A 72089-nucleotide genomic window follows, 5' to 3' on the forward strand; every position below is an offset into this window, starting at 1 on the left:
CTATATGTTACAATACTAAATATATATACATATGATAACAAATATATACTGTATATATTGGCACTCCTGGAATTTTCTTTATCTTCGATTGCGATTGAAATATTGTCCTGGAGAGCAACATTCCTGTTAAACCTGTTACAGTACATGAATATAGAAAGGAGACAGAATACATCTATGTATATTTTACATATTTCACATTTCCCCAGTACTGTACGTAAACCAAAATGATATCAAAGGCAGCAGGTAAGAGACTATTTGAGCTGAATTTGCTTCCCCCCCTCAGAAGCTCACACGTCAACCCATGCAGGTCAGAATGCGTTAAGAGATAGAATGAGGAGCGTTTCTTGTTCTCGTTCGTGCATAAAATGCTTTGTTGTAAGGGAATACAGCCGACAGCAGCTCTCTGAAGAAGAACAATAGTTTTGGAGATTTCCATGAGTGTATGGGTGTGTGTGTGTGTGTGTGTGTGTGTGTGTGTGTGTGTGTCTGTGTGTGTGTGTGTGTGTGTGTGTGTGTGTGTGTGTGTGTGTGTGTGTGTGTGTGTCTTGAACTCTGGGGTCCTCCAGAATGAACGTTGTGACCAGACTGGATGTGATGAATCAGATGTGACGTTCCCTGGTCCTTGTCTGCACTCTGTCACGCCCCTCAAAACAAAAACAGGTTGTGGAGGGCTGCAGGTGACGCAGCTGGCTTCTTCCCGCCACGGTGCAGCTGTACCAGGTCCGCCAAATCAGCCCCTTTAGCACTGATTGGTCGGACCCGGCTGGGAGATTTTCTTATGTGTTGTTTTGTCTTGCAGTTGTGATCACGAGGTGCAGGACTCTGCAAGCCTGCAGACCAGACCGTGACCCAGGAGAAACCCGACCTGATTAATAATTTTTGAGTTATTACTAAAGACTTCCCCACTGCCAGAAAGATTCCGTCTCCCTCCCTAAACCCGCATGGTGCCTAAACAAGGACCCTGGAGGGGAAGGGCGTCAGGAGCCGATCTGCTAGGTGCGGAAGCTCCTCGCTGAGCTCCAGGACGAGCACGACTTCCTCCGCTGCCAACTGGAGGCACTATGAGCTCCCCTGGGGCAAGGTTTCCCACTTTTCCGTCTCCCAAGAGCCAGGCACTGCACCATACTCCTGCCGGCCGGGCGACCCACATGGGCTTCCCCAGGTCCGCAGTCCAGTGCCGCGGAGAGCAATGTCTGGGGGTCCCCTGCGTCCACCCCCAGGGCTCACGTGAGGTTCGGCTGGACCCCGGCCTGTCCCGGTTGCCTGGAGGGGACCAGCCGGGGCTCCCCTGGGGTTCACCTGTTTCGCAGGACTTTCTGTCTTCAGGTCTTTCTGGCACAGATCCCCTCCTGCTGGCGCAGGGGAAGGGCAGACACCTACCAGTCGGGCTCTGTGGTGCCACGGAAGGCTGTTTCCCCTTCCCGTGCTGTCCCCTCTTTGTCCCAGGGCAGCCCCAACCAACCCTAACCACAGACAGATGCTCAAATGCCTGGACAGTGGGGGCCGCCACTGCGGGTGTCTCGACCACGTGCTTCGGGACTGCCCCATGATGGCGGTTGGACAGGTGTTTTGGGTCGTTGGTCCACGGTGCCCCTACCCCAGTAGGGAGGGAATCTACAACATACAAGTACAAGTACAAGGGGGTAGACATCAGGCTTTGCTGGACTGTTCTTAGACTGTCTGTCATGATCTCCGCCTTCTTCTACTTCCCCTCCCTCTCATTACCTGTCCCATTAGTCCAACTCCATTTACCTGCGCACACAGCTGTTTCCGATCTGTATTCTAACCCCTATATATGCCTCTCTCACCAGTCACCCATTGCCAGTTTGTCTTTGATGCTTACACCAGACTCTCCAGCGTTTTTCGGACTGATTCCCTGCTACCGACTCTGCCTCGCTCAGACCACGTATCCTGCCTGCCACTCCGCCTGTCTTCTGTCTGCACTCCTCGTTATCGAACGTGCCTGTCCCCGACGATGTATCCTGCCTGCTCTCTGCCTGTCTTCTGTCTGCTCTACAAATAAAAGACATTACCAAATATCCCTGCCTGTCTTTGTGCTGCAATTGGGTCCTATCCACACCCGTTACAGTACAAACTGGCCAACAATGGACCCAGCACACAACCCCGAGTTGCTGGCACGCCTGGGAAGGGTGGAGTCACAGCTCCAACACCAGGAGGCTGTCCGAGCCTCCACCTCAGCGGACGTTCGGCTAGCAGCGGCTAGCCAGGAGCAAGGGCTCGCCACACTAGCTGCCCAGGTCCAGCAGCTCGCCATCGCTCTTGGTCAGTTCATGCCACCGCCTGCTTCCCCGGACCCACCTGCACCGGCCCAGCCTGGGTACTCCCTGGAGCCCCAGGTGGGGGTTCCAGAACGCTACGCCGGAGACGCAGACGGCTGTAGTCCGTTCATTATGAACTGTTCCATCCTCTTCGCTCTGCAGCCCCACACCTTCGCCTCCGAGGAAGCCAGGGTGGCGTTCACCGTAAATCACCTGACCGGCCGCGCTCGGCTATGGGGAACGGCCGAGTGGGAACGACGCACACCAGCCTGCTCCTCCTTCCACCCCTTCGCCGCCGAGCTCCGCAAGGTGTTCGGGGTGACATCACGAGGTCCCGATGCTGCTGGTGGTCTCCTGGGTCTCAGTCAGGGGTCCCGCTCCGTGGTCGATTACGCGATCGACTTCCGCACCCAGGCTCGACTGAGCGAGTGGAACCTGGCAGCCCAGATTGACGCGTTCATGATGGGATTAGCAGAGTACGTGAAGGATGAGGTAGTTTCCCACGACCTGCCCACCTCTCTCGATGGCATCATTGAGCTTGCTTCCCGTATCGACTGATGCATCCAGGCCCGCCAGCGAGAGAGGCGTCAGAGGCAAGTGGAGCGCCGCCCAGCAACCCGTCTTCCAGGTTCCTCCGGGCCGCCAGCCCTTCCGACCTGTCAACCCACGAGTGAGGCCCCTCCCATGCGGGTTGGCCGGTCCAGCCTCACCCCAGAGGAGAAGGAGAGACGCCGGGTGGGGAACCTTTGGCTCTACTGCGGTCTAGGTGGACACTACATTTCCGGGTGTCCGGTAAAAGGGCCGGGCTCGCCAGTGAGGGAGGAGGTCCTGGTGAGCCACACCTCCAAATCCCCCTCCAGCCTACGCCCCCTCTGCCAGGCTCGGCTGCTCCTGCCCCAAGGCTCACATTCCCTTGCCATACTTATTGACTCTGGTTCCGATGTTAACATCATCGACGATAACCTAGCACGGCAGCTGGGTGTTGGTCGAGTTCTCCTGTCTTCTCCGGTACCTGCCACTGCCCTGGATGGCCGCCTCCTGGGGACAGTCACCCATCAGACAGTGCCCATCCGCATGCTCCTGTCCGGCAACCACCACGAGACAATACAGTTCTGCATCCTGCACTCACCTCGTCACCCTCTCCTCCTGGGGTTCCCCTGGCTCCGGCGTCACAACCCACACCTCGACTGGACCACAGGGGCTATTCTGGGATGGAGTCCTGGGTGCCATCAGGTCTGCCTGAAGCAAGCCGCCGCACCTCAGTCACCCAACAGCTCCAGCTCCGCACCCTCTGTACTCCCTGTCCACCCCGGAGAGAGAGGCCATGGACACCTATATTAACGATGCCCTGGCGGCGGGCATCATCCGTCCCTCCTCATCCGGGACGGGCTTGTTCTTCCCGGAGAAGAAGGACAAGTCGCTTCGCCCCTGTATTGACCATCGCGGTCTCAACGACATTACGGTCAAGAACCGCTATCCCCTGCCCCTCATCTCATCAGCCTTCGAACTCCTGGAGGGGGCCATGGTGTTCACCAGCTCGACCTACGCAACACCTACCATCTGGTTCGAGAGGGGGACGAATGGAAGACGGCGTTCAACACTCACTCCGGTCACTACGAATATCTGGTGATGCCCTTTGGTCTCACCAACGCCCCCGCCGTCTTCCAGGCCCTGGTCAATGACGTGCTCAGGGACATGCTCAACAAATTCGTCTTCGTGTACCTCGACGACATCCTGATCTTCTCCCGATCCCAAGCTGAGCACGTCCACCACGTCCAGACGGTCCTGCAGCGCCTCCTGGAGAACTCACTCTTTGTGAAAGCGGAGAAGTGTGAGTTTCACGTCCCGTCCCTCTCCTTCCTGGGGTATGTCGTAGGGAGGGGGACCATCCAGATGGACTCCACTAAGGTCTCCGCCGTCACCACCTGGCCCGCCCCGGACACCCGCAAACAACTCCAGCGCTTCCTCGGTTTTGCCAACTTCTATTGGAGGTTCATCCGAGGCTACAGCACGGTGGCTGCCCCCCTCACAGCCCTAACTTCCTCCAAGGTGCCGTTTCGGTGGTCCACCGCCGCCAACAACGCCTTCCTGGCCCTGAAGGCACGGTTCACTTCAGCCCCCATTCTGGTATTGCCTGACCCCGAACGGCAGTTCGTGGTTGAAGTGGACGCCTCCGACGTGGCAGTCGGAGCTGTTCTGTCCCAGAGGACCGCCTCCGACCAGAAGCTTCATCCCTGCGCCTTCTTCTCCAGGCGTTTAACCCTGGCTGAGAGGATCTACGACATCGGGAATAGGGAGCTTCTCGCCGTCAAATTGGCCCTGGAGGAGTGGCGACACTGGCTAGAGGGGACCCAGCTGCCATTCCTGGTGTGGACCGACCACAAGAACCTGGAGTATATCCAGTCCACCAGGAGACTGAACTCCCGTCAGGCCCGTTGGGCGCTCTTCCTAACAAGGTTCAATTTCTCCCTCTCCGGGGTCCGGGGTCACGCAATATCAAACCTGACGCCCTGTCCCGGCAGTTCCAGGAGGAGGAGGAAGACGCTGCTGACCCTGACACCATTCTACCGCCCTCCCGTCTAGTTGCCACACTCACCTGGGAGGTGGAAGAGAGGGTCAGAGCCGCCGCCCAGGACCAACCTGGACCCGGCGCATGTCCGCCCGACCGTTGTTCGTCCTGCCTGACCTCCGGTCCGAGGTTCTCCAGTGGGCACACAACTCCCGACTCACCTGCCACCCGGGGATCCAGCGGACGAAGAAGGTCGTCCAGCGTCGCTTCTGGTGGCCCTCCCTGGGTGAGGATGTCCGAGGGTTCGTCAATGCCTGCCCCACCTGTAACCAGCACAAACCCTCTCTTCTTGCTCCTGCTGGTCTCCTACACCCACTGCCGGTTCCTCATCGCCCCTGGTCTCACATCTCCGTGGACTTTGTTACCGGTCTGCCACCGTCTAGCGGCAACACTACCAACCTGACCGTGGTGGACCGGTTTAGCAAGATGGCTCACTTCGTGCCTGAAGCTCCCGTCGGCCAAGGGCACCGCCAAGCTATTATTGTACCACATCGTCCGCCTCCATGGCATCCCGGTAGATGTTGTATCCGACCGGGGTCCCCAGTTCGCCTCTGTCTTTTGGAGGGAGTTCTGTGCGCTCCTGGGGGCCTCCGTCAGCCTCTCTTCAGGGTACCACCCCCAGTCCAACGGCCAAACAGAGCGGAAGAACCAGGAGATTGAGACGGCCCTTCGCTGCATGACATCACAACACCCGTCGTCCTGGTCCGAGCAGCTTTTGTGGGTGGAATATGCCCACAACACCCTGACCAGTTCGGCCACAGGCCTCTCCCCTTCCAGTGCGCCTACGGCTTCCAACCGCCTCTGTTCCCGGCCCTTGAGAAGGAGGCTTCCTGCCCGTCCGTCCAGGCCTTCATTCGCCGCTGCCGCAGGACCTGGACCCGGGCCCGGGCCGCCCTCCTCCGAGCCACTGGCCGCAACGCCTCTGCCGCCAACCGTCGCCGCTCCCAGGCCCCGGAATACCGGCCGGGCCAGAAGGTCTGGCTCTCCAACCGGGACCTCCCCCTGAAGGTGGACTCTCAGAAGCTGGCTCCTCGGTTCATCGGCCGATTTAAGATCGCAAAGGTCTTCAACCCGGTGGCAGTGCGGCTCAAGCTCCCCAGGTCCATGCGCGTCCATCCCACCATCCACGTGTCCAAGGTCAAGCCAGTCCGGGAGAGTGCTCTGGTCCCCTTGGCGCCTCCCCCACCTCCTCCGCGCTTCATTGACGGGGGTCCTGCCTTTTCTGTCCGCCGTCTCCTACGTTCCCGCCGGCGTGGGAGAGGCCTGCAGTACCTGGTGGATTGGGAGGGTTACGGCCCGGAGGAGAGGTCCTGGGTCCCTGCGAGGCACATTCTGGACCACACCTTCATCAGGAGGTTCCATCAGCGCCATCCTGACCAGCCCTCCAGACCGAGTCAACCCTCCCGACCGCAGACCCCACCACCTCTCTTGTCGGCGTCCTCCAGCGACGTTTCAGAGGCGGAGGATGTCGACCCTGGGGGTCCCTCCTCCGATGAGGACATGGCCCATTTAGCGGAGGACGAGGAGATGGACGGGGTCTCCAACTACTCCGATGAGGATCACGTGGCCCATTTAGCGGAGGACGTGGAGATGGACGGGGTCTCCGACGAGTACTAGTAGGACGCTGAAGAACATGGTTCATGAGTTTGTGCATGACATTAGCCGTAATTGGAATAAGTGGTTGGACCCTCTATTGTTTGCGGTGCTGGAGGGGCCTCAGACCTCTACGGGATTTTCTCCTCTTGAACTTCTTTTTGGCAGGAGACCCCGGGGGGGTGCTAGACCTAATTAAGGAAAACTGGGAAAAAGGGCCTCACACCAATAAGAACAAAGTTCATTATATTATGGATCTGAGAACAAAGTTACACACGCTGTTTCGGCCGTTATCACGGGAGAATTTGTGACGGGCTCAGGAACAGTTAGGAACGAACCCGAGGCTCGGTTCAGACAATTTGCAACGGGAGACAAGGTGTTAGTGTTGCTCCCTACGTCCAGCTCTAAATTGCTTGCGAAATGGCAACAGCCTTTTGGGGTCACACAGTGGGTTGGCAAGGTCGGTTATGAGGTCGAACTGTTTGACAGGCAGGGGGCGACACAGATTTATCCCCTTAACTTCCTAAAGGAGCGGAAGGTGGGTAAGACCGATGGGTCGGCCCGGTTATGTGTAGACTACTTAAAGGTGAACAAGGTGTCAAAATTCGACGCCTACCCGATGCCCTGCGTCGATGAGCTAATTGACTGGTTAGGCACGGCTCAATTATTTATGACACTGGATTCAACAAATTGCCACTGGCAAATTCCCTTGTCTCCAGAGTCCAAGGGAAATTTGGCCTTCTCCACTCCGCAGGGGTTGTACCAGTTTGTCACACTTTCATTTGGGTTGTTCGGGGCCCCAGCCACATGTTCCTGGGAGCTCACGCTGGCGAGGACGCGCTCCAGCTGCGCCAACATGGCGAGAGTTTTTATTTTATCGATGAACTAAAGGCTCGCTGGCCAGAAGTATAAATCATAATTATAATAATAATAATAATAATAATATATAATAATGATGATGGTGGTGAAGATGATGATGATGATGATGATGATGATGATGATGATGATGATGGTGGTGTGGTGGTGGTTTCAGGTGCAGGAGGAATGGCGTTCCGCTCTCTGGGTCCTGGTGGGCTGAGAAGCCCGTGCCGATCCCCTCTGCAGACAGACAAACATTAAGAAAGCTCCCTGCCCCGAGTCGGACCAATCAGAGCTGCGCGGGCGCTTATTAAGCCGATTCGAGGCAGCATGGTGGCCGCGGGAAAGATAACTGTGCTGTCGTCTGCAGACGGTGCTTGACCACGCCCCTTGGTCCGCCACATCATGGCAATGTGTTTTATAGCTACAGGCGTACACAGTAGTCTTCTTCGCGACCAGAATAGAGCCACAATAGACACCATAACCATAACCACCCAGCTGGTCCGGCACCTGATGTTCTTGTGTTTGACGTACGTTTGGCGGGTCTGGCACAGTGTAGTTCCTTGAGCACCTCCTCTTTTTGAATTCTTCATATGGGATGGAAATAAAATAGCGTTGGTTCAGTACCTCGATTAAAGGTCCGTAGGTGTAAAGCAGAAAGCCCTCCACGATGAGGATGTGTGTCTCTTCCAGCTTGGGGTCGACCCAAATACTGCATCACTACAAGGATTTATTATGTCTTGGGTGGTTGCGCAAACTATTGCAGGTGCGGTTGTTTTTGTGAAAGGTGGGTAAGATTCATCAAAATGAATATCTAAGGGCTAAAACACATCATATATTGACGGGTGTCAGTCAAATGATTATGTTCTAAAGGTTCCTGCTACATAACTTGGATCCAACAGATTCAATATCCTTATAAGAAATGATTTATTACAAAAGAAAAAAAGACAAAGGATGGTCTCCCCCAGCTTCTCATCTTTTCCACATGCTTTCTTTAGAGCAGCGGTTCCCAACCTATGGGCCAAGTATTGCAAGTGGGCCACCAAATTATGGGCAAAACACATACATTTTATTGAAAAAATAAATAAATAAATAAATTATTACAAAAACGTTTTTAAATGTAAAATAAATGAATGATGATTTTTTCTTCAAAACCTTCAAAATGCATCATCACTGATAGATAAGAAGTTATGTTTGGGTGTACTAGGTCCACGATCAACGTGCATCTGTATATTTTTGAACTTGCAGTGATGGATTGGACAGGCGGAATAGTCCCGCCTGTTAACCAAGAAAGAAAGGAGAAAGTATAGCACTGGATATTTTTTGGCTTCGTGTTGCTTCTGAGTATTCTGATCTGTCCAACAGAACAGTGTGATTTCTGATGCCTTTCCCGACGACGTATCTCTATCAGACTGGCCTTTTGGCGCTTGAGGCATTGAAGTCAAAATACAGGAATTAACTGAATGTTGATCCAGATTTTCACCTGAGACTGTCGTCCCTTAAGCCAGACATTAAGCATTTGGTGTCTGCCCTGCAACATCAGCCTTCTCATTATGTTAGTTAATATAAATGTGCTCATGTCATTGTTAGTTTTACGTTACGAACGTTACGCGAAAGTTCCATAGATACAGTATAAGGTTATTTTTAACCCACCTCTTTTTTTGTTTCACCACCACTCCACTGTATGTCTGAGAATGCATATGATTGTTAAAATATACGTCCTCTGAGAACGCACTGTTTGGTACCCGTGTTACTTCTGGTGGGATGTGGGCCGCGAACACTTTTAAGATTTCCAAGTGGGCTGCGAGCCCCGAAAAGGTTGGTAACCCCTGCTTTAGAGGTTTTGGCCATCCCAAGGTACCAGTAGAGATGATAAGCAGAGAGAGAGAGAGAGAGAGAGAGAGAGAGAGATCAGTGTTCCTGAAGAGGGTGTAAAATAAAAACATGTTAATATGGCTCTTTAAGCCAGAAGGCACAAATGGCCAACAAAATGTGATACAAAACCCATGCGCAGTCTGATCGGGGCACTGTTGTAGAGAGCTGTAATTCACTGTTACAGTTGAATATGATGAATGTTTCTGTACCTCTATGCTTTGCTTTCCTTTGACTCTCTCTAACTCTCTCTCTCTTTCTCAGGCATTGTGTCGCTGATCTCCTTGGTCATCCTCTCCTACGACCGCTACACCACTCTGACCGTTTACAACAAGCGTGGTCAGGACTACCGCAAGCCGCTGCTGGCTGTGGGGGGGTCGTGGCTCTACTCGCTGCTGTGGACGGCGCCCCCCCTGCTGGGCTGGAGCAGCTACGGGGTGGAGGGCGCCGGGACCAGCTGCTCCGTGTCCTGGAAGGTGCGGACGGCCCAGTCCCACGCCTACATCATCTGCCTCTTCATCTTCTGCCTGGGCCTGCCCGTCATGGTGATGGTCTACTGCTACGGCAGGCTGCTCTGGGTGGTCAAACAGGTACGCAGGCTGTCAAGTTACCCAAGTGTTGCTATATTAGGGCAAATTTCCCAACATGTGAAATGTAAAGAAGGGTGACAATTATTCAGCTACTGTGAGCAAGTGTTCGAATGGCAAGCCTACTGTTTAACACCTATTAGAGATATTAGGCTGAGGGAATTTAAGGGATTATTCGAGAATAAAGTCTTGTTTTTAAAGGTGTTGCAGAACCCCTAGATCAGGTATGGAAACGTCTGGTCCCTGGTCCTATTACAGTCCTCCAGTCACCATCTCACGGCCCACTGGGTGTTTCCCAGATGTGATATAGCTGATGTACGTTATTGTTTTCTATTATAAAAACTTTGCCTTGGAAAGTAAAAAAAACAACACAATATTTTTCTTTAATAATTCATAGTAGTCTATGAACTGTCCCTATCTCTATGAAGTCTGTGAGTCCGGCTATTGGTATATGTCGTTTTTTTTATCTTGCCCAAAAAAGGAAGAAAGATTGAAAGTAAGGCTAGGTGAGTATGTATTCCACAAAAAACAAGAAATTGATTGAGCTTAGGAGAGGATAAACGGGGAGACAAGACTATATAGAGATAGAACGTAGTAGTAATAAAACACAGATCAAGAGTTAAGCTGTGAGAAAAACACTAAGGGGGATTGAGACTTCAGATACTGTAACAAAGTGTTTTTTCCCTGGGATGTCATGTAAGACAGCCAACGCCTTACTCTTGTTTCAGTTGTGTGACGTGGCACTATTCGTTTTAAGCTTCTGTGTTTCACTTCGCCGCTTTGATTCAAGGGCATCACAGATTTTAATGTAAACAAATACAGTATTTGGATTTTTTTTTTTACTTTCACCATTCCTATCAGAAACGAGAAAATGCTCTGAGAAGCTTCTCGTCCTGGGACAATTTGCAAAGCTTCAGCCCTTGAGATAACATAAATGAGAATTTAAAGGGGTAGGTTCAGTATCAAACCAGATCTTGATAGTTTCCTGTTTTCAAAAATTCTCCCATATCAACTTCTCCCTACGGACCTCTCGCTGTCCCTCCACCGCAGGTTGGGAAGATCCGCAAGACGGCGGCACGCCGCAGAGAGTACCACATCCTGTCCATGGTCTTGACCACGGTGGTGTGCTACCTGCTGTGCTGGATGCCCTACGGCGTCGTAGCCATGATGGCAACCTTCGGTCCGCCCGACATCATCAGTCCTGTGGCCAGTGTCGTGCCCTCGCTTCTGGCCAAAAGCAGCACAGTCATCAACCCGCTCATCTATATTTTAATGAACAAGCAGGTGAGTGTGAAGTGTGTGCGACATGAATATAGACGTTTATGAAGTAAAACCCCAACTGCCAGTGTGCAACATTTACAACATCTTTATTTCAATGGTAGAAAAGAACAGCTGAACTGAAGAAACTGTCTTTTTAAATATCCATTCAAGTCTAATAAAAAGGCTCTCAGTGACCAAATGAAATTTTTATGAAAAGAAGCGCCCTCAGGCTGTGAGCCCTCAGAGTTCACTGACAATGTGGCTGGTCAGGAATGCTGCTCTGGCTCGACTCCACTTCCTCTGCTCTGGGGGATCCTAAAATTTCAAGGAAAGTTGCAGAGGCAGCGGAAGATGAGCAAAGGTCGGCCTTGAAGTGACCGCAAAATGAGATATTTCCTCATCTTTGCACTTTCAAGCAGGAATTCAGCACAGTGTCTCCTACTAAATACTGAAGATCAAATTATCATTTTGATGAGGCTTAGTAAAAACAATTTAAAACCCGTATCCACGAGGGAGGAGCACTAACAACTTGTCACTTCATTTTACTTCAAGTTGCCTGAAGCCCAATAAGCAAAAAATAAAATAAAATAAATTTGGCACGTTATCAACACTATTTGTGAGCAAATAATCAAAAATAAAAAAAAGAATAGCTGCACCGCAGCTGAATAGAACATCCTATCTACAAACATGCATTGAAATCTGCAAAAGACTTACAAAAGTAGAACAAAAAATAAAAAACCCTCATATGGGAGTGTATAGTAAAATCACTGCTGTGCAGGTGACGCACAGTGCAGGAGTTTAACACTCATCGCATGCTCTATGCATTGGGAAGTAAAGAAACAAGGTTATTACAAATGCATTTATGTTCAATATATTCAGTTTTTCCTTTGATTGTTTTTTGCACTTTTCGTGCTTAACAATCAAAAGCAATAAAACAGTTGATGGTTTACCAAGAAACAAACAAAAAATAAAAAATAAAACACTAACCAACTTCACATTCCACATGAATATTGCATCAATCAAGCTTGAAAAAACAATTTATTTTAAAACAGTTGCTAGCGCCCTCTGGCTTCTTGTTTTAGGTGCTGTACCTTTTAACACCAAGTAAGAAAACCATGACTCTGGCGAACGCTAGGCACTAGAACCAAAAATTCTGAGCCTGTCCCATTCTACTATTCATCTCCTGCTTGGACTGACCATTTTTCCATAAAACCTCTTTATTTTATTTTTTACACAGTATGTACTCCACCACACACCTTGGGCACAGGGACACTTTAGAATATTTTACACTTCACTAAAATTCTTTGTTATACATTTCTGGACTGCATGGTTAAAATACACGTCACTCCCACCGGGTCTTTACGACATTTACACGACTTTTATAGGACGGGGGAGTTTGTATTTAGTGATAAAATACAACACCATATGCAAAAAAAAAAAAAAAAAAAAAGAACAATTTTAAACAAAGTGAGAGGTAAAATTCTAAATGTATGGTCTCGGGTAACATTTACAAAGTCAATAGAAAGAACACTTGATAGCGAGCCCCACCATGAATAACTCTAGAGCTTAGCTCTACTAACTGAGTCTAAACACGAAAACGAGGACTAGGAGACATTGCTAGTCTGGAGATATTACTGCTTTAAATTGCTTCTCCGATAAGTCCTGCTAGAAGACGCTTGGGGGTAATATAAGAAACTTGCAGCGGTTGATAACTCTACTCGGAGCGCTGCAGGCTGTGGCTTAATTCTGCAATGACTCCGCAACAGAGACAAACTCCAGAGCCGCTCGGGCTGCTACACGGGGGCGGTGGAGGTACATTCAATGAAGCGTGGCCTGGCATGCAAATAAGCACTGAGGACCGAGCGCAGTGGTGGCAGGAGACAGGGTTGGGAACTGCGGCCGGATGGGTTTCACTCCCGATAGCGCGTAGATATTCACCTTAATGCCACAGATGCCTCGCCAGAAGTACACGCAAAATGTGCTGCGTGATGTCCAGAAGGCAACCAGAGAGAAACGCTCATTAGACCTCAAGACACTGGGTCACAACTGTTTTAAGCACCAGTTAGGATTCAATATCCATTTTGGCCCCGTAAACTTTGTTCCTCCTCCGCAGTTTGTGAGATGGGTCGATCCCTCGCCCCAGGCCTATTCCGAGACACGAGCATCGATTTGGCATCGATTCAGAAGTCATCCTTAAAGTGCTGAGTAGGACTGACAATCTAGCTGCGAGTTGGCGAGTGGCTTGCGTGGTCGTGAAGGAATAATAAGTGATTCTGTAGGAGGCGCAACATCAGTAGTGCGGAGTACACCCCTGATGCAGAAAATTAATTCTGACTCGACAGCATCTTTGTGGAATGTCAAAACAACAAAATGTGTGTCCACCTGGTTAAATAATACTGACAGGGTGAAGGACACGTGTGTGTGTGTGTGTGTGTGTGTGTGTGTGTGTGTGTGTGTGTGTGTGTGTGAGAATGACATTCAGTGCAGATAACTGCTCGTTTTGTAAAGATATTCACACATATCAACCCTTGAGACCAATAAAAGTTACATATATTATCAACAGTGGAATTTCCTTTAGGTTAAGATCACCTTAAGTTTTGTTGATTAGCACATAGTGTACAACAATAAAATGCACGCCCCATACTGAAAATTCACCTCCCTGTCTAAAAACACAAATCTATTGCTACTCCAGTCGGCCCCGCTGCCAACATGGCTCAGCGAAAGCAGGAAAAGAAAATCTCTGCGCACCGGTTGGACCAGTGGCTTCCAGGCACTCCCCGGCTGTTCCCAGGACCCGCTCTGGTCTGGTGGAACGTCCTGATGTAGGATGAGGTCTCTCACAAGGCTCCACGTAGATCCCCCCCCCCCCCCGGAGGGATATGGCTTGTGTTCTTCACGGGTCTAACCAGCGGCGGATCCATCTGGGCTTCTCGTTTCCGGGGGCGTTATTGCACTGCTCCCACAGTTCAGCCAGGGGGCCTGGGGGGGGGGGGGGGGGGGGGGAGAGGGGGGGGGCGGGCGGGAGAGACGAGCGCCGGGCTTCACAAGTCCCGGTGTTTTAGACGTCCGTGTTCAGATGTCACAGTCGAGGGTGCTGAACCCGGGCAGCATGACGCGGCCCTTCCTTTTCAGGTCGCTCTCGGGCCCCGTGTTGATGCGCTGGACCAGGCTCTTCTCGTACAGCAGGGGGTGGTAGGCTCCCAGCGTGCAGGCGGCGTCGTAGTACCGCTCGTGGTAGTGGCACAGGTCCGTCTGCCTCATGGAGGGGATGTACTCGTACACGTGCACCTGCTCGCACAGCGCCATCATCAGGAGGATCCCTGCAATGGCAACATGCGTACACCAAGGCTAGGTTAGAGGCATATAAACATGTGTTCCGAATGGGGCGCGCACACACACCCCATTGTGTCCATCATGGGGCGGGGTGCATAGAACGTCATGTAATTGCAGTCTCCCCGTTACGGAAGTGCAAGATTTATTATTTGCAATTAAAGTATTTACACAAAAACATCTCATTTTCACTAAATTAAGTCCCATAGCAACAGAAAGCCCCGGGGAGACGTGTGTGACGTGGCCCGGGACAGTTGGGACACACAGGTTGTGTTTAAAAATGTTGTTTCATACAAGTAGGAAACAAGCTAAAATAACTATCCAAAATAAAAATGCAGGAAAACCGGCAGGGGAGTCGGGAACCGGCGCACGCACACGGCGCACCTGCGCACTGCTGTCTGGAGGAGGGAAAAAAATAAATAAATAAAATCTCCACTCCAATTCTCTGATACCTCTTTTCCACTGCGGATGTTTGATCCGTAAATAGACAAGAAGGTCTCATGAAAAAATGAAAGTGATGGAAGAACCCATGAACCTGGATGAAAGATCCCCGTATAAGTGTTAAACTCAAAACTGCTCACACGGAGGGGGCAGGACCGAGACAGCGGCTCTCAGAACACGGTGAACTGCACTTACATGGTACACTGTTTCAATGCTCGGATTTTTCCTGGCAGATAAGTTTTTTTTTTTATCAATTCATTTTTTTGTCATTAATGCCAATTGGCGATCGATGGAGTCGATTGCCAATTTAATTGTCATTCCCATTGTCCACTGTCAAGCCCATAGACTTGGGCACCCCTTATCTGAGCCTCCAACTGCTGTCCTGAATGTGAATGACAAGCTTTCCGGCCCCTGAATGGCAATACTCTCGCCATCGAGAAGCCCAGCTGCGGCGCTACAACGCGTTCCGTTGCAACAAGAGAAGTAAACAAACAAATTGGTCGATAAGCAAGGACCGGCCCCCTTACTGTAATTTCAGTCTTGGAGATTTCGAAAACACTAGTGTAGTGAGTACTGACAGACTGCGGGAACGAGACTGAGAATGGTGATGAGAGATGAGGTGCTTGACGCTGAGACACTGCGGTATTGTACGCAGCACACAATACCGACTGGTCAGAGAGCTGATTGTAAGTCCGAACAATCATTAAACAGGTAGGTTGTTAAGTGAGGAGTACCTGTGTACTATATCAACATCACGGCTTTGCCTGTCTCTCCAACATTAGTGAAAGCATTCTCTACAGAGGAAGTCCTGCACTCATTCCCTCTGTCTGCTTTGCTTATGGAGCTGGCCAAATAACAGAGTAAGCCTTCAAGTACAGATTCAATCTTGTATTTTTCCTAAACTTCCTCAATAAATCCACCCAATTCAGGAGAAAGACGAAGCCCAGGCTGCCAGGACTTTCTGTGTAACATGTCCTGAAGATAAATGCCCTGGGAGTCCAGGTTAGAAAGCCACCACTCTACCAAAGCAGCAAGCTCTTAGGCGGCCATTTCCTCTCCCTTCAATGTCCGCACTACCTGTAAACACTGGAGGCTTTGCAGTGCCTTGTGGCAAAAGGCTTTCTGCCTGAGGAAACTGAATAGATATGTGTGTTTCGAAGGAGATGGAACCCAGATTGGTTTCAATCCTGCAGCTCTGAAAACTCTCATAGAGTTCAGGCGTCCAGTATGTGCGTGCGTCCGTGTTTATCAAGTTCATTCCCCCCCTCCACAGTTCTATCGCTGTTTCCTGACTTTGTTCCGCTGCAACCAGCGCTCAGTAGAGAACGTCCTCTCCTCCATGCCCTCCAAGACCACGGCCATCCAGATGAACCGCAGGGGCTACAGCAACACGGTGGCGTGCGAGGCACAGATCTCCACCGGAGCGCACCACACCGGCTGCAGCTCGCTACCCACGCACCAGCCCCCCGAGGTCACATCCTGAGTGGGACGGTCCCAGCGACACACTGAACTTACTGGCTACATTCCCTGACACCTCATCATGGCCGGCATCGTGATGGTCTCTCTTCTCTGTGTGTCTTTATTAGGGATGCAACGGTACATGGTATGTTACGAGGGCTCCGCCGATTATTTCTTAATCAGGCAATTGCCGGTTATCGGCGGTCACCAACATGCACGTGAAAAAAAAGTCATGATTGCCAATTGTTAATGTTTTTTCTAAAATGTATTTACCTTTCCTATAAATATACGTTAATAGTGTCCTGTATGCTTTAACACCACACGATTCCTCTCAAACAAAGCCAACAATACTTCTCCCTTCAACACTCTCACTCACTGTCTTTGACAACACAACAGCATCGGCCTCTAGTGTGACGTATAACATACTGTTGAGGAAAATCACACTGATTTAATAAAGTTATTATTTTAAATGATAAAATAATTGAATTTAATAAACGCTGTAGCCTCGGGTGAGGACTGTGCTGACCGGCTGCACCGGCACTGGAGCACACTGTGCCGTATCCGTAACAGTCATCGAATACCCATTCTGTCTCCTGCTCCAGGCTTGGACAGGACTTCAAGTTTTTTGGATTTTTTCTCCATGTGGTAACCTCTAGGTAAAGGAGGCAAATGTGTGAAGAACCATGTGCATAACTCAGAGGCGGATCAACCATGCCCCCTTGTTCCGCGTCATACCTTTTACACAGAAAGACAAGGCGGAATACATGTGCAACATTCCCACCTTGAACAGGCTGTGTAAAAAGGGCTTTTGTAATAGTTATAATAAAAGCCTAATAATAATAAGAATAAGAATAATAAATATAGCTGCAGGCAGCAATACACAGGGTCCAGTTTAGTCATAAGTCATATGTTACGTATGGTACGTATTGATAGTTTTCGGAGGTTCCAAGGTTCCAGAATCTGTGCTCTGTGATTATATGCGGTGGGGGTTTGGAGCGGACTGAGGAACTCTCTCCTACCGCGGATTATTCTTTAATTGCTCTCATTTTGAAGGGACGGGGGCTGCGCCAGGCTTGGGTTGGGAAGAGTGTTAGTTTGAGTTCAAATCTGAGAAGACTCGCCACGTCAGCTGCAGAGAGGGCCTCATCCCCACTGTGCGCTACCCAGCTGGAGAGCAATGTGGCCAGGGAGAGAGCGGAGGAAGCACCAGCGCTCCTGATGTATGATTGGCTGTTTGTGTCACATGGTTGTTTCTCTGCTGTGTACAAACTTGCTTAATTTCAGTGGTGACTTCTTTCCTTGGATTACATTTTCAATAAGTTAGGTTTCCATGAAATACAAAAAATGTTTTGGTATTTCCGTGAGTAATGATCATATCACGGCTTCTATTTTTTCGAAACCTTGCTGGATCTTGAACGCATCACTCACTTGACCAGTCGAGTGGACTCGACGAGGAGTTTTTGTGGACTGATGTTTTTTTCGTATTTTTTCATGAATCTGGCAAAGTAATGGGGACCAAAGAGATAAATATCAATCAAACAGATCCACAGACATCAACCAGGTAAGAAGGTATATAAACACATAGACCTAGTTTGTAATCTCTAACCTCTATAGAGCAAGTCTAAACCGCACACTGGACATGGTGCCAATATACATTCTTAATCAGAACCTGCACATTTATAGTAAATAGTATGATGATCATAAAGCATCTTACTGTAAGTCTCATCTCATTCATTTTGTTTACGAACAGTGTCTTGTCAGTGAAGCACGACCATCTGGATACTGTGGGTCTAATTTGGCCAGTTTTTCACAAATTTCTGCTCTGTATAAAATTGGATCAATTTGAATGAGAGTTAAACCATGAGATGTTTGTGACATACCAGTTTAAATGACACCTCAACCGTGTCCTTCTGTCATTGTTGTGTTTCAGATATTTTTAGCCCTGTTGTCGATGTAGGCGTTCGATGAAAAGGACCGTGTCCTTGATTTGGGTCAAATTTGTTCGGTTTTTCCACCAATTTCTGCTCCTAAGTGGATGGATTTGGATGAAAGTTGAACCACGAGATGTTGTGACATACTGGTTCGTAACTTCTGCCGTTGTTCTATTCCAAATAGCTTTAGCCTGAAAAATTCAGAGAATTGTCCTTGGCCCTATAATTATGGGTCCAGCAATATAATAATAATAATTAAAACAACAACTAGGCAGCTACTACTACTACTACTACTACTAATAATAATTCACACACACACACACACACACACACCCCCCCCCCCCCCCCCACCCACTGCTTGTGCCTCAAACCAGAGAAGGTCAACATGCTTGTTCTTTTTGGCACAGAACCTCGACAAAGTCAACAGAAAATGGAATAGGCCAGACATTTTCATTTATTGTTTGTTTGCTTGACAAGTAGGATAAACGGGAACTGTCCCAGAAAGCGCATTTTGGCCTAAGCCCTTCAGGCAATGCTGATCTATTTTACTTAGTTTTATTTATTTAACACTACCATACTTAAATGTAATATTGTTTCGCATTTAATATCTGAGAATGTTAAGAAAGGTTATTTCATTTTATTTGACCTAATGCAACTGTCGCAGTTGGAAAGACGCCCGCCTAAATCCATGTTAATCCACTGTTGCGGCTCCACTGGCCACATCAGCCGCACAGGGTCCGCACGGAGCAGCGCTGCATTTCTCCATTTCTGCGCGAGAGGTCTATTTTTTTCCAACTGCACCGCGAGCCTTTTCAATAGAAACATGAGATAAAACAACATAGAAATGTTTTTGTAAAGAGTGCAATCAATTTGAATGCGTTTTATGAGTCTGCATTGTACCAGACCTAGAGCTGCTGTCTGGTTTGCTTATTGATCAAGACCCATTTTTAATACAAAGAACAAACGTACTCTATACGTATGCAATACGTAGAATAATGCAACACAGTACAAACACATCCTACAGACTAATTTCAGCAGTTACGGTTGTAGCTCACATTTCAATTATATTGTGATGCTTGGCGGGGTCGACCAGACAGACACAATAAAGGATAGGCAGACGGAACCGCGGTGTAAAGCGAAAGCCGGTTTTATTGCCTGCCACGAGGCTTACAACTGCACTGGCGTTGAGGTGAAAATAACCCCCCGGGTTACCCGTGTCCCTTTTGATTACAAACTTCTCTTCAGACACTCCCTTCCACTCGCACCAGGCGCTCGCCTCACATCCCTGGGAGAGTTCTTCTCCCCTTTCCTTCCACACTGACTCGCCACTGGGAACCTGGCCCCGAGACACCTGGGCCAATTACCCACTATCCTGGACATTTCCCGTCCAATCAGATTAATTTATGCAAATCATAATAACGCCCCAATGAACTTGACCCCCCCCCCACAGTCATACACACACAGAGTTACACTATTAAAGGTGCCGCGTGTAGAATTCACGAAAGAGACTTGGCAGAAATGGAATATAATATTCATAAGTATGTTTTAATTAGTGTATAATCCAATGAAAATAAGAATGGTTGTGTTGGAATTACCTTCGAATGAGCCGTTTTTATCTACATAGGGTGCCAGTATGCTTCACAGAGGCCATCATGTTGCACCGCCATGTTTCTTCTACAGCAGTAGCCCAGAACCCACAAACCAAACACTAGCTCTAGAGAGGGCCTTCCACGTTTTCCGTGAGTTTTAAGGCCACCATCCATCACTCTTAACAGAGCCATGTTGCACCGCCATGGGGAGGTTGGTTGCGATCTGAAACCTCACCACTAGATGCCAATAAATCCTACACACTGCACCTTTAAGTTAATTATGGCAGACTACTATAAAAGTATTTTTTATACCTTTTAACCTAAAAAATCTTCTTTTTTTTTTCTTAAATATAAGGATACTGAAACTACCATTACCGTGGTCCAAAAACCATGATACTGAACCGTGGGCCCACTGTACTGTTGCATCCCTAGTGTTTATACTGTAATGCAATCATGTTGGAATTCAGTTTAACACAAGTGTGACAAGACTTCTGAGGAGAAATGGCAGTGATTGTATGTCTGTCTGGACACAAAATGTGAAACTGTTGTATTAATGTGTCTGTGCATGGGGCAACAATGCTCATCAATATTGTTTGATCAATGAATGATAATGGTGATCTGTGATAAATGTCTTATATAAATCAATTTGCCTTTTTTCCCCCCCTTCATGTTATTGTCTCAAGCAAGTAAAAAAAACAAGCCCAACATTTATTTTTCATAAATGTTCAAATGACAATTAATTATGAAGACAGAAAATAATTTTTCAAATATGTATGTTACACACACACACACACACACACACACACACACACACACACACCTAAAAACACTATTTGACATTGCCTCTCCATTTCATCTATATTTTGCCAGGAAGCCATTTTTGAAACAGATTACATGTTCTGCACCAACCATTACTGACAAACCAACAAACAGATTGGGCCCTTTGTTGTTGGTTTGTGTGGAGTGTGTCTGCATGTTTAAAGCCTCGATTCTCACTTCTCTTGTGCCTGTTTATTGTAACTCAATATGCTTGTCCTCATGTTGGTGTAAATCATGGGTCTCAAACTCGCGGCCCGCTATTTTGTGGCCCCCTACTGGACATCAAAGTTTAGTGTTAGTGCGGCCCGTGCGTTTTTCTCACACGCACCTTTTTGCCGAGTCGTTGTGCGAGTCGTTGCCCTGGGCGTTTTATATTTTTTTAATCAGTTATTGGCTACCATAGCTCAGGCTCGTGACAGCTTCAGGAGGTGTTTGTTGACAAGTTAGCCAACACGAATTAGCAACGTTAGTCACTTGGTTGTGATTCCGGAGTGACACTAAGTGGAAGGAAAATATATCCTGTCACCCAGAGCAAGGTACAGGACTTAGGAAGTGGGCGGACTCAACAAGAGTAATCAGTGACCTAACAAAGACAGCAGAGTGTTGCAATAGGAAAGGGAAAAGAATTACATGGATAGCAAATAGCATGAGATGGGCGGCAAGAACAAAAGCCAAATGGTGATTAGAACCTGAATATTATAAAGAAGAAGTTATAGATTATCATTACAAGAGAAATAAAGAGAAGGAAAAAGGACATATGTGCGATCACAAAAGAAAACAAATTTGCCAAGAACAATTTAATCAAAAAGAGCAAAAAATTAAAAGATATAAAACATGAGACAATGCACTTGATGTTAAGAATTAAGACAGGTGGAGTAACGTGGGCATATCTGTGTGAAAGGCTCTTCTCCACCATGAACTTTAAGAAGTCAAAGTACAGGTCCAAACTTACTGATGAGCATCTTCAAGCCAGACTGAGGGTCCCAATTGCTTCCTCCCTCAAGCCAAATGTGGCTCAGCTGTGTAAGAGGAAGCGCTGCCAGGTCTCAGGAAGCAAGGAGTAGGTAAGAGAAGCCTATGTTCTGAAGAACCCTTCATGTTCTGAACTGTAATTAATAAAGATTGAGACGATTGGATCAGCCTCACCCACACTCCACCCCTGGTGTAAATAATGGCTGCATAATAATTATCATTGCCTCTCCATTCATAGTACAAGTGGTTTGATGAAGCTTCCCACCACAGGCTGATCTACTACAATGGATGTCTTACACAATGACGGCTATTCCTTTAAATGAGACTGGGCTCTGTGCTACAGTTCTGTCGATGGAGGTCTGGGCTCGACAGCTGCGTGTGGGCAGGACGGTATTCCATAAAAGACCTATGAATAATTCTGCATTATTGTGATGATATGTTGCTATAGTGATGTTCAAAGACACCAATAAAATATTGGTATAATTAACTAAATTATATAATTAATGAAATTATTTTGTGTCTGTTATTACATATCAGAATTTTAGTAATGCATGTACTGTAGCTATGAAAATGCAGCTTACTATTAATATTTAATTGCAAACTTAAATGAATGTTAAATTCCCTCCAAAATGTATTGTGATTCATAGTGGATTGACTTTACACAAGCCCGATATAAAGCATAATTTCTCCAAGCAGGTTTGACAATAGATGATTTTGTATTATGGATATATTTATGCACATGGAGCAGCCGAAAGAAAAAGAAGAATTTATGCGGCTTTAGGAGTAGAGTCGGCTCCTCACCTATGTATTATCCAGCTGTAATTCAGCCATGGAGGACGGCAAAAAATTAAAATATTTCAACTTGGACAGCAAATGATGTGTACCGTTGTCGTTTGCGCTGGTTCTCTGCCGGTCTGCCACCATGCTGTCGTCCACTAATACGACTTTAGATATGCAAGTTTTTAGCACGTTCACTTTGGGATTACATGGTTTCTTTGTGCTGCTGTTCCAACACGTCACAGAAAATAAGGTGCCACCTGGAACCAAAGAAAAACAACTGAGATATGTTGTGTCTCTCTGATTCCAACATATTAATGGCCTGGGTTAAAAATGGTGAACCGATTCCAGAGCTCAACACAAATTTTTTAAAGTGGTGGCCAGGCTGGCAACAAAGCATCAGCTTTTGGTTGCCGAAACTGAAAATACGGTTGCTATTTTTAGTCACCTTATATTTTGAGTAATTCAGATACTATGCAGTTATACGTCAGTTTAATAGTGAAATGTGACAAAATAATGTTTAAAAGTTTTATTACAATCTTCTCCTTTATTACAGTAACCAAACAAAATTATTTGTAATTAGTGTTTTATCTGACATTTTACAGAATATGAATCTTTAGAGGGGAAGGAACAAGTCAAGACAGACAAGAGCTGTGATAATACTAACTCCTCTGGTCACACTTGGCCTGATCACACTTAGCCTGTGTCTGTCTCTCTCTTACACCCACATGTATATGCTCACCACACAGACAATAAGAATCTCAACAGTCTTGTTTGTCCCCTCATTGTTAACAATGGTGAATTGTAATTTGCATCCTTCCATTCAAAAGTAGCTCTCCACCAGGTGATGTCTGAGCCATGCTCATTACATGCTCACTACAAAGAGAACAACTGGTTACTGTATTTTTATGTAATAGAATGGTAAAATGGGTCGCCGCCACCCCCCCCCAAAAAACAAAACAAAAAAAAAACAACATCTTTGAATCAGTTTAGACAATTCACACCATTCAGTCACCCAAATTGACATGAAATATGCGACATTCGCCGAAAAGCAAGGTGTTTGCATCCGTGACTGTAATAGAGCTTACTCTACTTCCGTCCTCTGTGATTGACTCTTTGGCTGACAGCGCTGTCAGCAGCCCGGCAGGAGAGACACTGTGGTGCCTTGGATTTTATAACAGAGCTATGAGCAGGAAAACACACTTTTACTTTCTCCGATTATGGATATCTGATGTTTTCACATCACAGATGATGAAGAAAGGAATTAAAACGTGAACAGGTGCCGGTGCGCACGTGAATAAACACACCAACGCACATGCAGCGTTCTGGTTCCGACTGTAACAGCAATATTTATACATCACTAATGCAATAGATTTATTTATTTTGGGCTGCATTTTTTGCTGTTCACTGTCCCTATTTTTTTTACGCTAAAAAGTGGTTGCCAAAGTGGACAACCAGAGTCCATGAAATGGTTGCCAATTGACTCAATCTGGCTGTCGTGGGCTGCCGTTACTGTCGAGCCCTGGACCTTTTAACTACAGGTGAGTGAACTGCCATCCTCTAAAGAAATCATAATTTCATTTGTTTTATAATGAAATGTTAGCGGAAAGAAGCAAATTCTTCCCCTGCCTTCTTTTCATTCAAAATTAATGATTTAAAAAGGCACTTTCCTTACAAGAGCTTATGCTCAGAAAAGTTATTGTAAAAGTGTATGAATGGACATGGCACTGTATTATAGACTCTATACTTGTAGATTTATTTTCAGACAGACAGAGGAGGTGTCAACCACAGCCTCTGCACCTAGTGTGGCTCCTCCTGTCTTCCCCTACCATCACAACCCAGATCTTAATTGCTACATGTATTCAAAGGGACAGAAAATTATACAGCATGGGCAAGGGCCACCGCATGGGACACGCATGAGCGGGGCATAATGATAGCATTTGCGTTGTAAAGACGGTGTAAAGATAAAGACCATAATTCTCTCATAAGAAAGAGAGAGAAATGTGAAAGGAGGGAATTTACATCGGACTGCCCCCCCCCCCCCGCGCACATGTCGGAGAGATGACGTGGAGCTGAACACCCTACATACAATTACCAGCATCAGGCCCACTGCTTCAGGTATGACAGGAAGATCAAAACAATTACATTATCTGAATCTGTACACCATTGCGCATGTGTGTATATATACTTCGCTTGAGAAGGCGATAAAGCAAGGAGAAGGGAGGATGACCCAAATGTGAGGGGGTGAGATAAGAACAGACAGGCAAACATTTGTGCATTTATACAACATAAATACACACTGTATGTATGTATGTATCTGTGTGTGTGTGTGTGTGTGTGTGTGTGTGTGTGCGAGAATTCACCTATGAATCCGGATGATGGCGGATTGGGCTGAATCGTCTCCTGTGTGTTTCCCTGAATGACGTCCCAGAGTTGCCACACGTAGCTGGGGTGTAGAACGTAGAAGGGCTGGCCTGGATGGAGCCTCCGACGTGCCACATATGGGCCAAACAGGTTATAGTCAGGGCTGGCATACCACTGAAGAGAGAGGGAGAGCAAGGAAAATGGATGAGTGAGGGGAGTTGGGGAAGTTAACATTACAGATAACAAGAAAGGTATTATCATGAGGACGTTATTTGATTCTGCACGACTGGGTGGAAACCTTTCTGGCACGGTCTGCAATTGATGTATTTGAGCAAACTCTTTCTTTCTGAAACTCTACATGATCCCAATAACCAAAATGAGGAAAAATAACAATATGGCCAATAACAGTTGTGCTGTCGACACTCAAGTCCACATAGCTCTCTCACCAAATGACTGTGGTCACAAAGACCTGCTACACCAGTGAATTTAACCAATTGATGTTTGGATGGGTCAGAATTTCCCCCAATTGAATAAGGAGATCTCAGAAAATAATAAGAATAATAGTCTTCGGCTTTCAGCAGCAAAACATTTCTCGCACGCACGCACGCACGCACGCACGCACGCACGCACGCACGCACGCACGCACGCACGCACGCACGCACGCACGCACGCACGCACGCACGCACGCACGCACGCACGCACGCACGCACACACACACGCACACACACACACACACACACACACACACACACACACACACACACACACACACACACACACACACACACACACACAGTAAGGACCTCAATACTGCGGTTATTGTCACAGCCCTATTGCATACTAAAACATTTGTAGAAATCTTGGTGTCATTATGGACTAGGATAAAAAAGGTATAGCCACGTAATGTCAATAACAAAATCAGACAGTGTAGTTAACAGTATACTGTAGTTACAATGCATGTGCATTGAGAGAAGTAGAGAGAGCATCGTCCAGCAGGTCTCCAAATAGAAGAAGTTCTCTGCAGCATATGTAGCATTCCAGTATATGATAAGATGAAGGACAAACATAAGAAACTAAAACAAAGACTTGTATCTACTCGTATCTACTCTCAGAGGTCTGCTTCCAAAACAGAACTACGATGGTATTTGATTGTCACATAGGCATGGCAAAAGAGCATATGTGAGCGCATATAGATAACAGCCACTGTATGCATCATATGTGAGAGATTTATTTTCTTCCACAAGGACGCAATAAAAATATATCCATGCCTTCATTTCCAGTTGGCTGGACTAGTGCAACAGTCTTCTGTCAGGTTGCTCCAAAACAGCTTTTTCACAAATTGATTTGACAAATCTCGCAGTGGTTTAGGGGTTAAATACACCTCTGATTTGCACATTCAATCCAAGCGGGTCTGAGAGTACTGCCAAAACACTGAGAAGCAGTGTTTAGATATTATGCCATACTCTTCCTATTCTAATATAAAATTCCTCAATTATAATTCCCAGCAAATTAAGCAAACGGATTTGACCCTCTTGTCCGTCTTGCTCGCTGATAGGGTCCCAGTTCCAGGGATAATCAAAGAGTACCAAGAAGCCGAGGAGAGAGAAAAGGGAGGACAAGGAGTGTCAGGGGTGGGAAGCTGATTGGGCTGGCGGCTGCATAATGTAAAAGGCAGAAAATGAGGTGCATTTTGCCAAGGGCTGGAGTCGGCAGAGAACTGCCATACAGGGAGGGGAACTGCCAGATAAAAATAGCGGTAGCATCACAACCGATCGCTCCGAACACATGGTGTGCGCTGTGGAAATGTGCGTGGTCCACATTTAACGAGGAGGGATGGAATCAAATTGGTATTTTCAAGGGCAAGTCAAGTCCAGCACTAGTAGGGAAGATGAATGAGAAGGGAAAAAGAAAGCAAGTAATAACTGTGGATAAATGCGAGGGTGTGAGGAGAGGATATCAAGTTGAGGTGGGATAAGCAGCGATGTAGTGCTCGTGTGTGTGACACGGGGCTGGGTAAAAATTGAACAGTGATGAATGAGATGCATTTCCATGAACAGCCTTGGCTACATACAGACTTCTTGGAATTGCGAAGATAGACAGTTTTCCTTTCATTCCTGCTGACCTTGCCATCAGGATGCTTCAACCAAAGCACAAGGAATTGTCATTGAAACAAATCTAATGTGTTATAAATGTAACTGGAGTGAATTGAGTCAGCCCAGTGAGCTACACATATAAAACATTATACAGGTACTCCTCACTTAACGACCTACCTGTTTAACGACCGTTGGGACTTTCGACCAGCCCTCCGACCAGTCAGTATTGTGCGCTGCGTACAATAATGTGCCGTGCGCTGCGTCTCAGCGTCAAGCGTCTCAGTGTCTTTCCCGCAGTCTGTCAGTATTCACTACACTAGTGTTCACAATGGCCACGCCCCCTTACCTTGAAATAACACGGGTCCTCGCTTATCGACCTATTCGCTTAATGACCTGGTCCGAGGAACGGAACTCGGTCATTAAGTAGGGAGTACCTGTATATATGTAGTATATTGTGTGTGTGTGTGTGTGTGTGTGTCTGCATAACACACCTTGTGTAAGTTGACGGCATAAGGTGCAGGGTCCCAGGCAACCAGAGTTACATTCTTGTAAAGAGAACTAGAGTTGAAATGATGCCTTGGATTGGCCAGAATCTAGAAATGGAAACAAGAAAGAAAAAGCTGAAGTTAAATAACAACAGTCAAGTCTGGTTAACACAACACTATTAGAAAACAACCTTAATTAATTGATTTTTGCACTAGCGCTTGAACCTCTAGCAGAAGTCATACATCAAGACCCTAACTTCCCTGGAATCCAGACAGGTGACTCCACACATAAGCTAATGACATACACGGACTAAACATTTGTTTTTATAACAAAACCTGAACGGTCCCTCCCATCTCTATTTAAAATTATCTGTTCTCTAAATGAATAAATCTGTACTCCCATAAGTAATGCACGAAGAGGGGGTGATCATGGAGAGAGTAATGGAGAAAGTGTCCCCATTACGCTCGGATTTGTTCAATACTGATAGGCGGCAGCCTATCTGGCCTATACAGTATATAGAGCCGAGCAGATCCGCCCGCCCACCCTGCGGAATAGTCGAATATTCGCATTGAACAGCCGCATCCAATTCTACTGACAAAATTCTGAGTCGGGTAAAGCCCTGATTAAGAAACTTAAAAAATATGTCCAGAGATCTTAAAACCAGACTCATTCAATTTAAGATCCTGAAAAGGGTTGGACAGCCCTGAATGCTGGAAATGTCAGGGGGGAGAGGGCACTCTGATGCACATGTTATGGGACTGCCCTAACATATGGGACTTCTGTGAGGGAATTAGTGTCCATATGGAACGTATCTTATTAATGTGGGGCGGATGGTAGCTCAGGCGGTAGAGCTGGTGGTCTAGTAACCTAAAGGTTGCTGGTTTGATCCCAGGCTCCTCCTGCTAGCATGCTGTAGTGTCCTTGAGCAAGACACTTAACCCCTAATTGCTCCTGATGGCTGCGTCCGTCGGTGTTTGAACAATTGTAATTCGCTTTGGATAAAAGCGTCTGCTAAATGAAATGTAATGTAATCTAAGCCGCTCAGATGCAAAGTGTGTTCAAAATCACTCATGTTGGATGTTAAACTAATCATGTGTGAGTGTTCAGTCAGCTCGCTCATCTGGCAGCACTGGAAAATCGGTCTTTCAGACTTATGAATAACTTAAGCCTTTACCTGCTGAGCTGAAGCCCACATGGGTTGAAGTTTGACTCACCTTTAAATCTTGGCCTCCATCTCATTGTGTACCATTGTAAAAGCATGCTGTGATTTTTTTTCTTGATATTTTTATTGTTATTACATTTTTTTTGTTTTTCTTAATCAGTTTTCTTTGAAATTATTTAAGTTTTGTTTTCACTGCAAATATTTTTTCATATGATTCTACTTTCAATACATTCAATACATGACCTTTTGCACGCTTGCCCGGGGAAAGTAAACTCTGTGTTCAGGGGAGTGGAATGCCTCATGTGGTTGTCCACTCAGTCAAGTGAAAAATAAATGTGATCTGAAATGTAATGTTATCTGAAAAATAAAGTAGCGTATTGTGCTGCGGTGCGTGGGGGGGGGGGAACCAAGCCGAGCTGCAGCCGAAGCCCGATCCGCAGGAGCCGGAGCTTTCAGCATTCTAATAATTTAGAGAAAAAGTGTGCTCCGATTGAATAAATTATGATACCGTTTATTTTACAATATATCCGCTTGATTTGTCCAGAACAGAGTAGCGGCAGATTGTGAGAAGCACTGGTACCTGCTCCACAAGAATGGTCAACTTTATGGATATTAGGGGTGTCACAATTTGATTTTACTTTTGATATTAAAAAGGTCACGATTCTATTCAATTTTCGATTTAAACATGTATTCTTTCAGCACTGACGGCTATGCCATTGTTAAGCTGCTTTCACACATGCACTGCAACCCTGAAATTATCTGTGTGAACGCAAATGTCTGAAGGTCTGGGTAATGTCCAATTGAGCCCATGTGTGAACAAAGCAGGCAAATTGTCCGTATCATTCACAGTGAGCGAGTGGGCGTGTCGCATGTTGATGACGTCTGTATCATGCACCACTTATTTCACCCACGGTGAAAGTTAGGATATTTCCTAACCAGAAACCGTCGGTCCATAAATCCATCCACAGCGCTGCGGTGAATGCTCACACGGCCGCTTACAACGACTTGTCTTGTATCCGGCAACATGGACAATTACAAAGCAACGTCCTATAAACTGCGGAGGGCAGTGAAGGATGCTAAACGGACATACAGAGGCACAGTGGAGCTACAGATGGAGCAACGAGACACCAGACGCTTGTGGCAGAGGCTGCGGACTATTACTAACTACAAGAGCAGCCCCTGCCCAGCAACAAGTGTCAATACCTCCCTAGCCAACAAACTTAACTTCTTTTATGCGCGGTTTGAGGCTAACAACTACATCGTTCAGCCGAACGTACCACTGGAACTACCCTCCTCTCCTTGCAGGACTTATACACCAGGAGGTGTAGTAGCAGAGCCCGCAGGATCCTCACCCCCCCAACGACGGACTGTTCCAGCTGCTGCGGTCGGGCAAAAACCTCCGCAGTCACGCAGTGAGGACAGAGAGAGTGAGACAGTGTTTCTTCCCGCAAGCCATAAGGACTGTCAACGCTGAACTCGCCACTCGCTCACTAGGCCCCACTGCCTTGCTGTACTGTATGTTGCATACTGTATCACTGTACTGGGTTACTGCATACTGTGCTGTATTTCCGTTCTGTTTTGTGTTACTGTATTGCTGTGACGTACTGTTGTACACTGTAGTGTATATCTCCAGACACACTACCTCACTTTATTCACATGCTACTTTAATGCACACATCTGTATATACCATAATAATCTTTTCCTTTTATTTCTATTTTGTATTCCTACTTTTTATATTGCCCTATTTTTTTACACTTATTTTATTCTATTTACTAATTGAATTGCATTTTAGGAATCTGTTTGTTTAGTTAGTTAATTAGTTGGCTATTGTGCAGTTAGTCAGTTAGTTATTGACCAGATAGTTATTGTTCATAGTCACCGGGTGCGTTGCAATGTCCTTTTCCGAATATTTTTCTTGCTTCATGGTCTTCTTACAAAGTGAAGAACATTTGAGTGGTTCAGTTAGAATTCTCATTTAGCTTTGTTCAGTGGAGAGGTCTACCTCTAAATAGTTATTTCCTAGCCAAGATTGCCTTTAGAGAGGTAGATTTCAAGGGGGATGCAGGTGATAGGTCCCCCTCAATATTTGGAACAGGTGAACCCCCCCAATAAAAGCTTTTGTGTTTTCCTTTACATAAATTAAGATAATTCCACCATCAATTGATGCAGGAAAAGCCACAAACTGGTGCATACAGATTCAGCAAAAGGCAGGAAATTAAGTGTTTGATGTTCAAAATTTCCTGGGGGAGGACACCCAGACCCCCTGCTTAATGTGTCAGCTAGGTTCAAACAAAACCTATGCCACCGAGCAATGTGGAGAAGGGGCCTCAAATAGGTATTGCCTGAGGCCACAAAATCACTTAGTCCTCCCCTGGACCCCAAGCAGGCACAGACATTTGAAATGGAGCCGTTGTGTAAATAGAGGAGACATTGTTATAATTTTCTTTTTTAATGTTTAAATATTTTGAATTAAATGATCACACTTGTTTATGAATGATTATTCACGTACGTTTAACTGTATTGCTTGCAGAAAGCTCAGAGATTTGACTATTTCAATGCTCCGTCAGACACACGATTATTCAAAATATTTAAATCACGATTAAATTCTAACGGCAATAATAATTAAAAAGAATGCTAAAAGAGAATACATTATTTAATAAAAATAAATAAATATTTATTTCCATGTCGTTCACGCTGGCATTTCACTAGCGGGCTGTGACGTAACTCCCCCCTACACCTCCGACCCCTGCCGCACCCTGGCGATTAGATCACCTATTGGCGACAATTGGACGATATAAAAATAGAAATGATCTTTCTACATATACATACACATACACACTAATTATTGTCATGTTTACCTGTTATTTGTATGTTTTGTACGTTAATGAATGATAATAATTGTCCAAATCCCTGTTGGCTTAATTTACTTTTTTTAAATAGGCCTACATTTTCCCTTTCAGACAACTAAATTTGGCTATCAGGCAAGTGAACTATCAAGATTCAAGATTCAAGATTATTTTATTCGTCACATACATATACATACTTTCATACATTTATGCAGTGAAATGTAATGCAACGCACTCGGTGATAGCACACAATATGTCCTAGGAAAAAAAAATAAAGTAAAAAATTCCTTTCTAATAGACCGACTAACTGACTCCTAAAACGTAATACAGTAAGTTGAATACTTATAGAATAAGATAAAATATATAGAATAAAATGCAATAAAAATAAAATGAAATAAAATGGAATAGATAGAGGGAATATGCCTATTTATATACAGATATGTGCATTGTATACAGATATGTGCATTATCCCAGCCACTTTCCCAAAAGAGTTGTTCTCAAGTACTGATTATGTATTATTATGTTCTGTCTTTGTATTGGTGTCTGCATTACGTATGTTGTGTATCGAAAATTAATAAAGTTTGTAAATCTCAAAAAAGAAAACTACCTTAAAATATTGAGGCGTGATTAAAGTCCCGATTAAGTGTTTATTTCCCTTTGTTCTATCTGTATAAGCTGTATTTTTGTACTTGTACGGATTCCACTTTTAGATAGCTTGATTTTGTTTTGACAGTGGATTATTCTCAGTAGTAAGGTTGGAAAAATATGCGTCCGTGCTACACTGTAAGCCCAGCCTGGCTGTTTACAAAAGGACTGATCAGTTATTGCTCTGTTGTTTACAGACGCACTTGTTGAAAGGTCAACACACACACACACACACACACACACACACACACACACACACACACACACACACACACACACACACACACACACACACACACACACACACACACACACACACACACACACACACACACACACACACACACACACACACACACACACCAGGATCCTCGCAGTCACAAATACTAATAAACTCAAGTCTGTGTTTGATGCGCGTTGGGGGAAAAAAAGGCTTGTTTGGAAAAACCTTTCCATTCTTTCGACTCACCTGTGAATTAATGATGCGGATGGTGGTTTTATTCCCCACGTCTTTCTCGTATCCCTCCGTGGGGGCGGCGTTGAAGCGTAAGACCGCATCGTGGGTATCTGTAGGACACATTGAACAGCACAGTGTTGGAAGAATGAATTGGACTTCTTCTGTCTTTAACATAATTTGCACCGCGCACAGCCCTGAAGGAGTGCTCAGCTCTTTCTGGCTGACTTCAGCTTTTAAATGTCTTAAAGAGGACCTATTATGCTCCTTTTTGCACATGTTAATAATAGGTCTCTGAGGGTTTTGAAGTTTTTTGCTGAAAACACTTCAGATTATGTGTTCGAGCCAGTGTGACATGCCTCTAAACCCGGACTATTCCAAAATAGGCTGCTTGAGTATGTGTAGCTTTAATTGTGAATGAGCAGCCAAGCCCCGAGTTCTGAGTCAATGGGGTTTGAGCACAAGTTCCAGGTCCTGTAAGTCAATGGGGTTTGAGCTTTACTCCTTAAACTTTTACTAATTTCACCTTATCAGCCCACCAAAATCTGTTTTCTGAACAAATTTGAGGCGATAAAATAAGCAGTGTTGCTGAATCGTCTCATATCATGTTAGATCTACACTAATGTTGTCCTGGCTTGAGGGAGAAACGGACATCGCATCAGGGATTTTTTAGTTTCTAAATAAATGTCGGAAAATAAAATAAATAAATAAAAACACTACTTTTATTTGTTTCGCTTGGAGAAACGCACAGCGGATCGGATGGAGCATATGACCATATAAAGAAATCTGTGACGAGCTGACGTCAGCTAGTGCAGAGAGTAGAAAAAAACTTTTGAAAACCATTTGTTTACCTCATTATTTGACACTTTGGCCATGTCTAATATGAACATCCCACATTGTTTATATATCACATATGCATATTTATCACAGGAAAAGCATAATAGGTCCCCTTTAAGTGTCTCACTCCACTTCCCATTCACACCAAAGACCAACCACTTCTATTTTGAGCAAGATGGGTTATCGTGATGTGGGGGTGGTGTGGTTTGAGAGCCCAGGAACAGGTTGTTTATGTGGTGATAACTGAGCTCTGCTATGGTCCTTGTTCCATAATCCAAGCAGAGCCATGGTCTCCTCCTCCGTGCACCTCATCCGCCCGCATTTTGTTTGGTTTGCTTTCCGGGTGCTGCTGTAATGTCAGCGAGCATTGAGTGCCGAGAAGAGAATGGGGAAAAGCAATCTCAACGACAAGCGTGCCAGGAGCACCTTGTGTTCACAATACGTCACTTAGTGCACAGTAAAGCAGACTTGAAGCGAAGCGCTTGGAATGTCAACTCACAGTGCGCATTTTAGCTGAGATCACTTAAATTGGCTGAAACGAGCAGTGAAAAACACCTTAGTTTCAATCAATTCTAACGCTGTGAAACCTTGGCAAAGCCTTGCGCCATCAATTCCACTATTTGACATTAGGTGAATTTCTTGAAGGTAAAAACTCAAGGAATATTCATATCGGCATTGGAAAAAAAGTACTTATTCACATGGGATTTATTAATTCAGAAAAAATGTAAAATCTCAAGTTTTGTGGTTAAGTCAGACACTATGATCTGCTATCCATTGTACAGCCATTTCAAAGCAGGATCTCTGCTGCTTAACAGCTCCACCGACAGCACTCAAACCTTCCTTTTTAAAGAGGTTCTAACGTGTATTCCACTAACAACAACACAACTTGTCATCTCTGCCGGGCCTCGGATCGATGGGTCCGTTGGACTTTGTGGTCCGTTTTGCTCCTCTTCTCTATAGCTGCTTTCACACATGCACTGCAACCCTGAAATTATCCGGACATTACCCAGAGGAGCTGTATGTGTGAATGCAAATGTCTGAATCATTTGGATCGGACATTACCTAGACTTTACCCAGTCAGCAGCCTAGTACAGGGGTCGGGAACCTTTTTGGCTGGGAGAGCGATAAAAGCCAAATATTTCAAAATGTATATCCTTGTGAGCCATATAATATTTAATAAAATTTAATGCAACTTAATGCTTTCACTTTAAGTAAGGCATACATTTTTAACGTACAACACATCTGAGTACTTAAAAAAGCGCTATATATACTAAATTTCTCTTTATTATTTTTAATAATATTGTTGTTATACTGTAGCTAACCAATAATAAATCAAATGCTTTACCATTAATGCGACTTCTGGTGCTGCATGGTTTTGCTGATGGCCTTGTAGTCTGGTTCATACGTAGTGAACTTCACTATGTATGAACCAGACCAGAGCTTCATGCTGCGTTGAGGCTTCCATCAGTTAAACGTGAGCGTAGGTTGCTCTTATTGTTTCTCAGATGCCAGAAAGACTGCTCACATGCGTATGTAGAGCCAAACATGGTCAATACGGCAATACCCACACGCTGCAGTGTGTGGTATGTGACAGGAAACTCGTTCCAAGTTTTAAGAATCAGCTGGTCTTCAGGTTCAAGTTCAAGAGATTATTTGTCACATATATAATGAAGTTTTTTCCATTTCTGTCCACTTGTGTTGAGCTGATCGGTCCGACTCGAAGCAGGGAGTTTTCTTTCTTTTGTCTGTCTTACAGAGGTGATCGGCGCATGGGCTCGTGAGCAGCCCAGCAGTGGAACGCCATTCCTCCTGCGCCCAAGAGGATCATTATTATCCATTATCCAGTTATCCAGTGATATATATAATTGTGGCCTGCGTGCCGCATATTGAAATGAACAATAAAACTCTCGTCATGGCGCACCACGGCCAGAAAGACTCCTTCTCCCTCCCTAAACCCTTACCTGTGGGCAGAGACTCCCACAAGTGCCGCTTGAGCAGAGACCCGGGAGGGGCAGGGCGCCGAGTGAAAGGCCCCCCAGAGTCTTTCTGTGGTCCGCAGCCGGTGCTTGACTACGCCCCTTTGTCCGCCACATTTATACTTGAATTTTATTTTCAAAATTGTAATTTCTCTTACCTGTTTTACTTTAAAATGACCCAGAATAATTATTTATTACTTGTTAATTGTGATGAAAAATTTTAGCTCAAAATTGTCTGCGAGCCATATACAGTCATCGAAAGAGCCATAGGTTCCAGAACCCTGCCCTAGTGCAGAGTCTGGGTAATGTCGATTGAGCGGTATGTGTGACCAGAGCAGGTCATTGTAACAGAGCGTAACTGCTTCGTACTGCTTTCCTTTATTATTCTTTTCAACTCTTGTTTATATTGCGTCCAAATACATGGAGTATCAACGCCAAAAACACAAGAACAGCTTCTTCCCACAGGCTGTCACTCTGATGAACACTTTTCATTGTCAATATAAACCAAAACACAGTGCATATACTGTACATTGTGTATATGCATATAATGTCACCCACATGTATATAAAGTACCCTGTTAATTATTACAGCATCTTTGCGCCATTGCCTTCCTGCTACAATTTACAATACTGCTGTTGTTTTTAACACACACACACACACACACACACACACACACACACACACACACACACACTATTAGTTAATTATATAAATTAATTATATTATTCGTTAAATATTTATGTTTTAGCTTGTTGTCTTTGTTTCAGCTGTATGTCCAGTCCATGTTTGTACATTGAGAGAAAGGAAAAACCGGAGTCAAATTCCTTGCATATATGTGAACATACTTAGTGAATAAAGCTCACTCTGATTCTGAACAAAGATAAGTCGGTAGCCTCATCCGCCGTCTTGGGTGTGCTAAAACTCTGCAGCGACACAGACAATATCCGGTTGTGTGCTACATTTGTGAAACTTGGAACAATGTCCGTACCTGATTATCCGGCCATTGTCCAGAGTGCATGTGTGAAAGCAGCTTAAAACTAAAAATCGGACAAAAAAAAGGCAGGAGTGTTTTTTGACATTGTATTCCAAAGAAGCACAAAAGCGAATAGCTTTGGGCAAACATCATGTGGCTGCAACGGTGGAGGTGAACGTACAGAAAAAACACTGCGAGTTATTATCAAAGATCAGTCGCTTTGGATGATTGATAACGATTGTGTAATTTTTCAGGTTAATTTTTTATTTGATCCCGAGAAAACTAGGACATGACAAATAGAGTTTTAGAGCCGAGATTCAAACATCTTAACAAAACGATAACTAGATCATTTAGTAGCTCCTGAGACTGGTAAGGACAAATTCAAATAACAAGTTCAAGAGATTATTTGTCACAGACATATACATACGGTCATACATATATGCAGTGAAATGTCATACAAGATATGTATTTTTTAAAAAGTGTTCTAAAGTTCCAAAAATTTAAAATGAAAAAGATTCATGGGGCATGAAAAAGAAAAAGGTGATTCACATTGGGCTGTCCAACAGATTCATCCATGAGGCTTCATCTGTTCCAAAGCAGAACAAGGCAATGGCAGATTCCCAGCAATGAAGTAACAGCCCCCTCTACTGAAAAAAAAAAACAGTTTCACTACTAAAACCAGGATTTATTATTATTATTATTTTTTTTTATTAATCGCCACTCAGGTGAAAAAATTATTTCATTTCATAGTGAGTGGGTGTGTCAGCTGGGATAGTCATGTGTCACTTTTCCAGGGACTGTTTTAGTAAGAGCTTAAAAACTTTATAAATAGCTAAATAGCAGTAAAGAGCTATTTATTTTACAGTGTACAGAATTGAAATAAAATCCTTGTAATAATATATAAAAATAAAATCCATGTAATTGTGAGTTTGATAGTAGGAAGATGATTCGTATTAGAGAGCAATAAACTACATGAACTACTACTAGGCATCATTGCTTGCCAGAAACTGAAAATGAACTTCCTGAAAGCATCAGAAGTTTCAGATAGTTATAATTTGGCCTGACTTGTTAAACTAAATAGAAATATTATGTTCATATATTACATTCGTTGATATAATTTTCTCTGAAGCCTGTGCAACCATTTGTTATGGGAAGGGAAACATGAATGGCACAAAAAAAAAAAAAAAAAAGTCAGGATTCAGAATTATTTTGTTGAATTTAGGAAAATTATCATTAACAGTTATGAATTCTACATTTTTTTAATCTGCTGTTTAAAAAAATATTCAGTCTTAATCCATCAAAATAAACCAGAATAAATTAAAAGTGAGCAAGGAAATTCTATCATGACTGCTAGGACCCAAGAACAAAGCCACCTCCACCCATTGGAATCAGTCATTCATTAGAATTCGGGCTCAGAACCAAAGGAATTCAACTTCAGAAATAAATGGATAGGGAGTGATCCATGTCAGGTCAGGTGTTCGACCAAGTCACTTGCCAAAATGTGTTCTGAGTCACCAACATTTTAGAATTAACCTTCTTTATTGAAACACGGACACAGGCATTATACTGAATTTATTTTGGTTTTTAAATTCTTTCTGAGAATTTAAAGAACAGGGACGCACTGGGCTAAGAGCAGCAGGATACTTTCCATTACAGATGCTTTACCTCCGTTAGACACACGGTGGCAGCAAAACATCACAGTAAAGACTGCATCCAGATGGAAACATGATTTCTTTCTTTTGAACCCAAAACCGCAAACCACGAAAGGGTTAAGCCCATCACACGCTTAATAATTAACTTGAATTGTAACCTTCACAATCACATTATTGATGCACAGTTTACAGGAAGCACAGGCAGACTTAATAGGATCAATCCAGTTTGATTTTCTGCTAATCTGAAGAATAAATGTGTAATGAATAAATGGTGGACCGACATCAATTAATGAGCTTATTACTTTAATCAAATCTGTCACGTCGCTAAGTCCCGTGTCATGTGAAAATATTTTCTTGTGGAGTTTAACAGCGCCGAGCCTTCTGCCGCTCTCTCGTGCTGAGGTGGATTCCTTGGATCGCAGGGTGTGAACCACCGTGAAACAGAGTTATCCAGCTGTGCCAGGTCCATTATCTGGGATTAAACTATTACCAGCTAAACCGGCACCTTTCCACCATACTCCTAGAATCAAGTTTGGGACTCTGTAGTACTGAAACAGTTTAGGATGGCGTGAAGGAGTAAATGAAGTAAAAATAAATGTCTCGACAATATAAGTAAATATATCGCTATCGTTATAGTGCTGAGAAATCGTAGGTTTGAATAACCGGGATAGCGTTTGTGCCGTGAGGCGTCATGGTGGCTCAACCAGATAAGCATATAGCAGGGGCTGCTCGATTATGGCAAAAATCAATCATTTTGAACATGCAACAACAGTCACTGAGTTCCAATAAAACAGAATGAGACGGTCACCAAGTTTCAGTATAATGCGACCTGTAACTCTCACCGAGATTTAGTGGAAATGTTTGGTTCAAACTTCAAATTAAAGTGTCTTTCACTTCAAGAGCAAACATACATTTCTATTATATTTAAATAGTACTTTCTATTCCAAAATTAATTTCAATAATTGCAAAAAAATAAAATGAAAAAAATTTAAGAATAATAAATGGACAACTCTTCTCACTGTCGTTCACTTGGAAGTCCTCCTTCACTCACTGCGCGCTAAACCAACTGAATCAAATGAGACGACTCGTTTTACTGAGTGACTCGTCAAGAACAGTCCCAAAAAAGAGTCGAACCTTTCATCACGAGCGGAGCTGATACACTGAACAACCAGAGCAGAGGCTGTAGTGACAACGATAGATACTATATCTTATATCTATATCTTGACTGAGCAGAGCTTGCATTCTGTTGAATTTGTATCTCCTTTGTTTACCTTGAAGTACCTCCAAACAGCTGACGTTTTCTTTCTTTCCCATCCTTTGACGCCTCGCCATGGCCATTGGACCAAAACTCAAAAGTTTGACAACTTTTCATTGTTAAGTAGTGGTGTAACAGAACATAGTTGGTCCTTGATCCATACGGATCGGCTCGCATGTGAACCGCAGATCAATTGTAAAATGTGAAGTCATAGTGAAATACAGTTTTACTGCTGCTGTTACTAAGCAAAAATTCCCTAAATGCTGATACAGAGTTTCATTAACACGCTGCAGGCTCTGTGGAGCTGCAGACACATGGGAAACAGTTACGCGACAGTGTTAATGCGTATTTGGGTCTCCATTTACGCATACGGCACTGCTCTACACTTTCCTGTTGTATGAATTATCAGTCTTAAATTAATATAAAACGCAAAATAAGTGTCGCACAGTAATTACTTTGATTGAAAGTGTTTCATGAAAATGTCAAATTGGAAGGAAGTCCTTGCGTTTCCTCTGCTATAATGGAAAAAATTGAGGGATATCAGGCTGAAAAATCACAGGACTTACCTGCTGTGGCAGCAGTATGAATTTAATAAAATTCTCAGCTGTCAGGATGTGTTTTCCCTGCTTCAATGGAGGTGGTTTTAAGAAAAAGATAAATTGCAAGTATGCTTGTTGGGACAGAAAATCAGATATTTTTGCAGTTTGAACTGGGGTGGTGCTAGGGGGAAACAGAGTTCGATACAACACCAGCATCAGGGGATGGATTGGCTGTTATTTTTTCTCTTGCAAAAGAAAATCTTTCTTGTAATGTAACTTCTTGTTTGGGATGAATCATTTTTATTTGGTACCATGTGGTGGCATTCCTTTTTTTTTTGTAAAATGTAATTTATATGTAGCCTTAAGAAGAAAGTCCTGTTTTGATTCAAAGATTTGTACGTTTGAGTTGTTGTTCAAAATGAATGAATAATCGTGATAAATAGTCATGATCACAATATTCACCGAATTAATCATGATTAGAAATTTTGCCATAATCATGCAGCCCTACCTTAGGGTCTATTATACACGCTGAACAAGTTTGAGGGGACTCTGATGAACTCGCTAGGAGGTGTTCGTTAAAGTATGACCCCTGTAAATAGCAAAAAATTACACTAAAATGTAACAATAAATTCAAAATGGCTGACTTCCTGTTGGGTTTGGGTCATGGCACCAAGAGACCTTTTTTAAAAATGGGATGTCTTGGGATGTTACATGTGCCGATCAAATTTTGTACATGTAGGTGAGGCGTACCGCGACAGCTACTTGCGCTATTGAGCCGTTTTTCCACATCTATTCACAAGACCCATAATACATTTACATTTTCACCACTTCTGACGCATGTGCAAAGTTTCATAACTTTTCCAACTAGCATCGAGGCTAAAGCTGAGCATGCATAGGAAATGCTCTGCTGTTGGCTGCAGAGACCAGCACAAACAAAGAGGAATAACAATACCAACTGTCCGTGACAAAACTGCAGACAAGGGAAATGTAAGTGCTGTGTGTTTCTTTCGGTGTCTGTGTGTGTGCGCGCCCACACACACTGTGGTGAGCGAGCCACTCCGCACTTCTCCAAACAAAACCTTAGATGTATTTATTTAATTTTAGTTTCCGACATTTCCGTAATTGAATGAAACACAAAAGCCCCAAGCCCCGCCGTATCCCGTTGATGCTCCAAGCTGAACGTTGAAAGTCGGAACAAGCTTTTAAATTAGACCTTGATCTAATATGAGTGAAGATTCGGCAAATGGATTGCTTATTTCCCTCCTCAAATTTGTTCAGAAACAAATTTCAGTGTACTGATGAGATGGAATCAGTGATGGTTTACGGAGGGAGCTCAGAGTAAAGCTCAGACCCCGTTGGCTCACACAACCCAGAATTTGTGCTCAAACCCCACTGGCTCACAGAACTAGGGGCCTCAGGAGGGAGGCTCATCCCACTGAAACCGCCCGTTGTCACACAGGGTGTATTGGACGCATGTTAGAATGGCTCAAATGCATAATCTGAGTGGTATTTTCGGGTAGAAAAATTAAAAACATGTTTTGGGAACCTCAGAGACGATATTTTAACTTGTTGAAAAGGAGCATAGTAGGTCCACTTTAAGAAAAATATTAATAACTCCTTGCCTTACAATAGGGCCTTTGCACTGCCTTCGGTGCTCGGGCCCTAATAAATTTCAGCGAACTGGCAGCCGTTTACTTTGTTGGCCAATGATGCGTCATATATTGTCAGTATTAGGCTTGGGCGATCATGCAAAACTCCAATCACCGATTACTGGGGGGCAGTGATTGGTGATACTCTTTTATTGGGGCATGCGCACGCATAGAACATAATGTTATGTGACAAATCTTGTCTCCTCATTACAAAAGTGAAGGATTTATTATTTACAAGTATTTAGACAAAAACATCCTGTTTTTACTAAATTAAGTCCCAAGGCAAGTGAGGACAGGACAGTACCTTAACTCAATTGTGTTTAAAAAATTAGTTTCATACATGTAAGAAGCAAACTAAAATAAATACATCTAAAATTAAAAGACAGACACGGGAGCCGGCACGCACCGCTGTCTGGAGGAGAAAAAGAAAAAAAAAAAAAAAGAAACTCCACTCCAATTCTCTGAGTAAGGTTTACGTTTTTCATTTTCCATACAAGTAAGAAACTGGAGGAACAAAATAAATCAAAATCTTTCTCTATGAGAATATATTATATATTGATCAGCGTGATCTGCGCTCCGCCGTGCCGCTCTGTTTGCCCAGAGCTGCAAAATGCCGAGAACCGGGGATGCGGGTCCATGTGCCTTTTCTTATTTATTCTTTTTTTTTTGAGCACCTGTACCTCTTAGTCTCTGCACGGGAATCTAGAGCAGTCCACCCCCCCCCCTTAAAATTAAAAAAAATAAAATAAAAATCGCCTGTCATCAATGTCAATAGCGATCGATGGAGTAGATTGCCAAGAGACGATTTATTCCTAAATCTGCCCAAGACTTTTTTAACTTCACCCTCTTTATGCATAGACCTAGGACCAATCTATCTAGCAAGTTGATGTAGTGAGTAATAGCCTTGGCTGAGGCATAAGGGAAATACATAAAGGAAGGCAATTTGTTTTTTTCTAGCACAGGCATGAGGGCTCATTGTGTGATCTTATCTCGAATAATGAATGAACAAATTCTGTGCAAACTACAGATATCATTTGGGATCTGGTTATGGCTATATAAACTGACTTTAAAAAGGTGTTGGCTTTTTGCTTATGTTTTATTCAGAATTAATGGTGCATCATATGGTAAAGCTATTAATGATGTGTGTCCACTTTCTCAGATCTTGTAGCTTTTTAGCCGGCCAAAACTGATATCTGGCCACCTAGTGCAGAAATTGTGGTCTGGTCAGCGCTACAGATACGAGTAAATGTTGTCTGGAGCACTACTGTAGTCCCTCTTTAAGCAGCGCAGTGGTATCCGAGTCAGCACCACGTAGGCCTGCAATGTAGTTTGTAGTAAGAACGGTAGGCTGAGATCCAGCCTCCAAATAAAGGGTACACCTGCTCCAGACCAACAGGCTCACGTAGAAATGTAATGTCTCATGATGAAGCTGTATGTGTGTGAGGCAGCATGATTGGCTACCGGAAGGGGGTCCTCGTTTTTTCTAGTAGGCCATCTGTCCCTGAGTTCACACTCTCTCCCTGCTCACCTGAGAGCTGCCAAAGGAAATGCACATACTGTACATACTAAGACATAACATGGAATTACAGTTCAATCAGCTGGTTGTGGGAATATGAACACATACTGTGCCACACCGATATGATACTATTCCAGCCTACATTGTCTGATTTTAGCTGGAATTTGGGAAAAAAAATAAATAAACAAAAAAAAAAGAATCTCTCAGAAATTTTAACGAGAGAACGAGATTTAACGAGAACCTCTAGACAAGAAAGGCAAAGCACCCATTACCCATTTTCTCACACATCCACCGCAAATAATTATGTGTCCCGATGACTCGCAGACATCATTGCTGCATTTAACACTTTAAAACAAACAACCGCCACCATTACCCTACTTGTCCTTCCCAAGGAAAACCTCACCTTGCAAGAGCTGCTTCATTATTCATGTGGGTGTTCTGTGAACATGAAAAGATACACAATGGCTCTTCTCTTACAGGAAAAGAGATAAAGTCCCTTAAAACAAAATAATCACACTCCGCCTCTCCTAGTTCAAGACCTTTTCTTGTGTTCGTGAACCCCGTTCCTGGCCTCCCTGCCAAAAACACAACCGCATCCTACTCACCGATCTCCTTGCCCAGCCCAGAGTGCAGGATGGCCCCAGCCGAGGTGACCACGGCGCAGGTCTTGAAGCCGCTCTGGTCCTGCCGTCGGTAGAGCTGGTCAAGGGGGACGGGGGGAACCAGGCGGGCCCAGCCCAGCGAGGAGAAGGGCTGCTCCGACCCGTCCACCGTCCTCAGCCGCGCCTGGGCCTTCAGTTGGCACAGCAGCTCCTTGGGACTCTGGGCGACCTTACGGCGCCCCCTGTAGGCCACATGGTGCTTGTTGCCGCTCAGGTAGTCCTTCATGGCGCGCTGAAGCCGAGGACTGAGCATCCCGGAGGAGACGTGGCCTTGCCACAGCCGCTGCACGACAGAGCCCAGCTTCAGGAAGTAGTACTCTTCAAGGTCTGAGGAGTCGCCTCCCGCTCGCCTGCCCGCCACGTTTCTCCTTCTGTTGTCCTCTGTGTCGTTGTCCAGCTCGTCGTCTTCTTCTTCCTCCTCCTCCTCCTCCTCCTCCTCCTCTGCACTGCGCCTGTGCTTGGCTCTGTTTCGGTGTTCTGGTTTGTGCAGCGTTCTCTCGCGGCTCATGGTTACGGGGTCTGAATGCGAGCCCACATTCTCTGTGCCGAAGGAGGACCACGCCGCCAGGCTCTGGGGGTCCAGGTAATCCTGCCGGTTAGCTTCCTGGCTGGCGTACATGGGGTAGGGGGCACTGTCGGGGCTCTGGCTCACCTCCAGGCTGGACCCCGGCGTGGTGAAGCTGGCGGAGGGCTTTGTGGCGTCCACGGCAGAAGTGGAAGTTAAAGTGGACGCCGGTTGGGGTCTCGAACCCATCATGGCACGCTGTTGATGGGTGGCCTGGATAGAGGCCAGGCGACGAGTGTCCGGGTGTTGGGAGAGCGACGAGCCAGCGGAGGTCAGAGGCTCTTCCACGCGAGCGTCCAGGAAGTACGAGAGGAGAGCCAGGAAGAGGAGAACCCAGGCGAGCATTCCCACCAGCACCAGCCGCCGCCACTGCCTCATACTGGACCTCATCACCCCTCACTCACATAGATCCACATGCAACACAGCCAGCGCTTAGCCCAGAGCGTCGCTGGAGGGCCTGAGGACAGAGAAGACACAAGAGACATTCATGAGAAACCACAGTTTATCCAAAAAAAAAGAAAAGAAAAAGGAAAAAAGGATTTCAGTAAATATTTTAGCCTTGGTTGTTTCGTTCAATTAGTAAACGTCAATAAAACATATGTGATCTAAAATATAAACACAACACTTTGTTTTGTTTGGGGAAATGGGGAACGGGCAGTAGATGTGTCCATGGCTCTGGTGGCTTTTACGATGGTAGCTGGCTCCGGCTCCGAGAGCCGGTGTTATTTTTCTTTCTTTTTTTAGAAATGTCTACAAGACAGAATAATAGAATGATCCTATAACGCGTTATAAGATCCAGAATTGTGTCACATTGGTAATAACAATAAGAGCCAAGTTAGACTTTGAATGTCGCGCCGGTCGTCACCCCCCGCCCCCTACTAACGCAAATTTAAATCGCGATAAAATACATTTTATTTAAGGTGCTCTTTTTTCTGTTGTTTTTTTTATAAATCAAATTTAATATTTCATCCGAAATAGGCAAACAACCAAATTACGAGTAACTTGAATGGGAAAAACATTACACAAAATGTATTTACAGATTTTGATAGCGCCAAAGGAGGCATCAAATTATTGTTACAAATTATTTTGCGTCTTCTTTAGAGACATCAATAAACCAATAACAAGAAACTGTTTTTTGGTATTTTTTTATCTTGTAGGGCTAGGGAAATTAGTTTGGTTGTACTGTTCAGTAACTTGCAAAATACACACACACACACAAAAAAAAATAAGTAAGTGCAATCCTTGTGTCAAGATAAGTGCAAAACACTTATCTCCTATTTATGGTGATTTTTTTTTGTTTTCTATATATTTTATATTGTTTTTAGTGTGTACCTTGATATGCTCTCTATTTTCTGCTGTCCCCTTTTTGCTGCTGGAACGATGTAAATTGCCCCATTGTGGGACTAATAAAGGTTAATCATATCTTGAAAAATAATCATGATAAGAACATGGATCATGATCCTGCCTTCCCACCCCTGTTCTAGATGCATGTGGAGACAAAGTCATAACAAGAGGGAAAACATGGCAGTAATCTTTTTACATGCAATACAAAAACACTTTTACACAATGAACATTACAAATAATCATCAATAAATCCAAAACAGCTCAGAGGAGAGAGCGAGAGCGGAGAGGCTCTCACTCTCTCCCTCTCTGAAATTGATCCCCTGCTCTGAATCGGTCAGAGCGGGGGATCAATTTCAGTACACGGTAAATTGCCCTTACACCCTTTCAATGTTCGGATTTTTCCTGGTGGATAAAAAAAAAAAAAAAGTGGCAGCTGCCATTGATTGGCGATTTAATCGTCCATCTGCCCAAGCCTACTGCAGACCTGCCAACCTTGGGAAAATATCTTGAGTACCACAACAGTGTAACAGGGAGTCTCCGTGGTATTAGAGTTTCTGCAGGTAAATGACTCCATCAGTTATTCACATCGTAGCACTCTTTTAAGGAGCCCAGTCACATCTTACGCTAGCGACTTCGGCTAACTATACACAGGTACCCCTCACTTAACGACCGTCCTGTCAATCGACGGTTCAGACTTACGACCAGCTCTCCGACCTGCCTGTATTGTACGCAGCGCCGTGTCTCAGCCTCAAGCAGCTCATCTCACATCACCCTTTCTCAGTCTCAGGCCGTTTCTCAATACCAAGTACTCGAAGTCCGGACTTGCGGACTTGGTAGTTCAGACTTGGCAAGCTGAATCGGGAGTACAGACTCCCGGGGACCAATACCATTACCACCGCTTGATGCAAAATGCATTCTGGGATATTTGGCTGTCCCAAGTCCACACAAGTCACCACCGATGCATCCTCGATAAAATGGGCGGAGCAAGTCCACATCCGGGCATTTGGACTGGACTTGGCTTGATGCGTACATTGAATTGGAACAGTACTTGGGCTGCGACTGATGACGTTTCACAAGTCCACAAGTACAGACAAGAACGCAGATTGAGAAAGGGCCTCAGTCTTGTTCCCGCAGTCGGTCAGTATTACTACACTAGCGTTAGCGATCTCCAAGGCGGAAATATGGTTAAGGGGGCGGGTCCTCGCATATCGACCAAGTCGATTAACGACCTAATCGTAAGGCACAGAACCCAGTCATTTAGTGAGGAGTACCTCTATACAAATGTATCTCATTACGATATATCCATTTAAATGCATCACCTTGTAAAGTTACCAAACATTTTTTTTTTCTTTAACCTGTGTTGTCAGCATGCTGGGAATACAACAGAGTATTTGTATGCTATTGCATTCAGGACAGAGTTAGTCTGCAAGTGGAGTTCAAGTTCTCAACCTGCAATGCAACTCTTTATTAATTCTTAAATCATCAAGAACTGCTGCAATAACTCCTGTCCTGTGGATGAGCTGTAGGATGACAAGAGGGGGAGAATCACCACAATGAGACAAATAAACATAGAAACAAACAACAGTTACACAAAAACATGAACACTGGATGACAACATGTATTGAAAAACAGTGAATTAGGTCCCGGAAAACTGGAACTACACCTGGTCACGTGGCCTCTTCTTGTCATAATTATGGCACCAAATGAGGGAGGAAAGGAGAGGAATGCAACCAGGAGGGTGCTGGGGTGCACTTGAAGCAGGTGTGTGTGTGTGTGTGTGTGTGTAAGATGTCCACCACTGAGTGTACATGACTTATCCCCATTGGCCTTGGTGTAGAAGGTCGGTTACCAAACATGTTTACCACCTAGTGATGCACAGATTGCAATTTTCGTGGCCGCTTCAATTTCAAGTTTTTTTTTATTTTTATTTTTTTTAAGTATGGTTGGTACACAGTGTAAAAAAGGAGCATAATAGGTCCCCTTTAACCATCCAAGTACGACAATCTCTCAATCAATCTCTCCTCTACAGCGTATATGGCGCTTTGGGCTTTTAATGTTGGAGCTTCAATGTTGAGAGTGATGGTCTCCAGCAGGAGAGGCAAGTTTCTGGGTGATAAGTCTTCTCTTGCCTAAATGTGGCTCTTTGCCTCTGTGGCCTACATTTGGCAGCAGCGATTTCAATGGGCTGTGTGGTCCTTGATGGACTGAAACAGCTAGGCCTCCCACCAAGGGGCCACACAAGGAGCCCAGCGCTCATTCACTGACCCTGGGGCGAGCCTGAGGAGAGCAGCGGGGAGCGATGGCGCCAGAGGGAGCGCACGCAGCAACCCAGAGCAACGCAGGGCGGCCCGTCCACACGTGGCCAGCTGCTGCCGCTTCTCCCAGCAGGCTCTTGTGTCATGGCCTCCAGGCCCAGAGCGGAGAACCTTAATGCTCTGTTGTGGCAGTTTGGACATGCCTGTGTCACTGGGGTCAAATGCCACTTAGTGGAAATATCCTGTTTGACCCCCGACAAGCCCGGCTGCAGAATGCATTAAAACAAAAACAGGGCTAATGTACAAAAACGCTCTTCAGGAAGGATTATCAACGGCCATCTTCAAGCACCCCAGCTCGCCCAGAGACCTGTGTGTGTGTAGCTGCCTGCTTCACTTGGCAGAAATCAAGAGTGTGTACTTCGCCAACAGCGATAAAACAACATAAATGTGTGCCACAAATGGAGAGGGGGCGGAGGATGTGAGGACACTCTTCTGAGAGCCGCACAAAGAAGGAGAAACAAAATGAGACAGAGAAATGTCTCCGACAGCAAAGCCAATTTAAGCGACTCAGCGGAGCGAGAGACGGTGGGAAAGCAAACTGATGAAATATAAAGACCAAAGGAAGGTCCGCGGTTAATGCTGGAGAACAAGTGGGAGTAATCAGCTGAAACAAAAAAGAGCAAGAGGAGACATGGTGAAATGTTAGGAGGCCGTTCGCCCTGGGCAGGATAATTAGTTGTCAATGACTTAATGGGGGTGGAAAAAAAAAAAAAGACTGAAAGAGATGAAGAGAGAGCGCAAGACATTAGGTGAAGTCCCACAAAACAGATGCCGTCCTTGTAAAAACATCAACCATTTTTATTCCCTACTCAATTATAGTAGTCATTATTAAAAATAAAAAAAAAAAAGGAATCATGACATATATACTATTTGGCCATAATGGTGAAAATGAAGCTACAACTCAAATGTACTGCTTGCTCTATATATTGAGAGAAATTTTGAGATATACATGGTACAGGATGTTTCAGTTCTTTTGATTTCACAAGATATGCTGTACTTATATCAAACAGGCCTGGTACATAAATTAAGCCTTTAATGAGCCTTAATGTCTTGGATCTTGGCATTTCCAAGTCAAGTAAAAGGCAGAAAAGTATCTGAGGGTGATGAAAAGAGAGAAGCAGCCCATCAAGGGAAGGAGACTTCACTGCCAAACTAAACTGTGGTGGGCTGATAATTAATATGCCTTCACTGTGCCACATACAAAGAACATTGATGTTAATACAGAACGTCCTCAGCCCAAGATGCTTTCACCTGATAATATGCAGTTCATATTAATCCACATACACAATTGAGAAACGCATAACGTGCCCAGTTAAACGCCTTCTTCTTGAAGTGAGCCTGTCCTGTCGCTCCTAAATGAAGCACACAAGATTCCGCTCAAATGCTGGAGTTTGGTGTCACCCACTGGCGGTTTGCACTGTCTTTGCTGACGTTCTTTAGCGCCCGATCAGCATTGTGACAATGTAAAGCCCTGGTTATACCTTTGAGCGGGAGGGCCGGCCCAGGCAGAGAATGCCGTGCGTTTATAACTGGCACATTCTCCATTGCAGTATTCTCAGAAACCAGGGGTGGCAGGAGGGAGAAAGTACCGTGCGAAGCAGGACGTAGTAAACGAAGAAGAGCGCGAGACGCCCCGCAAACATGGCTGCACGCACAGAATCGGAGCGAGTGTACCGTATTGTACACTGTGTACAATACGCACGGTTTTGTTCCATTAGGAGGAACACAAACACACTGTTCTGAGGCGGCGTCGCGGGCCCATCGTCGGAGAGGGAGACGGGTGCACAAAATGTGCCCCGATCGCTCCCTCTCTGCGCCTCCCCTCCGGGACGGCACGCTGGGCGGCCACCTATCTCACCTTTAGGAAGAGCCGGCCCTGGACAGCTCTGTCGGTTAGATTGTGTAACACATTTTTTTTTTTATTTACTTATTTTTATTGACTTTGCGATTTGAAAACTCTTCTGTTGAATTGCGACGTCGGTTTGAATTCAATTAATATTTCAGCCCTAATTTACATACAGATTTAACGTTAATCTACATACTTTTGTGCTGTTCCACAGTATGACACAGCTTCCATCAAAACACCTGAAGTCAGCGTGTCTTGGGTACTTTTTGGGAGAGTGTTTAGCTCGCTGCATATCTATGTATGCATACGTGTAGTGAGGGCAGAAGAGAGGCTGATTGAGGTTCACCTTCAAACGTTTTATCCCCTAAATTTTATATTACAGTATATATTTAAAAATCCTCCAATGATATATTTCCTCCATTTGTCTACTCTTTTTTTTTTATAACATAAAATAACCAAAGCTTGTTGGCTTCAAAACAGTAAATCTATGCATATGTTGGCTTAAACTGTGTTTAAAATATGGTTTGCTTGATGGTTTGCTGATAAACAATAACATGTAGCTACAAATCAAATTATATAACACATGCAAAATGGACCAATGTTTATCGCTGCAATTATATTCCTGATGCAAACACCTAAACAAGTAAATCAGATATTTGAGATTCAAAAGATTTACCAAAAAAAATTTAATAAAGAGCCCCTCCTTCTCTTTATAGTTTAAAGAAAAACTCCTACATTCTTTAACTTAAATGTTATTTTTCAACCCTTGATAATAATGTTTAGCTTTAATATTCTCAGTTTGTTTTCTGGACAGGAATGTTCTGATGTTTGTGTTCCACTCCAGATAGTATTTGACTCCCTTGTACGCTCTTTGCAGGCCCTCATGGGGATATGGCACTGCAGCTTTTCCCCTCAAATTATTCTGTCCACTTTAATAGACGAAACTAAAAGACAAGAGCAGTGAGGACATGGTATACATTTACCACTTGCAGGCAGGTAAGAGAAACAGTACTTCTGGAGGGAATTTGCAAAGTTCCTGGCACTGAAAAAATAGGAAGCGCAGTATAGAGTGATCTTTGAGGTTCATATGGACTGAAATAAATGAAGAACAGGCACGAACATCTTCCATCTGTTATAGTTTGTCCTATACCCAACCAGCCAGCCGCGTTGACTGTGGGGGGGGGGGGGTTTAATCACAGTATAGGGATGGAATGTATTAAGGTGGATGGGTCCGAGCAGCCCTTCTCCTCGCTGGGCTGGATGGAGATTAAGGTGAATTATTCGTTAATGTATGATCTTTTGTATGTTTTCCAATTTGGCGATGATAAAGTGAAGAAAATAAGTGTTACAATCGATGGTGTCCATTGGGATTATTGCTGTATTAATCGCAGACACGGTAACTGGTGAGCGTGCAAAGGGAAGATACTCCTTTCCTGTCCCATGCATGGCAATCATGGGATTCAGTGGCGTGCATCCTGTAAAAATGCAGGCCAACTGGTTTGTTAGTCATAAAAAATTGAGCTCCAAAGAGGTGGGGAGGAATTCTCCATCTAAAAAAAATATATAAAGCTGTTCTCCTTTAATATTCACCTCTCAGCAGTTCTTGTCAGCACACAGTTGCAACCGTGGTGCGCCAAACAATTCCCAGAGACGGCACACAGCCACAGCCCAATACATCACTGAAAGGCAGCAAAAGAGGAAGAAAAAAACAAAAAAAAAACTGAGGCAACAAGACCATCTCTGTTGTGCAATTACAGGCCCACAACCCCAAGGATCAACATCAACTATGTGATCTAGTGAAGTAAAATGGCAGAGTGCAATTGGAAATCGGAACTGTAGTCTCAGCAATAGAACTGTGGTCTCTTCAGATTTATGTTATACACCGATCAGCCACGACATTAAAACCACTGACAGGTGAAGTGAATAACATTGTTCATCTCATTCCAATGGCACCTGTCAAGGGGTGGGATGTATTAGGCAGCAAGTGAACAGTCAGTTGTTGTAGTTGATGTGTTCGAAGCAGGAAAAATGGGCAAACGTAAGGATCTGAGCCACTTTGACAAGGGCCTAATGGTGATGGCTAGAGGACTGGTCAGAGCATCTCCAAAACGAGAGGTCTTGTGGGATGTTCCCGGTATGCAGTGGTTAGTACCAAAAGTGGTCCAAGGAAGGACAACCGGTAAACCAGTGACAGGGTCATGGACTCCAAAGGATCTTTGATGCACATGGGGAGTGAAGTCTCGCTCGTCTGATCAGATCCCACAGAAGAGCTACTGTAGCACAAATTGCTGAAAAAGTTAATGCTGCTATGATAGAAAGGTGTCAGAACACACAGTGCATCACAGCTTGCTGTACAACTTGTCCAAATTCTTACTGATCATCGTCTTCGCAGGCAATGCTGCAGTTTTTGGAACACAGCTTTGAAATGACAGGAAGCGATAGACCAAAAGAAATGGCATATGACACATTTGAGTGTCTTCAAACGAACACTACCACGCGAGTCATTTAAGTTCTATTACGCGAGAGTGATAAAACTACACAAGCGGACGTACGCATATTCACCCAGGGCAAATTACCAGGCTGCCTCCACGCTTCTTGTTTAATGAACCCCAGGTAGAGGGCCACATGGTCACAGCCTCAGGAGGCAATAAGGCGATAGCGGTCAAGAATATAAAGCTATCAGCTTCTGTAATTATACCCAAAATGTCTGAAGTCTCCCAAGAGCCCGGACCTCACACCACAGTTGCTGGAGTGGGAACAGGCAAAAGCGCAAAAGCTATGAATAGCACTTAGACTGAATGGTCGACTAGCTAGGTGCCTATGGATGAGTGCCTGGAGACATCTTAAGATAGGACTGCGCCAAAGTTGGAGCAGCAAGTTAAAGCAGGAACAGCTAAGTAGCGCGTCTTCATTGAGCATTCTCTCACTTCCTTTTCTGACAATCCCTTGCTTCTTAAAAGTCCAATTTCTAGGGCAGTAAATCTGTGAGTAGGAGACAGTGATGGATCCTAATGAATGAAGAGAGCGGGTAAAAAAGCGACAAAAAAATACATATTTTTTTAAAAAGCTACAGTTGAGTAAATGAAGGCATACCGATAATCAACAGAAAGAGAGAAAGCAACAATGAAAGACAGAGTTTGTCTGTGAGACGAAAATAGATGATATGCTGTTGCACCGTCTCTGTGATGGATGGGGGAGATTATCTCTTCTTACTTCTCATTCCAGCTCAATATTCAGGGGTTAGACCCTCTCTTTCCCGTGTCTCTGGCCAAGAACTAAGACTGCCGCCACCACAACACTAATATTACTGTATGTCATCATGAAAACCTTCCTCCTCTTCTTCCACCATCATTGCTCATTTTCAGCCTTTCCACGTCTCTGCGACCTACATGTAGCTGGCAATGTGGATGAACGTGGTAATACGGACCAACCCTTCGCTGGCTATGGCTGTACGTGGGCGAGTTTGCAGAACTCGCTCGGCCTCCACTTCAAACCTGCCCACTTAAAATCCCAACGCGAGTTCTTGCGTGCATGCGGCGGCCGTTCGGGGTCTCCGTCCACCGGGCCAAGGGTGGATGTGCGACTATGGTGACCGTCTCCTCGCTGCTGGCACCAAGCATGTGGAGCTGAGATCACACCGCAGGCCCCGCAGTGTTGCAGCTCATTCCAGCCATCTAACCACCTGCCAATCAAATAGTACCAGCGCATGCATGCACAGAGGCACGGCTTCATGCAAACAAGGACACGGACACGGACACGGACACGGACACGGACACACACACCCCTTCTCAGAAATGTGCAATAGTCAAGAAGAATAGAACAATTACTAAAACATTTGGTATGAGTCATCGTAAAATCTCTCAACTATTTAAATAAATACTTGTGGAAATATTTTTTTTAGTCCTCTCCTTTTCCACGTCCGCTTTCTAATTTTAAAATCCAAAATCTCAAAGGTGACGCTATCGTACCCTCCAACCCTGCAAGAGCTACATATTCTACAGTCATCACCTTCCCTGCGTCGACTTGATATCAAAAACACACACACGCCCATAATAATGCAAAACTAAAATAGATCCAAGAGTGAAGGCACAAGCAAAGAGAAAAACACTTCAAAACTGTTTTTAATCTCCCCCTCCACAGCGGTGACATTAAAGTCATAAAGATTGCCTCCATTGCTCCCCCCGCCTTTTGCAGATACGCTCACGTAGCCGCACACAGAAATACAGTACACGGGTGTTTGCGTGCATGTTTGGGGCGACTTTGTCTCACTCTCGCGCTTGCCAGAGCAGGACTGATCAAAGAAGTGACGTAAAGGAGACTTTGATCATGGCACCACATTCTCCTCCCGGTGTGGCGGGATTAGGCTAATGAGGGAGGGGCTGCCGGACTGAAGGTCAGAGCAGAAAACCCTAACTCCATTAAAGACTGATCCTGCGCAGGGAGATTACTTCTGTCCTGTCCCCTCCGCTACATGGTTTCTGAAAAAAAAACAAAAAAAAAAAAAAAAAACTCCCACAACGCCAAGGAAAGGCACTTTAAAACTCATTCATCTCGCGCAACGTTAGCAGCTACAACCAATAACAGCCAAAAGGTGCGTGGGGAGCGAAATTCTTCTCTCCCACACTGCTGTGCTACTGTCGCCTCCCATCTGCTCCACAAGGTCTGCGGTGATGTATGGTGCACGGGAGATGTGGCCGAACCCAGAAGCGCAGGGTCCCTCACGCACACACACACACAAGGATGGTACGCTGTGCACCTGTGTAGACGTCCGCAAGCCCTTCATCCATAACATCCTGTTTCCACCTTGACTGGCAAACAGATGTGCACACACACACACACCTGGACAAAAACATTACAGTACCAATTTAGCCCCGCTCGTCCCATGTGAGCAGTCTGTGAAGAGTGTGTGTGCCCTCTAATTATGAGAGCAGTGGACATGTTTCGTTTACAGCCCAGACATCTCTGGAGAGGAAAGCAGCCTGTGAGTCAGAGAGAGTGATGGAATGAAGAAAGAGATATATACTGAGTATAAATCTACATTCATCATCAGTAACCATAGCACTTATCGAGGCAATCGTTCCATATGCACAACCGGAATGAGGTTGGAGACGGAAAAGAGCCACGTTGTACTAAAATATATTTCCATGGCATCAAATTTAATGATAGTATTCTCTTTGATAAAAACAAGGGAAACTACAGACATTATGACACAGGCAGGGCTCAAGAAAAGCTATTCTTGATCTTATAAAACACATCATCCAGTCTCTTTGCACGTCCTACTCTGACAAAACACACGGGGCAGTTGTTCTTAATGACAGCTCCCGGAGTCCTGCTGAGTTCACCCTGCCAACGGCAAGGTCCTGTGAAGGGAAACGCATTGCTGCATCTCCCATTATGGCCCATAAATACAGCTGGGAGTGCCGACGTCCCCAGCAGAGCGACACTTCATGTGCGAAAGTGGCCCAGGTCCATCCTAGAAGGACACTCGGCTGTCCATTCCTGTCCTTGCAGACGCTGTGTGGAGATTATGATGGCGTGAGGGTAAGTTGCATTCTAAATATAAATTAACTATCAACTATGGTGGTCTCTCATTATGCTGGTCTTTGAAACTAGCAGAAAATGAGATTCTCTTGAATTAGAAGTTCATGCTTACACACCACTACAGTATGTATTTTTTCTTTCTTTCGTAGGCGGAACACACAAAATGAGTCGAGGCAGTTGCCAGTTGAGGCAATACCCCAAGTGGAAGGCAGAGCGAAACGCGGATAGCCTCCAAAAACAAATTCTGTGACCTGTTTATTATCAGCTATAGTGACTGAAGACACATGCACACTTTAAGAAAAAGAGATAACTGAAGACGTGTTTACAGTTCAATCTACGAGGAAAATCTGAACGGGGAGCAGACGCTCTGAGGCCGTTTTAGGCAGCTAAAACCTCCCTGTAATCTTCCTGAACTCTGGTCACTTAGTGCCTCTAAACTCGATCAGAGATTACAAAGCCACATACAGCACAACCCCAGCATGCACCCGCACAGACTCTTCTTTAAACCGTGAACCAACACAATAAATCCCCGCGATGGAATCACTTACCGGGGTGCCTGTGCGACTTTTCTTTTTATAACCTGGCGTAAAAGCCTAATTACATTCGACGTCCATGTGTTTCACACCAGTAGCCAGAGCGAGGGCCACAGCTGGTCCTGACTCCAGCGCCCCTCCTCCTGAACACCCTAGCTCATGTAACTGCGATCTGAAATTACACCTCCACCTTCCCAGAGTACCATGCCCATGCCCTCCCTTAATATTTCCTATCAGGGCATACCTCCTGGAACGGATAGGGATGAAATCTGACCGCTAGCTTTAACCAACAGTCCAATAAATAATGTAAGAACTAGGAGCTAAAATATTGATTCCGTTATTGACTCCTTATCATCTTTTGCTTTGCTGTGAGGAATTTGTGTTTGGATATGTTGCGGTTCCTTATCGGTGTGTAGCCATACTGTCACTTCATAAATACTAATGACAGGCTAGACACTGCTGCTGAGAAGTGTGACCATAATAATTCATCTGCCCTTCACGCCACAAACTCGGTGAGCTAGCTTTCACGGTCTAAATCAAGACTGAAATTCGTCCTTAGAGGTGGAGGAAGGAATGAGTGGATGAATTTGTATGCATGCATAGAAAGCCACTAGTACTCCACACACACACACACACACACACACACACACACACACACACACACACACACACACACACACACACACACACACACACACACACACATACACACACACCTAAGAGCTCTTTACACACCCAGAGGTTTGCCCCCTTCAAGGCAATAAAACGTCCAGCTGCAGACACACAGAGGTGCCAGCCTATGTGTAATGGTAATTAGGTTGAAAAAGGTCTTTAAAGCAATGATGCAGATGTTCTGTTAAGATCACAGCTTTCCCGAGGCTGAAAGTAAGTGTGTGTATGGTGTGTATATATGTGTGTGTGTGTGTGTGTGGGTCAAATAATCCATTAGCACATACAATATGCTTGCAGATCTTCATTGCATATTGTGAATTGTATTTCAGTATGCAATGAAACAGAACCGACTCCAGCTCAAATATTGTGGAAGAAGTATTCCTCTTTGAGCGTTGGCCACAGCAAGTGCAAAATATATAATCCATCCTTATCAATAAAATGCACACAATCCCATTTTAGTCATTTCCCAAATCTTGTATACAGCAGGTATGATTATCATTCAGCGGTTCTTAACTGTGCCTAGTAATCAGGCCCCTCCGAAAACCGCATTTTTTTTTTGTTTTTGCAGAAAACTGAATGCGGCACAAAAAATTTGAGATGTGGAACGAAGCTATGTGCTAGCTGTAGGTGTTGCCAAGCTAAAAAAACCTGCAGGTGGAAATCAACCGAAAGGTTCTTGCACCCTCAATTCAAATCTAAATTGGGCATTATCACAGCTCCGCAGAGAGCACATAGCTATAGAGAGCCACACTTGTAATTTTAATTCTTTAATTTTGTGGCGATCTACGGATACAAATAAAAGTCCAATACCGAGAGCCGCATCAAATATGTGTTATCAAAGAAAATAAAACGATTTTTTTTCAGATTTCTTGTTTACAGGTTAGAGATCTCTTCAAGGAGAAACATTGGTATTACCTCCATCTTTATGTTCCAATGACCCCAAACTAACGGTGTTAGTTGACGCTGTTCAGTAAAAGCATTGGATTGGATGAGTATTCAGTCATAACTTAAAGTCAAGCTCTCAGAATCAGTCGGGGGGGGGGGGGGACAGCATCCTAAATGATCTTTAAATCCTCAGCAGTGGGTATTTAAGCTTACAGGACATTATTTGGATCTGTCCGGGCGGGTTAATGTGGTGTAAGTGTGTCTGCATGGGATGTGATGGTGAGAAAAAAACACCGAAAGCGGAAAAGCCACAATGGAGACGACAAGTTTAGGAATTGACACAGATACAAGTGAGTCCGGATCGAGCCTGGGTTTTAATGGGAGGCAGCCCCGCGCGTCGAAAGGACTCTTTCGGCGGCCGTGGAGCAGCATGGTTCCCACCGACAGGAGGCGGCTGCGCCATCTCCTACAGTTCACACCTGGAAACAACGCGTTTAATGAGGTCTCGTCTCCTCGTTAACGGATGCTCTTTTCCGGCTGCCATTACGAGAGGCCACGGCGAGACGCGCCGCGGACTTGAACGGGTTGGCGTCGATAATTAAGGCGACAGGAGACGCGAACGAGTGCGACATTTGGAGCAATCCCGGCTGCGTGCGCTCGTTTGTTTGTTTGTTTTCGCGAGGTAAAAAAAAAAAATAATAATAAAAACCTTGCAATCCGTGCGCCCCGGCGCCGCATCCAGAGCCCGTTCGGCATCCTCTCCTCAGTGGGACCGCACGAAGCGCGCCGCCGGAGCGGGGACGAACGGAGCGCACACGGAGACGAACAGGACGAGCCCTCACCTAAAAGACGGGTCCGTCTCCGCTCCGCGTCGCGCACCGCTCCATTCTCCTCCTTTCCCTCCTTCTTTTGTCTCGTCGAGCCCGGAGCAGGAGCCACAGTGCGCGGCGCCGCGGTGCGTCTGTCACATTGCGCCGCCCGCCGCCCCGCGTCTCTCCGAGGAGGGGTGGGCGGGGCCACGCCGGAGCTCGGCCAATAGGAGAGCGAGCTGGGGGGAGCGCGCTACTTATTAGCGTTATTCGCCCCGCCCACTTTACGCTGAGTCGCGGGGGTCTTGGTTTTTTTTCGAGCGTCTTTTTCGCTGCCGTTCGGTTATTAACGAACTCTTTCCATTGAAGTCGGAACTCCTGGTAATCCAACCTACTTGGAAAACGCAACGGTACAGCTATTAACGTCCGAATTTCGGGGTGGCTCTCTTGGGCAGAGTTTGCAGAGAAAACAGAGCCGGCATCACGGTGGCACACACCACCCTTTGGTAGGTTTTTATTTGAAAACTCTAGCGTGGATCCAGCTCCTGTGCAGATAAGACTCCATGTGGAATTCTCAAGCATGCCAAACAAACCAAAGTCACAGAGAAAATGACCTTCTTCCCTCGTATAAAATCATATTAATATATATATTGAAGAAGAAGAAGAATCTTTAATTGTCACACAGCACACCACACTACAACACGTGCACACACACACACATGCACATGCTTTGGATGGTGGCCGGTGAAATGAGGCCTCTGCATTTAACCCATCCTTGGCCTTGTCCTTCCTCCGGGGGCGCAGCCAGGAGCAGTGGGCAGCATTCGTGGACGCGCCCGGGGACCTGGTGACGAGTGTCCATCGCTGGTCAGACGATGATGTGTGCATGTTTTGGGTGGGGGTCCTTACTGACGTGAGGTTGGAGGAAACCCCATGTGAGCCCGGGGAGAACATGCAAACTCCACACAGAAAGGCTCCTATTTGGGAGATAACCCGTGTTACCCGTATTGGTGAAGAATAAAACCCCACCGTCCTCCTCGTGGCCCCCGCAATATGAAACACCCCAACATCCAACAGAGACAGAGGGAGAGACAGTATCTATATCCAGTGTATGTGTGGGAGTGTGAGACAGACGGGCGGACGGACGGAGAAAGACAGATGGACGGAGAAAGATGGAAGGCTGCAGAAAGACAGGTGGAAGGATGGGCCGACGGAGAAAGAGAGGCGGACGGACGGACAGAGAAAGACAGACTGACAATGGAGAAAGACAGACAGGCAGAGGAACGGGGAGGACGGCCAGACAGAGAAAGACGGACGGCTGGACGGACAGAGACGGATGGACGGACAGGGACAGACAGAGACTTATGGACAGACAGTCCAGTTTGAGCTTTATCCATTTTAATATCTGAGTTTCTCTGCTATCAGTCCACAGTGAGGACTGTGTGTTTGCGTAATTGCATCATCAATAAATGTCAAACATTTAAACCCTGCCGAGCTTTAGTGATTCATTCATCCGTCAGATGGATGTGGCTCCTGCACGGTGCAATCGAAATTGCACGGCCAAATATGCCTCTGAATAACAGATCAAGAGACAAACATCGCTATCTGACTCTGTTCTTACGTCTTTGGTGAAAAGAACATAGACATCTCTCTCTCTCTCTGTCTCTCTCTCTCTCTCTCTCATGCCCTTAGATAGTGATCAGGCACGCAAGTTCACTCAAATGCCGACACACCGGCCTGTTCAAAGGGAAGTATCCTGACCCGGCAAGTGACACACGCACACACACGTCCGATCAGGTGTGTGTGTGTGTCTGTGTGTGTGTGTGTGTATGTGTGTGTGTGCGTACGTGCGTGTGTGTGGCCCGCAGCAATATGTTATTATGTTATGAATTATGTTCTCCGACGTGTCTCTTCCAGTCCCCCCTACAGCGACCACCCTCCACCCGGCGCAGGTGCATATCACTTCTATCCAGGTATGCCAGAATCCACTTTGTGATTGTCAGTCACCAACGAATCATAGTGCGGCCTTTGTACAGGGTTTGGATTACAGCTGCAGGCATGCTGCGCCAGGCATGCTGCGATGAGGTTGACGGAGCAAGAGCAGCGGTGCAGAGAAAGTCCGTGCATTTATATGTGTGTGTGTGTGTGTGTGTGTGTGTCCCATAGTTTACGTTACCGGTGTTACACTGTACATACTGTAAAAAGATAGTGAGCGCATGGTTATAATTCCTATTATAATTTATCATTTCTTTCTTACCTACATACCATAACAGTAATTTATACTATGCATAGTATCGCATTTGTATGTCTTAAATGCCTGACAATTTATGTTTTATATTGTTGGCTATTTGTATATATCAGACTTTTTTTTTTTTTTTTTTAACTCTCCAATCGCTGGCTCAAATGGGCTTCTTTTGTTCCAGTTTTGCAGGTTATTATGCTCTAGCTGACCGACTTTTCAAAAAGCAGACCTTTATAGCTTTTTGTCACAATTCATTTCAACAAGATTGTGTCCCCTCCTCTCCGCAGTGTGACTTATCCACCACCAGCAGCGCCGCCACCTTCGCTGCTCCCGTTCTCTCTCATCATTTTGTACCGAGGCTCATAAGCCTGTGATTGATTTGAATCAGAGCGCACATGATTCATTCTGCTGCAACCCAACGTTATCCGAGCATCTGGCGATACCCGCTGATCTAACCCGAGGTTGTTATTGCTCACAATTCTAACTGTGGTCATTAAAAAAAAAAAAGAAAAAAAATGTGTGATGGTCTCCATAGCGACAGGGTGATGTGCGCGGCCGTCTACATCCGCAAACATCTTGGCCATTTGAAGCCATCTGTTTCCACTGATTGAAATACACCTACTGATTGGAATTTATGAGGCGCCACATCGCGAGAGCCCCACTGACATCACGCCTTGTTAAAAGACAAAGCAACACTGATGTTGGTGCCTAAACGGAGGATTAAACAATCCGTGGGAAGGATGAGATGCACAAACTGCGATTGCGATGGCGGCTTATCGGATCCGTCTTCAGACAAAACCCCAACGGTCGCCGGAGAGGCCTCGCAGACATAGACACGGCCGGGACCAATTGTTGTCGCGGCAGCTGATGTGGGTCCTGATGAACGGAAAATAAACCGTGCGGACGGACAAAGCCTCCCCTGGTCGCCCCCGGCGCGGTCTCTCCCGCCGCTTCCTCACCGCCAGGCCTTCGCTCGGATGTCGTTTTCACGCCGTCGCGGCGGATGGACCTTTTTTTTTTTTTTTCTTTCCCAACTTTCTTCGCACTTGACCCATCGCTCTCTGGGAGTCATGAGCACGCCCCCAGCTGGCCCCCTGCCCCATCCGCCGAGCCCCCGTCCGTTCTGTGGCAACAGTCTTTCTCACTTATCCTTTTGTCTCTTCTCACTTACTTCCTTTCACTGCCGGCTTGCTCTCTCTCTCTCTCTCTCTCTCTCTCTCTCCCTCGCTCACTCGCTCTCTCTGTTTTCTATCCTACACTTTTTTGGCCCCCCCCCCTATTTATTTCCTGTCTGTTTTTTCTTCCCTTTCTCTCTCCTTTTTAAGATCACACTGTCGCTTTGCATTGCATTTTTCTGCCATGTCTTAGAAATACCTTGTCTCTCAATGACAAACACAGTTTCTTGCTTTTGCCATTGATGCTCTGTGCTTAGCAGGGGTCATGTTAGACGTAGCGTCTTTTTCTCCAGGAATACTGTTCCAGTTCTGCCTGTTGTCTGGCTGGTAATACGTCTAATCATTGCATTCCATCAATTGCATAAGCCTCGGTAAATAAATGTATCCTCAACAGACAGCACAGGACTATTAGCAGAGAAAGAAGTTGCCCCAATTACGACGTTTTCATTTGCGTACTCCCTCCAAATTACCTATTCACTATTTAGTGTGAGCGTGCCATAGAGGCGCCGCGCCACATTTCCACTGGCTTCCTGCATTTGATGTTGCCTGAGAACCGAGGCATATGGTTCGTTCTCCCTCTTCCTCCTTCTCAATTTAGTCTAAACAGAGGAGACAAGGAGGAGGGTGGTCGCTTTTAAAAGCAACACCGTCCCCAGGCAGCCGGGGCTGCCGTCTGCTCCCGCATTCACAGTATCCGCCGTAGTCGCCCGGCGCTCGGCGAGAACTAGGTTGTTTCCATGGAGATGGAACGGTTGATGGACAGGTCCATGTATGATCGCTAACCCTCCGAGAACCACATCCCTCGCCTATTATCCAAACAGGATGCCGGGAAATTAGCATCTCTGTCTCCCTGACATTAGCATTCCCGCTGCTCTGACGGTTGTATTCCTTTATATCCCACCGCTTATCCATTTATCCACCATCCATTATCCCTACATGCATACAGGCTTTCAGTACATAAATGGATGCAGAATCTCCTCATTACAGTGGATGCAGGGTTTATCGTGGGAAGGAAACTATTGAGCAAACTACTGACATTGCCAAAGCATTCGCATTGCACAGATGCCATCGCTTATATTTAGTACATTAGCCCACACATACACACACACACACACACACACACACACACACACACACACACACACACATCTGCATACCCTCATAATACATACAAAGAGTCTCTTGTTGCCCACTGATCTGTCTATTCATCTTTTACAGACGTTACAGCATGAAGATAAAATATGAACGGCCAAGTTTTCAGATCTATAGATAATGAATTATTTTTATTATTATTATCAATGGTCTGTTAGGATCCATCCTTACTCAGTGGCGTTGTGGTTTGAAGAGGAGCAGCGGCGTTTGTATTTTCATTTAGTTGGAACACTTATCTGGAAACAAAAAAAACTCCCGCTCGGATTCAAAGGGCCTCTATTTTGAATGTTGGCGTTTTTAAACTTGTCACAAGTCAAAGCGCTGAGCGGCCTTGAAACATCCCTTGAAAAGCGCTCTCAAGCATCATCTGCAATTATCATTTTAACACAGATGAAATATTAATGTTTTTTTCACGCTGAAGAAGGGCTGTGGAATACACACAAACCCTGTTCTCCCCACCCAGAATCCCCTCAGAGTTTTTTCAGTTTCCAATCTTTTTCAAAAGTATGTATCCAAGTGTTTGGCACTGAGCGGCGTTCGCCGCAAGGCGTGTGGAGACCGCCCGGCGTCTGCAACAGTGCCCAACATCCAGAGAAGGTTATCAGAGATACAACAATGGCCGCACATTTCCCCCAGTGTAAAGTGCCAGAGTCAGCGTGCGAGGCGGTGCGCTGACTGCCGCTTTTTTCATCGGGCCCGCTTCCGCCTGCTTCCCATTCGTGGCCTTCAACACCTGGAGGCGACAGATACGGAACGTCTCCGTGAGCGATGCCCGCGGGGGGGGGGGGGCGGCCCACGCCGTCCCTCCCTGTCCGCCCACTCCCGGGCTTAGCTGTGTTGGAACAACGGTCGCCTGCTCAAAAGGACGCGAACGGCCGCTGTTATTTGGAGGATGAGGAAATCCAAGTGGACTGACGCCGTGCTGATGCGATTTGCATGACAAAAGCGCGATTGTGAAACGGTATGAGGACAGAGTAGAGCGCGGGATTGAATTGCCTCGTACTGGCAAATTTCACGGCACACCAACATCTTGTTACACTGAAATATGAAAAGGATACAGCCAGAGCACGCAGACGTGCCACACGGCGGCTACGTGGGGGGAATGCAGCATGGGCACTAATGAAAAATCCATTGTTCGGTATAGAATGTCTCGGCTTGATTTGTGATTGTGCGTCCATTTCATAGATTGTTCCCTTAATGACCTACACAGGTGGTTTCAGCGGAACCCAATCAGGAGGAACGGCGTTGCCTATCGCCACCACTCCTATTATAATCAGGATACTTAACAAAAGCATGATCACCCGCCCCCACCCTCCACCCGTGGTTTTCTAAGCGTGCGGTCAGGAAGCGCTCTCTCCGTAACACGAGCTCCGAAGACGCGAGGTGGCCGCTCCGCTCTCCTAAACGGCCTCCGTTCCCCTTCCGACATAATAAGAGGAACGCCACAGCCAAACTAGAGGTTTGAAATGGTAATGACTAAGTCTCCCTGGTCCTTCTGAAACGCAGAAGGACTGATTTAGCGCCGCGGAATTAGAGAGGAGAAGACAGGAGCGGCCAAGGACACATATAGATGGAGGTCATGTGTTTAACTTCGGTGCCGGAGAGAAGGAGCAGATCTTATGTCTGAGCTACATCCACAACGTCAAATTGCACCAGAAGTAAGCCTCTCAGATTTGTTCAGATTTGTGCTGGTTCCTGATATCAATTCCTCCTTTTAATCTCCGATGCACTTCCTGCTCCATCAAACAGACAATTGTGACTTTCTCAGTGTTTGCTTCTAAATCTGGGCCTTACAAGATGCACCAGGGCCCTCGTACATTTCCACAACGACCACTGACTCCAGGGGTGGTCTGGTTAGCACATTAATACTCACTGGATGCATAAAAGATGCACGTCCTCACCATTAGCCACACCATCGCGTCACAGTGTTTACATTTTCGCATGGTGCTCTCCTTCACACACTGGTAGGTGATGGAGCCTTGTGTCTTCACGGAACGATTTTCCTTAGAATTGAGTAGGATGGTAGCCATTGAGTTTCGCAGGTTTGGATTTAAATCTTGCGAATTAATGGGCTAAACTCTTTGGGATCTTTCTATTTTCTCAATTTAGAAGAGAATGTCACAGTGTAATAATCTATTGCCAAAAATGGACTTATATTGCCAAAATGGACTTATATAGGAGAGAAGGTTATTTGCAGAGGTTTTCAACCTCGTTTGTTGCGTTGTTAAACAGGAAATTAAAGAAACTGTGAAAGAGCTGTTGAGCGTGATGTTCGATATTGATGTTGACATCCATGCCAACCAATGAGTGTCTTTTTGGAGTGGCTGTATGCCAGATCTAAATTATTTAAGTGTAATGTAGTTGAGTTGAGATAGAATTAAATACAATTAAGCGCATTTTAACATAAGAAAGGATAGAAAGGATTTTGTTTTGCTTTTTAACTCGCGAGTACTCGCACCCCCGGAATGCACAGAACGCTCACGTTTGTAAATCCATTCTCAATACCACGGCTGAACCTCTCCGGCTTCACTCACCCACCAAACGTCTTTGTGTCTCTTCGCTCGAGGCAACCCCAAGGCGACCATTAAGGAACCTCGAATGAGAAATTGCGCCTCTTTGGATTCACCCGAGTGTGACAAGGGGGCTGCGGCGGAGGCTTGATCGGGGTCATCACCGAACCATTCAGGGCTTTCAGGCCGGATCCTGCCTTGGCAAGCTGCCCCCAAAAGGCCACAGGTCCTTGAGATAACATTTATACAACTCCTTCATGGTCGGTCGGAGCCATTTGGATACGAGAAGCGGACAGTGACAAAAGAAGGGTTGGCGAGGAGTATCTCAAAAGTCCACTCTTTGCACCTTGGAGCCACGGTGGAAGTGGACTGAGATGTGTACGAATGGAAGTAGTAAACCACAAGCAAAAAAAAAGAAAACAACAAACCCATGTCGTCGGTCCATCTAAGCAGACTCTAGCCACCGTGAGAGGGAGAAAATAAACCCATGGACCCCGGTCGATCAACTGTGACACAACAAACCAAATTATATCCGGATCAGTTGCAGATGGGTGGAAGTTCGCCAACAGTTGGGGAACTGGTGAATAATTCAGTCCGCACAACTCGACACATTGCGTTTTTTGGTTCTGAATTCTGATTCCTTGTTCTGAACGTGCCTTTTTTTGCATGAAACCTTCTGTTTCGTCGTACACTGGTCCACCCCCCCAGAGATGGATATTCCAATTCCAAAGTTCCCGGTATTTTGACTCAAGCATCTGGATTTACAAATTAGCAGAGCTACAACTAATGACTGAAATCAGTTGGCTCAGTGTGCGCATGGTGGCTTAAACATGTCAGGACTTTTAATTTGCGAATTTGCAATCGCCCACATCTTTATTTATATTGCAGGGTCATTGTTAGTGTCGGGTGCACCCATCCATGCGTGTGGAGGTAAGATGTTGATTTTATTTTCAAAAAAGCAGGTGTAACACTTGGACCTACCCAGTAATCTACCTTTTCACACATTATTGTCACTCCCTGTTCTTGTGTGTATAAAACTGGGCGAAATCATGCAAAACCGATTTCACAAGCATGGAATGACTTGTTAATGTGAGATTGACAAAAAAATAAATAAAAAGAGGCCAACAATGGAGCCGCTGTGATGCTTTGAGGAAATGCTGTCACAAGGGAAATACATTGAACTGATACTGGAGCGTTTTAGCAATATGCAAAAACTCCGAAATGTCGGTGAATAGGGGCAGCCATGGAGCTTGAGTGGAATTCCTATCGAGTCAAAATAATGTTACTTACCAGGAAATTCAAGGCTTTCGGAGTCAAACAGTGGCAGCTTAACACTGTGTTTCTCTACCTGGAGTCCGCGGACCCCTGGGGGTCTGTGGCTCCCGTCCAGGGGATCTTGGGAAAATTGCCATTCCTGAAATGCCTTTTCTTTTCTTTCTGTTTGCCGAGAACCTGCAAAGCTTCCCTGGAAAGGCTTCTTTTTCTGTCCTGGTCACAATAAAAACAAGCCTTTCAACCGAGACCGAAAGTAGAGAGAGTGTGATGTAGATTTACTATTTCATCCGTCATGCCAAGAATACGCACTGTGCAGTGGGAAGCTACCCCAAAATGCCCGTTAAAGACAGGCTGCTAATGTGCCGATTGCCTCTTTTTGTTGTGTTCTCTGCATGATGTGTTAATGTGGAAGTAATTTGGTATTTGTACTCATTTAGTCAATGTGTTTTATGTGTAAGGGCCCGGTGAAAACATCTGCCCCTGAAATTGGTCCATCAGTAGCCTATAAAGATTTCAGAACCACCAACAAACCTGAGGGAGGACCGAAGGGCTGCAGTGGCGGATTGGATTTCTTCACACGATACAGGAAACCAACACTGTGCGTTTATTGATTTTTATCTCATGTTTAACTCTGTAGAACACGTGTTATCTTCCACTGCCATCGTGTCTCAGATGACGTGCGTTCATTTCCCATCCTCTTGAAGAAGCACATTGACCTTATTCAAAAGACAACGTCTGCAAGAGGCAGAAACTTACTACATGCAGTAAATACTCTGGGATTTCCTCGGATGGAAAGTCAATCAGCACGGTCGTGCTCCAGGTTCACGTTATGTTCTCTGATGTTCTTTGACCATGTTAACAAAAGTAAGTATCCACTTTCTGCTGTCCTGTGGAAAACCGTGAAGCCATGAAATTTGCTTTAACTCGTCTGGATTTTTATTCCCTTGAACCCACGCTTGCAATACCTTACATGTTTGCCAGATGTTGTTTGTCGCTGTGTTCCTTCACCCCCATAGAAAGTTCAAAGTACAAAAGTGACAAATTCATAAATTATATTAATATTTGCCATGATTGTAGCTTTAAAAATTGCAGGCTCTCTGAGCAGGCTCTTGGCCCAGAGCATTAATAGCTAGTTTATATGATTGGTAAAGTAAGCGACTAGCCATAAAAACAACAACGGGACCAGTGCAAAAAACTCTCAGTACAATTATATGATGCTAAAATGTTACCGTGACAACAGGCAAGTCAAGAAAGATCTGGCTTCAATCTGCCTGACAGGGAGTCCTTGTCTATGTCTGTTTTTATTAGTTGGTGGTCTCACAGGGACTGTGTGTGTGTGTGTGTCTGTGTGTGCCAAAGCAACTTCCCTACATGCCAATGCCACATTTTCACAATTCCAACCACAATAATAATAGGGCTCCCCTATTGTTGTAGTTTGGATTTTTACTATTATTCTGAATGGGTGTCTGTGTATCATCTTCCTGTACCTGCTTGATGTCGGCGGGGCTTTTCATTTGATATTTTATCTCTTTTGCCCAATTCATTGGCCCACACGTCCCAAAACGGTTACCTGTCCATCACTGTTAGTTATGCTGTTATGCTATGCAGTCAGTTATTCTTTTGAGCAGTTCTGGCTTACAGGCGAACATGGATGTTTTTTTTAAAGACGGGAGGGTTGTGTTGTGTAGACTGCATAGTTGTTGCTCCACGAGACGAGCAACCAGGAGAAGAAAGACTGTGTGAGCCGCTGCGATGTTCAATCTAAACTTGGAAAATCGTGCTGCATTTCAGAGAACCCAGAAAACTGTAATACCTACCAAACATGACTAAACTGGACCCCGTGTATTGCTGCCTGTAGCTATATTTATTATTTTAAATATTGTTTTTAATAAAATAAATAAATAATAATTATAAATAATATTGTCATTATTATTATTTTATTTATTTATTTATTATTCTTTTTTTATTTATTCTTTATTTAAACACATTTTTACAAGCATATTCAAATTTTGGCATTCAACTGAAACTTGACTAAACTTCACACTTAGTAATTCTGGGTCTGGTAAATGTTTCAGTAAAGTCACTATATCTAACATCTTATGGAACTGAAACCTCAACTGTGTGGCTTCTGTTCTGTACATCGTTATCTTCACTATGCTGAAGCGCTCGCACACCAAGGCTCACATGTGTCACTGCCAACCAAAACATGACTTTCCACTTGGTTGTTTCCTGTCTGAGGCATGTGCACGCCCCCTTCCTGTGCAACTTCTCTGCTGACTGGAGAGCCAGTGATAGGGGTCGTAAATCTGCCTCAACCGGAACGCCGCTCTGCCCCGGAGGGGGTCTGGCAGAGCAGGGGGGTCCAAATTTTGATAGTGAAAAAATAATCATTTGAACGGTTCAACGGAGTGAAGGGTCAGCGGAGATGAAACAGAGACACCAGGAGGGTGAAATTTAGGGTCTTCTGGCAGCCTGGTGCAGACAAAGGGGGTATTTAGGGTTATCAATCTGGGGACAGGGGGTCATAACACAGACCTATCCTGCGATGAGGCTGTTTATCCATGTCTTGTGACACGAAGGGAAGCGAGAGGGAAGAGCTCGCAGATTGTTACCAAATGCTCGGCTCAAAGCATAAAGACCAGCATTTGCCCGTACGTGTGTGCGCATACAAACCATTTTACTACACACACTTGAAGTGTGCGTGGTTATCTGTCCGTGTCTGTATGTGATACGCTTTCCGTCTTTCGTCCAAGCCATCTGAAAACACTAATCCTCCCCTTTCAACACTAAACACAATGGCAGAGAGGCGGAAACAAGGCGAGGCGTCGGTGAAAAGATTCGACACGGCGACGCGGCGGTGATCAGTGGAGGGAAACGTCAAACCGAAGTGTGCTTTAAAAACAAGAAAAGGAAGGAACTTGCAGGAGAGAGAGGCAGGGAAAGAGAGGAAAGCTATGACAGTGATTGAAGGATGCAGAGAGAGGGATATGATGGATGGGGAGCGGTGGAGGAAAAGAGTCTAATAACGTGAGTCTGTCCCGGACAAAAAGGATGATAAATGGTCTCCATTTCCAGTGAGACAGCGAGGACATTTTCAATGGCGCACACACACACACACACACATACACACACACACACACACACACACACACACACACACACACACACAGCCTATTTATTTTTCTCTCAATCAATTCCTCCTCCTCTGTTTTTTTTTGGTGACAGAATAAATATATTAAGAAAACAATTAATCTAATGACAGGGAACAGAGAGCGTGCTGAGGCGGGAGCTCTGTGCGGTGAACTCATCTGCAGAGGCAGGACTGGAAGCACTGTCATTACTGTAGGGAGACATACAGTTTATCTATAGATATCATATATGTATATGCATCAATTTATTTATATATGGCCTCTCACCCTTCCTCACCACAATTCCAAGGTACATCCGCGCCGTTCCAATGTGCATTTGCAGCCGTTCACACCCGAACAGCAGTTTGCACGCAACACGCCCAGGTCAAAGCACCTTGTAATGAAAGCAACGAATCATCTCATCACCCATGTGCTGCGGAGATGATTATTTGTGCGACGTATTTATCACCTTTCCGCTTTACATGAGCAGGTACAATGGGGGAAGGAAAGGTAATTCCCTCTGGGCAAACATTAATTTTCCACACTCCGTTTCTCTGCTGTGACGGGGCTCATAGGAATAATGGCTCGATTCTGATTTCTGTCCTTGCTGCTATGGATTTCTAACACAGCCGCGGTGGAATCCTATGTCTTAATGTAAAGTTGGCAGGAGGTGTGGGAGAGACAGAAAGATGGATAGTTCTGGGGAAGGTTTTTTTTTTTGGGAGAGGCGGTACTGCACTGCAGCAGGGCTGTTCACAGCAGGTATTTCCATTAGATGTGTGTCTGATGTGCTATAGGTGCTGTGCAAAATAACTGGCTGGTGCTTTGGAAAGTACTCCTGTATGTTATTGGCTTTACGCTCTCTAATTCTATGGAGAAAATCTGAGGGTTTGATTTTTCACCAATAAGTGCCTTTTGGAAGTACTTGCCTAACTCAAAAGACAGAAACAGGACTGCTCACTCAGGGAGCATCGTATAGTTTCTATTGTCATCCTCGCCCAGGACTGAAATTCCTTTGTATCCATTTCAGTGTTGACTTCTGCAACCAACAAAAGTATTTAGTGAAATATTAACGAGTAAGAATAAGACACTGTTCACATTAAAGAGATGCACAGTATATCATTACTTAGGAATGGTACAATCAGCATATCCCTCAATTTTTTTTTGTGTTCATTTTCTTAATGGTGATTGCTTTATTATTCAACATAAAATAGTGGCTTCTTGAATAATTTCCGGAACTAATTTATTCAAGGACGTTTTGGTAATATCTTAAAAGGCAGTGAACTGAGCTCCGTGCTCACCCCTCTCTCTCCTTTACAAAGGTCAGTGTTTGCGCTGGGTAGGAGAGCGGCTGGGCGAGCCGCGGCGCTCGCGCAGACACAGAGGTCACGATCAAAGAAAGTGAAGCTATAATCAAACGTGAACCTCAGCAGGAAAGAGAAGACGAAAGGGGAGAAACGATTGAGGCGGAGCAATTTGCAGTCAAGGTCGCAGGCGGCGAGAGGTGGGGAGGGAGAAAAATAAAATACCATCCCCATTTTGAAGTGAAAGACTATAATCACACAGAGCTAGAGGAGAGGAGAGGAGACACGGGCACCAGGATATGAAATGATAGCGCAGAGTGGAGGAGGAGGAGAAGGTGGAGGAGGAAGAGGAAGGACGGAAAGAGGAGAGAGTAGATGGGGGAGCAGAAAGTATTTTTAACTCCACTTCATCGAGGACAGTACATCAAAGGGGCGCTGAGGTGTGCTCACCCTCTCATTTAATCAGCGAGAGCAGAAAGAGAGGAGGAAGTGAACAGGGGGACGGATAGAGCGATAGAAACTAGAGACCACGATGAACTCCAGCGCAACCGCGATGCCGTCTTCAAATTCATCTTGCGGGGCCCTGCGTATCCAGTCCGCGACATTGTTTTGGATGCCGGCCCCGGGAGCGCGGGGCCCCTCGGCTGTTTATGCGACTAATGGATTGTTCCTGGGGTCTTTGTTGTTGTTTTGTTTTTGGCGCCTTTGATAAATATTCATCTCATCGGAGCCGGCGGGCCGCGCAGAGCGGCACATTGCGATGCCGAGCCACGCAGCGCATTGATGAGTCGTGGCTTTGAGGACACTCGATGCCCACAGCAATCAGCCCCCGTCATGGCTCCCGCGGCCGGATAATCAATCCAGCCGGGATAACGCGGTGTGAATTTGCATAGCAAGCTAATGGATGCTCAAAGCGGCTGCCGTTGAACAGCTTCATAAATTGATGAGTGGGATTAGGTCCAGAGATGAGCGGGACTGTCCCAGCGCAGAGAAATTTAATACTACCGGCTAAAGTGACTAAGGTGACTACTTTGTTGTAACACACACTTCCTGCAAATAACGTCAGCCAGGTCTCGTGTTATTTAGAATGTGTCCTGCGAGCCGGTGACGGTGAAGGTTATTATCCAGAAGATCATGACAGGAATTCGATAACTGGCTTTTGTATTTTAAGATTTCACTCTTCCCAGAAGGACCCTTCTCCTCCTGCATATCTTTCTGCTCCACCCCCCTCTTGTCCTCTGAGGGGATGAGTTAAAAGCATATTACTGAGAGTACTTGAGTGCTGAAGGTTCTTCTTGAATGCTAAACAGCCTTATCAAATAGCACTCTGCAGTGCGGGATCTTAGATA

At 45.3% G+C, this 72089-nt stretch overlaps 1 protein-coding gene across 1 annotated transcript; it reads right to left on the bottom strand.

Annotated features, from left to right (window-relative positions):
• Positions 1 to 14090: 14090 nt before the first annotated feature.
• Positions 14091 to 44399, bottom strand: st6gal2a (ST6 beta-galactosamide alpha-2,6-sialyltranferase 2a; the record flags this gene model as incomplete). Its single annotated transcript, XM_080018679.1, has 5 exons — positions 14091 to 14338; positions 24699 to 24873; positions 27284 to 27385; positions 32401 to 32498; positions 43388 to 44399. 5 exons carry the CDS (start codon positions 44397 to 44399, stop codon positions 14091 to 14093), a joined length of 1635 nt encoding a protein of 544 aa, XP_079874805.1.
• Between the last annotated feature and the right edge of the window lie 27690 nt (positions 44400 to 72089).

This window comes from Zeus faber (assembly GCF_960531495.2).
Source record: "Zeus faber genome assembly, chromosome: 18".
Taxonomy (NCBI): domain Eukaryota; kingdom Metazoa; phylum Chordata; class Actinopteri; order Zeiformes; family Zeidae; genus Zeus; species Zeus faber.